General features: G+C 32.1%; 7 protein-coding genes across 13 annotated transcripts; 1 reads left to right on the plus strand and 6 right to left on the minus strand.

Annotated features, from left to right (window-relative positions):
• Positions 1–1979: 1979 nt before the first annotated feature.
• Positions 1980–4094, minus strand: LOC7489687 (thioredoxin-like 1-1, chloroplastic). The gene is made up of 4 exons (XM_002319670.4): positions 3683–4094; positions 3243–3419; positions 2973–3137; positions 1980–2542 (listed from the first exon to the last, which is right to left on the minus strand). The coding sequence occupies exons 1-4, from the start codon at positions 3944–3946 to the stop codon at positions 2234–2236; spliced, it is 915 nt and encodes a 304-aa protein (XP_002319706.4). The 5' UTR covers positions 3947–4094; the 3' UTR covers positions 1980–2233.
• A 6747-nt stretch (positions 4095–10841) lies between these two features.
• LOC7482363 (blue copper protein) lies at positions 10842–11443 on the minus strand. Its single transcript, XM_002319671.4, has 2 exons — positions 11278–11443; positions 10842–11143 (listed from the first exon to the last, which is right to left on the minus strand). Exons 1-2 carry the CDS (start codon positions 11441–11443, stop codon positions 10842–10844), a joined length of 468 nt encoding a protein of 155 aa, XP_002319707.4.
• A 2350-nt stretch (positions 11444–13793) lies between these two features.
• LOC7489688 (uncharacterized) lies at positions 13794–21226 on the plus strand. 2 transcript variants are annotated; one of them, XM_024583173.2, is made up of 14 exons: positions 13794–13946; positions 14792–14824; positions 14934–15028; positions 15138–15999; positions 16077–16144; positions 16490–16572; positions 17572–17671; positions 17953–18038; positions 18802–18884; positions 19222–19349; positions 19431–19532; positions 19924–20217; positions 20309–20431; positions 20625–21226. In XM_024583173.2, exons 2-14 carry the CDS (start codon positions 14821–14823, stop codon positions 21006–21008), a joined length of 2412 nt encoding a protein of 803 aa, XP_024438941.1. In that variant the 5' UTR covers positions 13794–13946; positions 14792–14820; the 3' UTR covers positions 21009–21226. The 2 variants fall into 2 exon arrangements, with proteins under 2 accessions (XP_024438941.1, XP_024438942.1); XM_024583174.2 differs by having other exon boundaries at positions 15153–15999.
• Positions 21227–21849: 623 nt separating this feature from the next.
• Positions 21850–29697, minus strand: LOC7489689 (double-stranded RNA-binding protein 1). Of its 5 annotated transcripts, none has more exons than XM_052446261.1 (7): positions 29333–29693; positions 28748–28885; positions 28245–28382; positions 25359–25594; positions 25003–25219; positions 23607–23864; positions 21850–22361 (listed from the first exon to the last, which is right to left on the minus strand). In XM_052446261.1, exons 1-7 carry the CDS (start codon positions 29577–29579, stop codon positions 22027–22029), a joined length of 1569 nt encoding a protein of 522 aa, XP_052302221.1. In that variant the 5' UTR covers positions 29580–29693; the 3' UTR covers positions 21850–22026. The 5 variants fall into 5 exon arrangements, with proteins under 5 accessions (XP_052302221.1, XP_052302220.1, XP_024438946.1 ...); XM_052446260.1 differs by having other exon boundaries at positions 28245–28391; positions 29333–29690; XM_024583178.2 differs by having other exon boundaries at positions 28748–28894; positions 29333–29690.
• A 3398-nt stretch (positions 29698–33095) lies between these two features.
• On the minus strand, positions 33096–38017 carry LOC7482366 (5-methyltetrahydropteroyltriglutamate--homocysteine methyltransferase 1). Of its 2 annotated transcripts, none has more exons than XM_006375845.3 (12): positions 37853–38017; positions 36840–37193; positions 36609–36696; positions 35870–35997; positions 35391–35782; positions 35134–35297; positions 34935–35015; positions 34665–34831; positions 34468–34573; positions 34049–34299; positions 33761–33962; positions 33096–33653 (listed from the first exon to the last, which is right to left on the minus strand). In XM_006375845.3, the coding sequence occupies exons 2-12, from the start codon at positions 37187–37189 to the stop codon at positions 33285–33287; spliced, it is 2298 nt and encodes a 765-aa protein (XP_006375907.1). In that variant the 5' UTR covers positions 37190–37193; positions 37853–38017; the 3' UTR covers positions 33096–33284. The 2 variants fall into 2 exon arrangements, with proteins under 2 accessions (XP_006375907.1, XP_024439332.1); XM_024583564.2 differs by having other exon boundaries at positions 36840–37199.
• An 18464-nt stretch (positions 38018–56481) lies between these two features.
• On the minus strand, positions 56482–58931 carry LOC7482367 (protein VAPYRIN). Its single transcript, XM_002319675.4, has one exon. The coding sequence runs from the start codon at positions 58381–58383 to the stop codon at positions 56770–56772; it is 1614 nt and encodes a 537-aa protein (XP_002319711.2). The 5' UTR covers positions 58384–58931; the 3' UTR covers positions 56482–56769.
• An 8519-nt stretch (positions 58932–67450) lies between these two features.
• Positions 67451–67921, minus strand: LOC18104130 (dehydrin Rab16B). The gene has a single exon (XM_006375846.3). The coding sequence runs from the start codon at positions 67919–67921 to the stop codon at positions 67451–67453; it is 471 nt and encodes a 156-aa protein (XP_006375908.3).
• Positions 67922–71060: the final 3139 nt, after the last annotated feature.

Consider the following 71060-nt stretch of genomic DNA (forward strand, 5'->3'; position numbering starts at 1 on the left):
TAGACTTGTTAGACCTGCAAATCAGGTCAATCAGCCAAACATGTAAATAGATTCATGGACTTTATAAAATTTAATAACATGATTTTTCTTTTAACTAATTTTTTTTAACTACATGAGAAAAAAAAAAAAACCCCACCAAACATATAAACTAAGGCAACATGGATTACCCTGACAAACTCGCAAATGATACTAACTTTATATAAAGGTAAAAAGAAAATAAACAAATTATAAAACTCAAATTTTAAGCATTTTAATATTAAAAAATAAAATCAACAAAAATAAAATAACAAAAATCATAATAAAAAAAACATTTTAAATTATTATTGTAATTCAAGTTGGAATGGGTATAGATAAACACTAATTTTCTTGAACTCTTTAATTTTTGTTAATTAATGGGGATACGAGAGAGGAGAGGGGGTTTGAGGCATTAGATATTTCGAAAAATTGCTTACAAGTTGTGTCAAGATAAAGAGAGGATTGCCTTGGCCCCACAAAGAGCATACTGCGTGTGTAAAATGAGTTGGGCCACGTGGATCCATCCTCATGCACACGCAACCTTATCCATTTTATGTTACTTTTATATTACTTTCTCTCCATTTAGTCAAAGTTCCATGCATCTTCTCACGTGCTCCAGCGATCCCCACTTTATGCTCCTGCTTCGAACCTTTTATCTGGATATGCCCTCACTGACATCACCCCGCAGTTCAAACAGTTTTCTTTTTTTAATATATTTATTTTTATATTTTAAAAGTATTTTTAAAAAAAATTAAAAATTTATTTTTTTTTGCTTTAATTTTTTTATGTTTTCAAATTATTTTAATGTGTTAATGTTAGAAATAAATTTTAAAAAATAAAAAAATATTAATTTAATATATTTTTAAATAAAAAATATTTTTAAAAATAATCGCTATTATAATATCACACGAGTTCTTTGTATCACTAAAATTTATCCTGATATTATTTTTAATAACATTAATTTTTGATTTTATTCAAGTAATTAATTTTTTATGGTTTGGCTCATTGGCATCAAGATCTTTCCGACCATAATCAATTATAACTTTTTATGGGGGAGGGGGGACACGTATCCACAAAAATAAAAACATTTTTTAAAAAAAAATTACCAGCTTTTTATTTATTTATAGCTAGATTTTTAACTTTATTTTTCAACGATGAATAAAAACTAATTATAATTATTTTTGTTATTTTTCATTAATTTATGCTATTTTTTATTTATTTTTTTATCTATTTTTTATTTTTTAAAAGTGTTTACTTTATTTTTTTACTTCATCAATGAAGAAGTAAATTATGGATTTATTGATGAAATATACTTTATTCAATTTATGTGTGTTTTTTATATAAGTATGGTTTTTTTATTTATCTTTCCATATAAAATTTATGTTTTGAGGCTTATTTCTGTCCTTACATTTTACTTGGTTTTAAAATAAAACAAAAATTTCAGCTAAAAATAAAAAGAAAATCCAGAATAATTTAATAAAAATTTTAAAAGAAATTTGATCTTTTTAATATTTTTTGGTCTTCCAAAATAAAATTTATTTTTTTTCTAATGTCAAATAAAAATAATAACTTACAGGGATAAATTAATAAAAATCTGGCTAAAAATTTAAAGAATTTTTCTTGGATATTTTTTGGAATTTTATAATATTATTCTCAATTCTTTAATTTTTTTTTAATAAAAAAAATAGAACTAATTAGAAGCTAACATACTTATCCCTCCCCTTAAAAAGTTAAAATTAACAAAAATAAATAGATTTAATTATAGATGGAATGCCTCTGTTACCTGGCGGATTGAGTAGACAGAAAGACCTCTACTGCTGATGTACCAAACCAAGATTGATACGAATATCTTTTATACCAGATGGCCTGGCCCCTCGTGTCATTCATGGTTAGATTATTTTTTAGAGTAATTTTTATTTGAAAATATATTAAAATAATAAATTTTTATTTTTAATATCAACAAGTTCAAATAATTTAAAAATATATTAAATTTAATTTTACAAATTACAATCACACCGATCTCTCTTAAGGCTCATAATAGCAGAGGCTAGGATCCAAAAAAATAAATCCAAAACCCTGCAACTCCATGACGACATACATACAGCATGCCCTGAGCTTGTATTGGTTTTGTTCATTTCTAATACTGATACAAAATGAAAGTAGTGCACACTGTACAAGGAGAGTAGGGAGGAGGTCACTGATGGCTGACCACACCACATCATCTCCCCGAAATGGCTAGGGTTTTCTCCTCTGAGTCTTGAGCGGACTTCAAGCTTGTTATAGGAAGATGAAGAGTAAGAGGAAGAGGAGGTAGGCCTCCGTCTGAATGGGATGCGGCTGTTGCTGGTACTACCTCTTCCTCTGCTACAGGGACTGGTGCAGGTTGAACTTTTTTGGGTGTATAGGTGAAGGAGAGGTCTTTGTTAGCAGCCAGTGCAGCAAGCTCTTTTTCCTCCAGCCCTTTTGTTGGCCCAAGGCTGCATCGGTCTGGTGTGTGCTTGGCCAATGCATCTTTGAATTTCTTGATCTGAAATAGCGCCAAAACAGAGACCATCATTAAAGAAACAATCAACGAGACTGACAAAGCATGCATAATATACTGTATGGTTAATGCTATGTTGAAGTAAATTAAAAGGAATCCATTAATCTGGTCCAGTAAAAAATGGGTTTGTGAAGCAACATCTTCCTCGGAAAAAGAACCAGATGAATTCTAACTCAAGATTAAAAAGTGAAATCGAGTGAGTTGAAGAATCTTGGATCTCGAAAACATAAGCAGAAAAATGTTTTATTTCAAGAATCAATCAAGCTAAGCTTTTCCTTCTTTCATGTGTTGAAGCTCTTACTATACAGAAAACGGAGAAACTGAAACAGATTGGCATGTTCATAATAGAAACAATTATAAAACTCACTCCAACTATTGCAGTTAATCAACAAAAGTTAATAATAGTGAAACTAACCGTGGCATTAGTACAGCTAAAGCTGCATAACCGGCCATGAGCCCCTCGATATAACCGGAAGAAAGGTAAAACATGGACATTGAGGCTATAACACATGGATTTGTGCTCCTCATAATTCACTTGAAGAAACTGTACATCTGGGTTCATCTCTGCCAATTGACATAACTGCCAAAAAAAAATGATATCCATCAGCAATCTCTCAGAAAAATAACTAACCTATTCAAATTCACATGCACCACATCTATATCCAAATCGTTATGCATATCATACCTTGGGATGGAGAGCTTTACAGCCACCACATCCAGGGGAGAAGAAATCAACGACAACAAGCTTGTCCCCGGAATTCATTAGGGAATCCACAAGATCTTGTGCAGAAGTCACCTCTCTCACGTTGGGTTGCAGACCTTTCTCCCACCATTTTTGAGCATATTTAAGTCTAAGGCCAGTCTGTCAATTCCACAAAAGGAAAACCCGATAAATATTTATCCATCCTGATAATAATAAAATGACAAAAAATAGAATAAAATAAAACTTCGATTTTCCACAATATATAAAATCTCAAAATTCTTTTATTTATTATAATATCAAACAGGAGCAAAAATCAAGGCTTCAACCCGCAACAAAATTAAACAAAAGAGATAAAAAAAATCTCATTAAACAAGAAATTCAAAATAGAGTCTATAAATCAAAATCATACAAATTTGACCAACCTGAGCCACAACCGAAGCTTGACGAAGATACCCTCTTCTGGGTTTGCTTTGATTTCCTAGAACAGCAACCCTCTTGCCATAAAAATCACTGCAAGAAGAAGATCTTGTAATTTGTGATCTCAAAGCCTGTGGTTTGGCCTTCAAAGGGAACCCTTTAAGCTTGCAACTTTTTGCAAACACAGAAATACTATTTTGCTGTTGGTTTTGATAATTACCAACATTAGAAGAAACAAATAGACTTGTTTTGCTCAAAACATCTGCCATAATTTCTTACAACAACTTAGGAAAAACAAAGACACAAACTTTGTTTCTAAAGACAAAGAATTTAGAGAGAAATGGAGAAATATATTTGTTTCAAGCTCTCGCAAAACAATAAAGAAAGGCTTGTGCTTTCTCTCTTATAGATAAGAGTACCCCCCCCCCCCCCCCCCCCCTCTCTCTCTCTCTATGCTTTTTGAATTCGGAAGTGTTGAAAATTGAAAATGGTGGTGGGATCTTTTGGACCGTTGGATTATGTTATGGATGATTGATGGGACTTCAATCTAACGGTTGAAATTATTTTGCGAAAAATGTGAAAATTAATGGATAAGGTCTTTATTGTGCTGTTTAAGATTTATTTTTCATGTTCGCCGGTTTTTATGGTTGATAATTGATACTAGGTGCGGTGAGTTGTATTATTCCGACACGTGGCGTCATCTAACCTATGACTTCTTTTGGAAGTTGGATTTGGATGGATGGATATGTGCTTTGGATGAAAAGGCAGCTTCACTTTTATTTATCTTTTTTTGTCGTTTCTGGGTTATTAACAAAAACTGGAAAAAATACGATGAAAATAATTGTGAATTAAAATAATAAAATTACTATTTTATCTTTCTAAATAAATTTAACCAGGGATAATTCGATTTTTACATGGTTGAATAGTTATTATAGAATTATAGAACGTATCTGTCTTTTCATTTTTTTTTTCACAATATAATTACATAATTATTTTTAAAAATAAAAAATTATTTAACTTAGAACTATGAGCTTTTTATATATTTCACTTTTCACATCACAATAAATAAAATGACTATTACATTTAAAATCAAAATTTCCTTACTTTGTTTCCGAGGACTTATTTGTACTTTCATGATAATCATATAATTTTATGAGCAAATTAATATTTTTATAAATATACAAGAAAACAATGGTTGTTGCGTGTGTTAAATGCCCTGGTGAGTAAATTGTCTTCTATATTTAAACGACGTGTGTAACCGATTACGACGGCAAAAACAAAAAGCATCATTAGTGTTTTATAATTTCATAACGGTGGGACCTACCTTCTTCGATGGCACGTGTGGCATAGTTCTTCCCAATTTGGCATCATTTCTTTTCTTGTTTTCCCCTTCTCTCTTTTTTCTTCTTGATTTCCACACTTGACCTTTTAAAATTTCACAGTAGTCATTTAATGTGTTTTTTTTTTAATTTGGTTAATTTTCTTTTAATTTATATTTTTTTATTTAAATTATTTATAGAATTGAAATTTATTTTCAATTTCATCCTCCTTTATTTTTTTAATTTGTCAGATTTAATCTCCATTTTTTTATTGCTGTTTATTTTATTTGAGATCATTTAAAAAAAATTACGATTTCATCCTTCTTCATTTTTATTTCTATGTTTTCTATTTTTGGTAAATTTCTTAAATTGATATTTTTTTCTAATTTCATCATTCAATATTGAATTGGGCTTTTTGATTAAGCATGAATCTACAATTTAACAATTTATGAATTTGAGAGATTAAGTCAGGTTTAGAAGATTCACTTGGATTTTTTCAGTCTCATCCTTTAACATTTAATGCAATTGGATATTGGGCTTTATTATGTTTTTTATATGATTTTTTACTAATTTTAAAAATGACTCGGGTTATCTCATGTTTTTTTATTTATCTTTCTTTGTTAAATTTAGTTTTTTTTAAGAAAATTTTGGTTTTGAATTTAAATCAACTGCTTAAATATAAGTACTGATGATGTTTCAAAATCCAAGATGCGTTGGAATAAGATTTTTTAATGGTTGAATAATAAGTTTAATTAAACATTCTTGCTATTTGATCTATTATCCAACAGTTCCCTTCTTTTAGTGGATATGGGGACTCTGGGAAATAAATGTCTTTGTAGAGAAAAAATACAATAAATTTACAAATTAACATTAAATCTTAAAAACAAGGTTGTTTCTTCTTATTTTTATATATAATAAATGTTCTATAAGAGAAAGTCTCACTTCCTGGAGCCTTTAGATCCTACACTTGGCCCATGAGACGCTTAGTGCTTGAGTCCAGGCATATGGCTTAGGCCTAAGAGGCACGAGGTTATGCGCTTGATACTAGGCCTAGATTGTGGGTTTGGAATTGGGTCCAGCTTGCGAATCTGAGCCCAAAACTGTTTCCATCCCCATTTAAGGCTTGTCACATCGTTAAAATAGACTTGGGCTAACAAAAAGTTGTTTGAAAAATACTATTAAATCATGGTACATCAAGCATGATATGCTCACTTCATAATATTTTTGTTTGCTTAAATATATCATTTTTTTTTGTCCTTTTCTTTAATTGAATATTTTGTTTTTTTTATTTTTTTCTCTTCAATATTTGATTGATTAGAATTAAGTTTTCTATTTTGTTTGGGTTTAGGTTTAATGGGGTAATCACGGTCTTATATATCAGATCGTGGGTTTTGTGATTTAACCACCATGAGTCAAGCAATATGTCGACATCTAAATATTTGTTTTTTAAAAAAAAAACATGTCATTCAATATATCACTATCTTAATATTTTAAAAGTATTTCATCTAATATGTATTGAATTTTTTACTTTCTAATATCTTTATATTTTTTTTAAGTTAGGAAAAAATTATCTAACATGCAACATAGTGCTGACCAAAAATTTAGTTTGTTAACCTTAAAAAGTGCTGACCAAAAATTTAGTTTGTTAACCTTAAAAAGTGCTTCCAAAAAATGAAGACAATAGAAAGAAAGATGCTGGTGTTGAAAAAGCATATGAGAAAATTTGCTTTGAAAGCTGCTTTACCGCGTGAAATCTTTCTAGTCTGTGATTAACCTTTATTCATTTCCATAGAGAAAGTTGGCTGTTGTTATTATGTAATACAGAGATTATTAATTTGCGGGCAGATACATTGTATTTTTCTCCCTTTTTTTCCACTTTTAAGATAAATTACTTTTTCTTTGTTAGAGGAAGAATACAAATTTTATAAATCAAACTCTACTTCATCACCTCTAGTGTAATTTTCTCTCGAGACTTGACAAATATAAAATACATATATATGTATATATATCTATCTAATTTACATTAACCAAAACTAACATTGCTTGAAAAATCATCGCTCATGCATAATTTATAGGCATTATTTATTGGAACAGTATAATTATAGTTTTGTTATTCTCACAAAAAAAAAATATTATATGGGCTATTGAGATAATTTTTATAAGACTAATTAATCATTACTAAATTGATCAGGAACAAAATCTTTTTATATTTTAAAAGCATGGGGAAATGACCAACGTAACATTGAAAATAAGAATTTATAAACTGGGATTGAGAGCTTTTTAGTATTTTTCATATTAGTTTTTTCGTTATTATTAAGCTACCAAAGGAAAATTTAGTATTTTAATAAATATAAATCATTATTAAAAAACAAAAAGTTGTTGGATTACGTGGCACTTCCTGGTAGACAAACACTAACTTTTGTCATGTCATTGAAAGTATTGTGGGGTCTTCCTGTTAGGATTATGCATGGTGGCTTTAGGGTGATGATGCGATGATAGAAGCTTTTTTCTCTTTTCTTTTCTCTTTTTTCCCCTTGAAAATGATTTGGCCATACAAAGTTTCAGGGTTGTTCTTTGATTTTTTAAGATGTAAAATTCAATCTTTATATTTTTATAAAATTTTAATTTGTTTTTAATTTTATCATTCAATCTCAATTTGTGATATGCTATTTTTTCTTTTTAATTTCACATTTTAATAAAAAAATTTATTTTTATTTTTTATTTCAATTTTGATCCTTATTCTTTTGATTTTTTTTTATTTGAGTTTTTTTGTTAAATTGATTGTTCTTTTCAATTTCACTCTTCAATAAAAAAAAATTATTTCAATTTTAATTCTCATTCTTTTAATAAATAAAATTAATAATATGAGTTGAGAGTTTTTTTCATAATTTAAAAAGCGTTTATGCCACCAAAACATTATTCTTTATGAAAAACAAAAAAATCCAACCCCGAGCCATATTGCGATTCCATGGCAAGTTGTTAATGTATGATCTTGGCTCTTGTTTTTTCTATTTTTTTATATTATTTAGATTTTTATTTTAAATTAATATTTTTTTAATACCACCTACCAGCTACCACTAATATATACTGTTACAGCCAACAAATTACGACTACAATCACCATCTCGGTGGTCGTTTTGACTTGAGAGTAAGGCAAACGAAGGGGGGTTTATAAATAAAAATAAAAAAGAAAAAGAAAAGGAAAAAGGAAAGGAAAGGAAAAGACAGGGCTACCAGGCTGCAGCCCACCTCTGTCGGCAAATTGAACGCGGCCAGGATTATTCAAAAGAAAGATCGCAATCCTTCCTTTTACTTTCAATCGAAGGAACCTGGCGAAGTGGATTCAGGAAAATATTTGACCACGTAGTCACAACACTATGGCTACAGAATTACAATAAAACCCTTGGTTTTATTTTTACTAATTGAGTGTCTGCCCGCTTTAACAGATATTTTTTAAATATTTTTTTATTTAATTCTTAGTCAAGATTAAGATTAGGAGCAAAAATATATTTTTTTAGTCAAGATTATCTTATCTTATCTTATTCATATAATTCTTATTTTAGCATTATCGAAAAAAAATAATGGTAATTATAAAAATATTTATAAATATTGTGATAACTTGAATTAAAGAGGAAATAAAATTAAAAACTCTCTTTTCTTATTCATGTGTTTTTTTTTATAGAAATATATCTTTTTTATTAGAAGTTTTGTTTTTTTAAATAAAAACTTATTAAAATCATGAAAGCAAGTTTTAATAATAAATTTTTTGAATCAATCATTTCTACATACTTGTGTGAATAAATTTGTGATTAATAAACATGAGATAAATACAATAAAAAAAATAAATATTCTATTCTTATTAAATACTAATGATCATTTTTTTTAATAAAATTTTGTATGTTAGGGTAGCATATAATTTCTCATAAAATAATTGTTAATATCATTATTAAAAATTCAAATATTCTTCAAAACTATTTTTTTTCTTATCCGGGTATCCTCACCTTCTTTTAAAGAGTGAGACTAATCACGTTCGGGGTTCGTGGTTGTCTCTCCTAATAAGTGTATTTTCTGAGAATTGAATTTGTGTTATCATCCTTGCAGGGATATAGCAGTGCCTTAACCGTTAGATCAACATTTCATTGATATATTCTTGAAAACTATCACATAATTAGACAATTATTTAAATATTATTTTAAAAAATATATTTAAAAACAATCTTATTCTCAAAAAAAAAAAGAAAAAACTTAGGGTTATTTTTTTAAAAAAAAAATGCATGCGCGCTGGTCCAAAAGAAAATATCAAGGCCCAAATGTCTGGCTTTCTTTGTTCTAAATGGGCAAACAACACACTGTGTATCCTATTTTGGTATGAAAAACTCTATAAATCCAAAAGAAATTAAGGATTTACAACTCAATTGCTCACTTTGGTATCAAACTCTATAAATTAATAAAATATTAATTTTTTTTAAATAATTTTTATATATTAATTCAAGATAATTTTATAAATTAATTCAATCAAGTCCTTAATTGATGTTTCTAGATTTAGAAATATAATCTTTATATTAATTATATTTTAATTCTTAATTTCTAAAATATATTTTAATCAAGTCATGCTTAATTAAATCATCCCAGTTTAATTTCTGACTAATAGTTCTTAATGTGTGTGACTCATTAGATTTCTAATATGTTGGCCCGGATATAAATTACATTTCTAATTAAATAAATTAAGCAATTTAATTTATTATCAATTCAACAATTGATTAATTTATATTTGAAAATCAAGTGCTTCGTCTGACAATGTGTCATAATCCTCTGAATATTAGAAAAGTTATTAGTGATTTGACTTAACTTTTTAGTGACCGGTTTCTCAGTGTAGTTAATATCATTTCATCAATAATATTCCGATTTAACATTAAAACATAGGGTATGTCTGCCATGTTAAATCATATTTATTCTCTACATAATAGCCATTGATTATTTGAATAAAATTTAAAATTCTTTTCAAATTTCATTCCATATTGGAAAAGGATTTCTCGATCAATATTATTTGAAAACAAATGGAACATTTTTCTAATTCACTTAGGATGATTAATCCTTTCTTGATTACTCAAGTACTTTCATAGAGTTCATGTTATATCCAATATATGCCCCTCCATTACCTCGATTAAGATAACATGTAACAAGATCAAAGCATAACATTCTCTATTTCGAGTCATTTCTCCTCTATTTTTGTTGAAATCCAAAACAATGATATGTTGGGGCTCTTATTACCTAGCTTGCTTTTTATTATCTAAGTTACATGTTTATCACACAACCTTGGGTTTACTCAAGTTGGGTTTTTTGTTTTTTATTTTTATTTTTTTATCCAATTACATATTTCTAAAGGGGTATTTTTCCAGGCTATCGTGGTTATTTAAAAAAAAAACAATTATCCACTTACTATTATTGTTGATTTTTTTTATTATCTTGTTAAAATAAAATCATCTTATTCAACCTCGTCAAGGCAACAATCCAAGTCGTTTCATTTTTTTATTTCTTAAAAACATGTGGGCGACACATTGATATCATTTTTTACACAAAAATATACAAGCTCGTGGCGGAGCGCGGTGGTATAGCTAGTGTTATATTAAAACTTTCAATCTACCGAATCAATTTATTAATATGTGATCGTGTAATCTTATTAAAAAAAAATAAGCGATTTTTGGTTGAATACATCATTCAATAAAATTAAAACCAGACTCAATAGCTACTAATTACGAAAGAAATCATTTATTGCAGAAAGCCATCAAAATATGATGTTGGGCACTTCTTCGATTAAACAATGATCGAAGTCATCATTTGGATTTATCACCACCAACGCAATGTGAAGAAAGGTCGCTTGCCTTTCACCGCCTCATCAGGCTTAGCATAGAGTGGCGACGGTGCAGGGCTTGGAGTTGGTGCCAAAGATTGCACAGTTATAGCAAGCTTTTGACCAAATTCACAGTGCTTGCCCACTCCACAAATATACCATTTCTTTCCTGGACTAGCCAAAACAATGGTGTCATCTCCACTAGTTAGAGCCCTATCTGCCGGCGGAATAATACAGTTCTGGAATTCAGTTCCGTTCACTTTAAACACGTTGTGAGCACCAACGGGATATTTGAAAACTGCAAAATCCAACCACAAATATTAATATGAAGCACTGAATGATAATAGTAACAGACAACTCTCGTCGAGTCAAGCATGCTAGTTGTTCTTATAGAAGAATTATACATAGGAGGGTAATGGAGGATGATTTTACCAAGTTCGTCACCGACAAGAAAGTTCTTGCCCGCAGCCCAGGCATGATATTCAAACCCTAAGGTCCATCCACTTTCGTCCCCAACTATGTACTCTGTTGCCAAAGTTGTCATTGGAACAATGGCAGCTATGAGAACAAAGATCGCCAATACACAACGAGAAGCCATGAGAAATTAATGTGATAGCTCTGGTTAGTTTTCCTTCTGATTAACTAATGAGGCTGAGGGGACACTTGCTCCAAGGACATGAAGAAAGAACTATTTATAGAGGCAAGTGCAAGGATTTGAGGCTCAACACGGCCGAGGACGGCACTGTGGGTCTACGGCCAGATAAAGGGAATTAGTCCATATCGAAAACACTATTGAAAGAGAGTGTAAACAAAGCTAGGAGATGATTACAACATGCACAAATTAACATACGACAATCTTGGGTTGTGTGTACTGTTACCCCTGCTCTATATTTTTTATAATATAAGTGTTTCTTTGGAATTATGTCCTAAGATATTTTTTAAATAGTTTTTTATTTAAAAATATATTATAATAATTTTTAAAGATTTTTTTTATATTAGCATATCAAAATCATTAGAAAACATTTAATTAAATATTAATTTGATATATTTTTAAATCAAAAATACTTTTAAAAAACAATCAGAAATACAAGTAAAAGAACTCCTTTCACATATGTAAAAACAATATCACACTAGATTGGTAGCATACAATGCATCACGGACCAAACCAAACCTTTTATAACATGAAAAATGCTCAGGTGATGGCAACATTTTTAAAGAAGAAAGAAAAATTTTAGTGTCGGGTCATTGACTTGACTAGATTTAATAAACTCGGTTAATTTAATAATATGATAAAAAGACAATGATAATAGATAAATTGAATAAAAAAATTGGCTTAAGTCAATTTAGGTTAACCCGCAATCCGACACATGAGATCGAAATAATCTAATAAAAAAGAAAGAGAAAAAATTAATGAATCCTAGACCTAATAAATCCAAGATTGAAAGATAAAATTAAAAAAATCAATTGTAAAAAATAACTTTTTAAAAAAATCTAAGTCAACCCGAGTTAGCCTTTCAAACCTATGACCCCAATCTTGAGGTCGTGATTACCCTATAGATGGCAAACACGAAAAAATCATGAAACCAAATTCTTGGTCAACAAAATATTGAGGGATTAAATTGAAAAAAATAAATAAATAAGACAAAATAAATAAATAAGAATAAAAAGAATGAGAACCAAATTTGATATAAAAATAAAATCATATGTTGAGAGATGAAATAAAAAAAATTTAATTAAGAAAAACATTCAAAACAAAATAGATAACAATTAAAAGAATGAGGATAAAATCTAATAGAAAAAAAAACTAAAGATGAAATTGTAAAAAACAAAATCAATTTTAAGAACTATCTCAAATAAAACAAATAGAAATAAAAAGAATAGAGACTAAATCTGATAGATAATAAAATTATAGGAGGGTAAAATTAAAAAAAAACTAAATTTATAAATTATTTTAAATAAAACAAATAATAATAAAAAGAATATAAACCAAATATAAAGAAAAAACAAATCGAAGAATTACTTTAAAAATCTAAAGGGTCAAACGCAAAAATTAAAGATGAGATATAAATAAAAAAATATCATCAATATCAAACTGGAGGTCAGTTAAAGTTAAAGTGATACATGTTTTAACATGTCAAGTGGCTTAATAAAAATGCTTTTTTAGTCTTAACAAAATTAATCAACACCACACCTTTTAAACAAAGTTGTTAAGAGTAAAATGGACAAGCGAGTCCAACCAAGATATCTATTAACCTACCATCATACTGGTTTGATTATGCTAAATGGATAAAAATTGATTAAGGGTTTGTCGAAGAGAGTTGTAGAGTTTACTTTTCAAAATATTTTTTACTTATAAATACATTAAAATAATATTTTTTTTTATTTTTAATTTCAGTAAATCAAAACTATCTAAAATAAACAATTTTTTTTCTACATTCTCCCTGTAATAATAGCATCACAAGTCGCTAGAACCCTATAATAAATACCAACTCCTTGCTTCTAGCAATGGGTTTTAATTTAGTTCATTAATCTCAAAATAACTTTCTTTTCATGTAGTCACACAATATATAATATCTTTGCAAGCATGTATATATATATATATATATAAGGAGAATTTAGTGAGACTGTAATTTCTTTTTGATGTTTTAATATTTCTTTAAGCGTTTAGCATTTTTTATATTTTTAATTAAAAAAATAAATAATTGGGAAAATGATTTCATTTATCTTTAGAAGTTCTTGAAAAAATGCCGGTATCCCTATCCTAAACTTCGGGCTCATGGGTGTATAAATTCTTAATTCATGTCTTGATTTGGTTAAAGCCTTAAGCCTTTAACATCTTAAATTATAAATTTATTAGTGACCAGATTTGGGCTTAGCCCAGTTAAATACGGACCAGGTTTTAAATGGCCCAAGATCCTTATTTAAGAGGAGAGGAGAAAATGAAAAACAAACTAACTCCACCCGTCTTTAAGTTTAAAACCTGGAGAGAAGTTGCGGCAAAACCTTGGAGAAGAGAATATTAATGGAGTCGCACAATTTTTGTTAAATCCCAGTATTAGTTATTACCTTAATCTTATCATTCATAGCCACTAAATCTACGGGTAATCTTTTTTCCATCAAAGCTTCATTAAACTTCTTATGTTTTACAGTATGTGTTATTATGTTTTCTAACAGTGGTCTTAGAGTATGCTTGATATGTGATTATGATTTGTGGGTTAGTTTTGTTAACATTTTTTTGAAGTGGGTTTTGATGCTAAATTGTTTTTAGGTTTTATTTTTTTGTGTAAAAGAGGCTGTTATTGTTATGTTTGGATACAGAGAAAAAAAAACAAGAGAAAGCAAAGGCCTAGTCTTTTGCTGTTCTTGTGCTACTTAAATTTCTGCAAAATTAGAAGTACTTACTACTCAATACAGCTGAGTTGTGTGCTACTTAAATTTCTTCAAAATTAGAAGTAATTTCTACTCAATACAGCTGAGTTGAAGTGTTCGTCCGGTTATTTTTTCAGAATGATTTATTATTATTATTTTGCAACCAACCATAGATTGCGAAAATAATCTTCTTGTTTTTTAGGTCTGTTATAGTTAAGTTAGTGATGGAATCTCCTGAGTGATTGATTTTTGTACGAGTAATTTTAACTCTGTTTTTCTCGTTGGGTGTGGAGAAGCATTGGGAACCAATTTCTTTCTTCGGAGCCATTTCTTTTCCCTCCCCTCGGAATAGTGCTTCGCTTCCGGTTCTTCAAAAGAATCAACTGACTTCTCCCTTCGTCATTGACCTGGGGAAAAGGAAATTCAATGATCAAACAAATAAGGACAATGAATCTCTTTCTATACTACTAAATTACGAGATCAAGACTCAAGTACATAAAGGCAGGCGATGACCTTTAGTAATAATAATTATAGAGAGGTTTTTTTTTAATTGATTTTTTTTTCTTTCTTTTTGCAGATTATTTGGTGGACATTTAATTTGTAACCATGAGTAAGTCCTGATTAAACTTGTTTTGTTGTATCGGTTGATTTTTCTTCTTCTTTGTTTTGTATGATTTATGATTTACAAAATGGATAATTTGGGTTTCATTTTGTTGCAGGGTCAGGGCCTGATGAGAAGACACGCCGAGAAAGGCGAAAAGAAGATAGAAAAATGACAACGCAGAAAAAACATGAATCTTGGGTTCAACATCAGGTATTATAGTTTAAGCAGTTGCCTCTGTAGTTTTTTTCTGGTTACAGTTTTTTGTAATTTATGGCTTTATAAATTTGTAGCAACTGTGATTCTTATATGATGTTTACAGCAATTTAAAAAACAGAGGAGAGCTGAAGAAAATAAGAGAAAATTTGGAAATTCAAAGGCAAAATATGTGAACAAATCAAAGAACTTGAAAGAGAAAGAAGATATGCAAGAAGATGCTACTAACTCGAGGAGAAATCAGAGTCCAGAGGAAAAGAATGTGCCAACAAAAATGGAAAGGAAATTGGGCTTGTTGGGACATAGTGGTTCTAATGCTCCAAAGACAGTGAAAGAAAAAAAGGGCATGAGGAGGAATTTGAAAACGAAGTTTGAAGAGTATCTTGAAATGGATACGAAAGATGCTTGTGCTGAAGAAGATTTGGAAATGGAAAGGAGACTTGCTAAGAAACTCAAATTAAAGGATGGAAAATTGAAGAGGATGGATGATGAAATGGACATGTTACTCGAGGGAATACCATCTGTGCTTGATTCTTTTGATAAAGGGGAAGTCCCAGATGCTAACCAGTTTACCATTGAGGGAGTTGAGGATACAACTTCTGATAAGAAACATAAGAAGAAAAAGTCTTTGAAGGAATCTTCAGAAGATGGGAGTGAGGATGTGACGGGAGCAATTTCTGAGCTGCAGGAAAGCTTAGGTGCAGAAGTGGGGCTTGAAGAAGGTGCCAGTGAGACACCTTCACATAATAGAAACAAAAAGAAGTCGAAGCGAAAGCAAGACATGGCAGGAGACATGACAATTGGTGTATCTGACCCAGCAGAGACCCATGATGCGGAGGCCGTGCTGCAGGAAACTTCTAAGAAGGCGCCTGCAGTGGCCAGTAGTATAAAATATGTTGCTCCACACTTGAGATCTCTTGCAGGAAATGAATCAGAAGAATATATTCAAATCCGTAGACGGGTCCGAGGTACAAAATCAAGCTTTCATGTAAAGTTTTGGCTAAACCTATGAATGCAACACTTTCTAATTTTAAACCTGTTCCAGGTCTACTGAATAGGCTATCTGAATCCAATGTGGAATCAATTACAGGCGAAATGGCTACCATCTTCCGTGTATGTTATAATTTTCCTTATGATTTATTGCTTTTATAAGCAATTTTTTCATGGTAATGCTGATCAAAAACGAAAAGAAAAGACCTTGTACATGATATGTTTGAAAGCCTATGAAACAATAATTGCTGCATATTGACCTAACAATATATGGTCCAGGAAACCTGTGCAGACAAAACATTGCTTGCTGGTTAATCTGAAGCATTTTCCTAATTTTTTTTATTAGTTTGGCCATTTGGAAATTATTTATCAAATCCGGAATATTTTAACACCAGTTTCGTGTGTAAGATATTAGTGAGCATGGCTTATGAATAACAACTTGAACACTTTTATTTAATTTGTGTGCAGTCCACTATTCGCAGTGTCAGTACTCAGATTATCATTAATGAGGTGTTGGCAGCATGTTCTGGTGGTCCTCGTGGCAATGAACAGTGAGTGAATTTATTTTTCTTCACATTTATATCTCCTTGTCTCTTTTTATTGAGCTTATTTTTTAACAGAACTTGTTTCATCTAAGCATAAATTCCAAACTAGTTGGAGTTGGCTGCCTGGATCTACTTCCTCCTTTCTACTTTTTTCTTTTTTTCATTTTTTTGGGTGAACTTTCTGTAAGCAGTTGTGACTATAGATTGTAGAAGCTATAAAACTTTACTATAGTAAGGTCAAGTAAATTGTTGACTAATGATTTCTTATTTGCTTTGTTTTTCCTTCTTTTTTTTTGCTTGCTTGTGCAATATAATTCATACGCTCATCTGTGTATCAATGTTGATAAGCTTTTTTTTTGTGTTCGCTTGGGTTAAATGTGTTTTCTTAAGCTATTTTTGGCTCTTACATGCCATATTGATTGGAAAAAAAAAGGATAAAGAAAGAAATACATGAAAGTTTTGCTCTATGGGAAAACAATTCTTTTCTTTGAAACGAATTTGGAACTATACTTTTTGTTATATAGATCCACGTATGCTTCGGAATGGGTGTTTGTGTACCTACAGAAAGCTTGCAAGTTCTTTAGGTCAAAAGATGATTGAAATTTCTGCAGGAAATGTATTTTCCGAATCAACTATATTGTGGATTATTTTAAAGTATCTCAAGAACTGCATTTGGAAATAATAGGATACGTACAAGTGCATCAGTTTTATGCACCGGCATGCTGTCAGTGATGAGCTTCTTTCCTTTGTTTTCCTTGTTTTGGCCTGGACTCATCTATGAATGACATCCAGATGACAAAATTGTTTTGATAGCTATGCTCAAATTCTATACCTTTCTGGGATGACTTTTTTCTTCTTCTGGTAGTTAGATTTTATATGTACATTTGATCAATATGGTGCATGTTTGTATATATATGTCTGTGGCAATTTCTCCTTCTCTATTTTTCCTGGAATCCTTCTCACTATTGAACTTAGATTGATTTGGATGCCTGCGCTTTTGTGAAGGTATGCTGCTGTTTTTGCATCTTTTGTTGCTGGCTTGGCTTGCTCTGTTGGGATGGACTTCAGTGCAAAGTTCATGGCGTTGCTAGCTAAAGCTTTTGAGGTGCATACACCCTTTGAAAGTACATCATTAACGTTGAATTGTTGAACTGATTTTTAACTGCTTGAAGATTAATAATAAATCATTCAAAGTTTGGGGGGGTGCCATGGGCTCCCCACCATTCAAAGTTGATTCTGGGTTTTATATATATAACATTTAGGTTTAGCAAACATATATTTATAGGTCCATATCTGTCTTTTCTCCAGTAAATTTCATTTTTCATCACTTTTATTTCAGAAATTAAATCTTTCTTTGAGCAATGACCCTTTCTGTTTGGTATGCAGGATGAGTGCCTCAAAGAAGACAATATTTCCTTGCGTAATCTCACTCTTCTACTCTCCTATTTATGCATATTTGGAGTTTGCTCAAGGCAAGTAAACTAACTTTATTTATTTATATGCATATAATTTGCTTATAAATATAAATCTAAATTCTATTTTTAACTCACTTCATCTTTTAGGACTCAATGCAGTAAATAAAAAAAAAATCAATCACACCATCTCTATAATAAGCAAATGCCTCCTTTTCTCCTGTAGTTGTTGGAGTTTTTCATAAAAAGGTTAAAAAACGAAAAATTGTAGTAAAATCTAACACGGGTAAAGTTTCTATGCATTATTATAAAGACATGTCACATGGCTCCAGTTGCTGAATCTATTGATGAGAACCTCTTTTTGGAATATACACATAAGCATATATGAATTAGTTTGAAGGGCATGATGTGCCTATCGTAACAAGTTAGGTCTATGTTAATTGGAATTACAAGCGTGTACAATTAAAAAAACCACATTAGTTTCTCTCAACAGAGAGACATTTTAATTGGCAATTCATTCTCTTTTGCTGTAATGGCAGTATTCTTTGTGGGAAAATGTGTTAAATGTAATAATGAGGTTATCAACTTGATGGTATAGGAGCCTTGGTTGTTGCTGTTTCCAATAATGATCTTTGTGTATTTGGCAACTGCGACATTATCTGCATTTGAATACATGGCTAGAACCATCCTTGCGTACAAAATAGTTGCATAATGCTTGTGTTACTCCTGCCCTCATATGTTGTTGTCTGTTTCATCAGTTTTTAATTTATTTGATGAAAATAATATATAAGCTAATAGCATTAATTCTGTTGATGTTTTGCAGTGATCTGATATATGACTTCCTAATCACGCTGAGCAAGCGTTTGAGAGAGATTGATGTCTCCACTATCTTGACAGTTTTAAATTGTAGAGTCTTTCAACCCTTGATGTTTACAATGTGATTTTCACATTTGTCAACTATTTATAATTCAGTTTTGATTATGATTTAAGTTCTCTCTCCATGAAGCTTCCACTTTTTGATAAGGAACTGCATGTCAATCACTTTAATATTCCAGTATCATATTCTTTTCCTTGTTTACATCAGTTATCATCTTCCCTATGCAATCTGGCTGCAGTTTTTGCACTGCACTGATTGATTCTCCGTGGTGTTAAAAATAGTATGACGTCACCACTTCTGTGTACTAATTTAGTAGGATCTGTTGCCCAATTAATCATGTTTAACATGCCATTACTGGCCGTGTAGGCTGTGGGATGAAAATAAGGAGTGATGATCCCACTGCAATGAAGAACTTCATCCAGAGTGTACAGAACAGAGTGAATGAGCTGAAGGCCTCCTCTGTTGAAGGCCAGGCAAATATAAATGGAAAAAGAGTAAGCTTTTCATGAAGATCTCTTTTGATTCTGCAATTTTTGTGGTCAGTTTAGAATTATCATACATGGTAACTTTTGCAGATGGAGTTTATGCTTGAAACCATATTTGATATCAAAAACAACAAGAAAAGGCCCAAGGAGGAAACTGCACCTCATGCGCGGATAAAAAAGTGGCTACAGAAGGTCTTACTAGTTGGACATTATTTTTCTCATTTCAAGTTCTTTATTCATGTCTCTGATTTCAAATCTATATTTCTTAACAAGACAACCAGTTAAGTCAATCAGGAGGTTATTTTATAATTTCATATTAACAGTGAGAGGAAAGAAGCAAAAGGAAAACAAAGAAAAGCATTAATTTTCATATAAAACAAGATCGGGCTTCTTGTTAAAAAAAAGTTCTGTTAAACATTAAGATATCCTTTTTCTTGGTTGCACTTACAGCAATTTTTAGAGTAGTCTTGTTAGTTGTGACATTGAACTGCACATGTAAATTAAGACGATGAGATTCTTTGTTCTTATTCACACGGCGTATTCCTTCTTTCCCCCCTTTTTAATGGTTTTCTTGATGTCTCAGTTAAGAGTTGAAGAAATTCTTATTAGAGGGCTAAAATGGAGCAAGCTGCTTGATCCTGACAACAAGGGCCAGTGGTGGCTGTCAGGGGGTATGGCTGCCAAAACAGATAATGTTCAAGAGGTTGCCAATACGATTGACAAAGACGTTCTGGAAGCCCAAAAGATGCTACAGCTAGCTTCCTCACAGAGGATGAACACAGATGCCAGAAAAGCAATCTTTTGTATAATAATGAGTGGTGAGGACTACATCGATGCTTTTGAAAAGCTTCTGAGGTTGGACTTGGTTGGAAAGCAGGTTGGTATCTCTTTGCTCCCCCACCAAAATGCTCTTCATTTCCTTTCCTCCCTCGTTTCATTTATATGATGTATTTTGTTTTCATGTACAGGACAGAGAGATTATGCGAGTTATTGTTGAATGCTGTTTACAAGAAAAGATATTTAACAAGTATTACACTACCCTGGCTTCCAAGTTGTGTGAGCATGACAAAAACCACAAATTTACTTTACAGGTAACCCTTGTCCTTTTCATGATGAAGTAACAAGGAACCTATTCTACTCTCTCTCTCTCTCTCTGATTGTGATATGGGATATGCTAAAAAACAGGGAATGTAAATTTAGTGCAAGATCCATAGTTTGTATGCATAAGCTTTCCAGCTTTGATTATGTAAAGATAATCTCTTTTTACCTGATATAATTTCACAGTTTTGCATTTGGGACCACTTCAAAGAGCTGGAGTCAATGCAGCTATTAAGATCAATGCACCTAGCAAAATTCATAGCAGAGATGGTTGGCTCTTTCACCCTCTCTCTTGCAGTTTTGAAGAGTGTAGAATTAAGTGATATCACACAGCTAACCCCAAAAAGGATCATGCATTTTCGTATGCTGTTTGAGGCCTTGTTTGAGTATCCTGATGAGGTTATATGGAACTCATTAACACGTGTTGCTGTCTCCCCTGAGCTAGAAACTCTCCGTCATGGCATTGAGTTCTTCATCAGGGAGTACGTTGTCAAAACTAACAAGGCCTTTGCAAACAAATTCAAGATTTCAAAGAAAGCCCTTAATAATACTGAAGGAGTCCTCATGTGAGTTGGAGAAAATGGTTGATCTTCTTGGTAAAGGCCAAATTTTGTAGTTTATTTTTTTTCCCTGTAGCCTGACTTGGTTGCCAGATTTTATTCTGCCAAGTACTAAATTACCATGGGTGAAATGATGTAAAACGCTAGCAATTTTATTATAAGATGACAGAAATCTTTTCCCTTCTATTATTTTTAAAGAGGGTTCAATATGACCATTTCCTAATACAACTTCTGCTTTGTTCTTGTCAATTAACAAGCTGTTACTGGTATAGTAGTATTTCCATATCTGTTGATATCTCTATTAATTCCTATGGCGTGTCTAAGCATTTGGGGAAACCAGTGTTTTGGGATGATGCAGCAGGGGAAATACAACCACAGAAAACAGGGTCCGTGCAGTACATAATATGCCATGAAGACGACAGTTATAACCTTGAGCTCTGAATACCAAAAGAGGAAGCTGAAATTCGTTACTTCCTTGACTTGTTAACTTGATCCTAATTTGAACCTTTTCAAATGCTCAATTAGGGCTTCGCTAGCTTCAAGCATTTAAATAATCTTCATTTTATGAAATAAATCAGGCAAGACATCTATGACCATATAAAATGGTAGCTGCATAGTTAAAAAATCCCACAAAATGCCTCCATTTTACTCCAAATAGAACATATCCCACAAACGGCAACAATGCACCTTGTAAATCCTAATTGCCTTATTTTTTAGTACTTGTAACCTCATAATGATTCAACATCTGACATATGGTAAAGATTTTCAAAATAAGCAATGTAAATCTTACCATCACATTTAACGTTTTAGCATTATAATGATGGATAGAATGACAAATAAAACACCAATCATAAGCTGAGAAGTCATTTAGTATTAAGTTACTAAGAGTTAAGTCTGTCTACCATTATCCTGATTACTGGGGGTGTTATGCCACGATTCAAAATAAAAGGTATCCACCATTCACATTTAGAGACCTACAGAATCTGTGCAAATAAACCATAGGCACCACTCCTTGAATAGTCAAACATTTACTGACTCGGTTGAGGTGGTATCTTCACCGCAACCCAATTGCCATCGCTGATGGGCAATACAGTGGTGCCTGAAGGATATGTCACTGTGGCCCCACGTGGATGAACAATAATCCTACTTTGACATGTCGTACTCCTTCCAACAAGATGCTCGATGCTTGAGTTTGCAGCTGAACTAGTGGAGGAATCAGAAGGCAAAGAAGATGAAGACAGGTCATGCTTAGGCAAGGAAGAGATGGCGACGCCAGATAAAGATGTAATGCTTGTCACGGCTGAAACACTATCTTGCCCTGAAGATGCAATGAAGGGATGACGACTTCTAACTTCAGAACACGCTGCCAACAATTCAAAAGGTACATGCTGAGACATGGATGCCATTAAGATATCATGAGAGCATGTGTAATTTGCCTACGACAGAAGCAAAAAATACTTCATGTCGAAGGAACTAGAATGGCAAGCGCATGCAAATTTGTGTTCAGTGTCTACACATAGATGGGAATCCTAATATCACAAGCCTAAAGGTGCCTTTATGTAGAGAAATGGGTTCTGTTTCTTTACATTTTCATTTTTAAAATATTTTTTCCCTTTTACTTTTCATATAATATTTTTATTCACCTTGAATTGAAAGGAAATGCAAAAATAGTGTTCATCTATTGAAACCACTAAACGATTTCTCTGGAACCAAAAATCAGACAAAAAGCATGAAAATATTAACCCACTAGAACATAGGAACCAGTGCGAAAATGAAAACCCTGCATAAAAATGTTAGAAAGTTCTGAAACTAAAAGTAGTTTTCTATTTTTAAAAAGTTGTCCATCGAGTTATCCAAGTGACCACCCCTTCTTCAGTGGAGAAGGTCTCCTGGCCACCCATGGGATATTAGTTATAAAACAAGTGGAGAAGGTCTCCTGGCCACCCATGGGATATTAGTTATAAAACACTATTAGTTTATAACTTTTTGTTTGTTAATCTAGTTTCACATTTAATGCTCTATTTGGAGGTATATTTTATTCATGTCAAATAATCTGAAGTACCATGAAGAGGTAGCATGAAGAGGGAAGCTTGAGTTATTCTCTATCCCGAATTAGTGACTTGTACTCCAAAATAGTGAAAACACTTGAATAGCTGTGCACTGTATCATATATCATTTATATGCATGCACACATCTACAACAAATATGTATAAACATATAACACACACCACCCCCAACTCATACATGCCCCATAACCTCCTTTAAGCACCATTCAATCTTTAGAAATCTAAAGGTCATATTTAAAGCAAGTTCTTATATTGAAAAAGTTCTCTGATTAGCATCAGTGTGGATGGTGCAAATGAAAAATGCTCAACTTTTACAAACACATCTTTCAATGGTGTCCCTCCATATCAAATATCTGAAAAAGCTAGTTTCAAATCTAGATGCTTTCAGATTTAGTTTTCCACAATGTCGGCAGAAAGCATTAGTTCATGGTTTTGGAGACAATAATGAACATGCAGAGAGGAATTATTTAGTATAATATGAAACCATCTTCTAATAACTACTAATAGAAGAGCAAAATGCTTGGAATTTTAGAAAAATTCACCTCTATCCTCCTCATCTTGTTCACTGGGCACAGGCAATTTAGGTTGGATGTTTTGTTGAAGATATGCAGTGAGATCTGCAAGAAGGCTAGGAGTTGAGAACTGCAGAGCTTCATGTCCTTGGTGAGCTAGAGAGTGACACGTAGTGCTTTGAACAGCTTCCTGGACTTGGCAAGCAGGGGTGAGAAGTGTAGAGCTCTGAGGAGCTTCTTGAAATTGGCAAGCAGGGGAGAGAACTGCAGGGCTCGGACTTGAGTTGCCTGACCAAAAACCAAGCATTCTGATCAAGCACTACAATAGTATATTCTTTACTTCGTAGATGTTAAATTTAATAATTTTTTATGCAGCATCTCTATTTTCTCTGCTTTGTAAAAAGCTTATAAGAACTATGAAGCGTGTCAATTTAGAAGGTATCATTAGAATGTCTTCATGCAGCTAAGTTACTCAAGGATGTTTGCCGTGAAGACCAAAAGCTCGTTAGACTGTCTCTCACTGAATCTTTGACTTCAACTTTTCTTATGTCCCTGTGGTTAATAAATATTCATGTCCCTGGCCCAAACCTTACTGTAGTTTTACGAGAAAGTCCATCACAAAAGAAAATGTCATATTGAAGCATAAATTGCACCATTTATGGTTTCGTGTAGGAAAGCATGCCATTTGTCATGGTTGGTTGAGGTTAACAAAATCAAGAGGAAGCAGAGGCTGGATAGAACCTTCCTACCCTCTAAGTTCTTTGGATGATGAAAAGAGGAAGAGAAGATGTAGGAGGTATTAAACTAAATGTTATGGACAAAATAACCACCTGTTACAGGAATTCGTGTTCTGGTCAAAGCTGGATAATAAACAATTTCCTCTTCCTTTTTCTTGGGCCCTCGAAATCCATTTTGAGGGATTGAAATTGTTGGGTCCAATAGAAGCCTCTTTTATCTCCTGCCATACCTTTCCTTCCAAGATCCAACCAAATGGGAGAGGGGGGCTTTTGTTTTCCTTTCTTCTACTCCCCAACCATAACTTTTGTTTTCCTTTCTACTACTCCCCCAAACATATTGTTATTACGATATCAAAGTGGAATTCTCTCATCAAGGACTGGTTTGCAATCTCAATTCTACGTCCTAAGAGAGGAATCACAAAAGGTTTCACAGAGAAGTAATCCTCTACTTAAGTACTAGGCTGAGAATTTGAGTACAATATATGAATCTTGCCACTTAATTTATCATGAAAATCAAATGATTGTTACCATAGAGTTATGAACCTCACAGCATTGAAATAATTGTTGACAAAAAAAAATCCAGGTTATAGAGAGTGGATTCCTGTACTAATTAATTGGATGCCTAAAGCATGCAAGACTAAATAATACATAAATTAAAACATATAATAAACAAGTATGCATGTACATACGCTGTTTTAGAGCTGTGTAAGCAGTCTTTGCTGCACTCATCTCTGCTTGCTTCTTAGTTTTTGCTCCTTGTCCTGTAAAAATCTCTCCTTCGATCTCCACTGTTGAAATGAAAGTGGGTACATGAGCTTCACCAGATTTGTTTGTACTATAAGTTGGCAAACCACAACCTTCTCTCTGAGCCAGTTCTTGTAAAAGATTTTTATAACCAGACTCATCCTAAAAAGAAAATAATAAATTACATAAAGAAGAGTAATCACATCTCTAAAAGATACAAACACAAAAACTGCATGCACAACCAGCAAATTTCTGCATCTCACAATGAATTGATAACAATGACCATAAATAGGAAACTAACCTCTTCAACTCCATTTGGCAACAATGACATCAATGCAGCTTTTGCAGCTGCATGTTCAGCTTTGTTCAATGTGGAAAAATATTCTAGACTCTCAAAGGTTTGTCCATTTACTGTGACCTTGCACTTAAAGCGACTAGAATGAGGAGGACCCACCCGCTCACAGGAATACACAGGTAGAGCAAAATTTCTCTTTTGTGCATAGGTTTGCAGCTGGCTCTTAAACAAACGCTGCATATCTATACGCCAGGAGAAAATTCAGATTAATATGTCCCACAATGACTTGTCATGAAAACCCAAGATAAACAGGTGCATTATTTAAGACAAAAATAAGGTGATTCAACACTGAGTTTCCATGGTCAGGTGATGCTACTGCCTTCTTCAATCAGAATTCAGCTACTCTTTTCCTGTAATAACTTGGCAACCAACAGGGCATCAAATACAAAATCCCCTCCTTTCCCTTTTTACTACACCATAAAAACCTATAAGCTACTGTAAGCTACTGTATGAATTACATTATCCCATGCCCGGCCAAACAACAATTTAATTACATGCAGCAAATCTTCAATGGCCACGTGAGGCACTATTGAGAGCAGAGTATTCAATAACAATAATAAAAAGAAAAAAGAAAACACTGATAAAACAATTAAACCAGAATTTTTTTATGTTTTCCTCCATTTTAATCCTTTTGAGATTTGGAGAAAGAGGGAGAGTCCATTCACCACAAGTGTTGCTGGAAAGCAAGAGTTGTGATCTAAAGTATCTTCATCAATCAACAATTTTGTAAACTCTGTGATACATGGCAGCTATGCCATGCGGGCATGGTTTGTGTATAGTTTCTTTCATTTTTCTCATTTCAGCTCACATCATTTCTAGGAATTTTTTTTAATTTTTTTGTGGATTTTTTTAATAAAAAAAAAGTAGAGAGAGAGGGTTAAGTCAGAGCTATAGAAAAAGTTCAACCATTCTAAGACTCGATTGTCAAGAGAAGTAAAGGAACAGTTTTTGAAATCATAAATACTCAAACCTAAAATACAAATCCAAAGTACAAGTAAAAGCTCAGTCAGAAATAGAGCAGACCAGCTGTGGAGTAGTATAACATAGAAAGCCCATGAAGCTAGACATCAAACAAAAAAATGCTGCCTAAGTACATCCATCAGAAGAAGACAACTAGATCCATGGCTATTTGATGAGGAATAACTATTGAAAGTTTTCCAATCCAAGGAAAAAACAAAATAACTAACCTTTTTCCTTTAGGAAAGACACTGCAACAGCTTTGATATTTTATAATCTATGTGGATCCACTTAATACTTTTGAATCTCATGAGGCTCCACATATACAAAAGATACAAACTGTTGCAAGTTTACAAAAAAAAAAAAAAAAATTGTCCAATTTCCCTTGACTGTTTTCTTGACCCTTTCTTCATGATTGTCAAGTGTTATCCATTAATTCAGCAATTTCACATTGCAATCACAGTTGCAATGTCCCATCCCAAGCAACGCATAGCGGTCATAAACAATGCAGGTGTAATGTTTAAAATTTTGCGAGTCAAAACTAGGTTTTCAAAAATCTCACTAAAAATGGACAAAAACGATACTTTGACAGCTATACCTAATAAATGTATGCTTGCCTCAAAAATATCAAAAATCTAAAAGTTAACCAAGAAAATTGATTCAAAAAATTAACCCACACACACAAGCAATTGAAGATATACGCAGATCTATCGAACCTAAAAGATAACCACAAAAATTGGTTCCAAAAATTAAAACATGCATATATGCCCACACACAAGCAATTGAAGATATACACAGACCCATCAAATCTAAAAGATAACCAAGAACATTGATTCCAAAACTTAACATACATAACAACACACACAAATAACTGAAGATATGCATAGATCAAGCAAATGAAAAACTTTAAAGCAGTAAAGCAAAAATGAATACAACATAAACGAAGGGATTTGATCGATATTTTTGTAGAAATTGTGTACAAATAACATTGTTGAGAATTTTACCTCAAATTTCCAAATCAGGATTTAGAACCTTATTGTTGAGGTATGAAGCAATTGATTTTGATTTATATTTAGTGAATGGTATGAAGCAACTGATTTTGATTTATATTTAGTGAATGGAGTAAAGTGGCTTTAGAGATGGTTATTGTCAGTGAAGAGGAAATGTGTTCAAAAAGTGTTATCGCTGCTCAATTAACTTGTTTCCAATGGCGGCGGCATTACAATCATTATGGCCACAAAAGCTGTGAAACACTATGCTCCATTCCAAACAGGCTATCAAACCCTAATATTGGACCGTATTACAGATTACAATTTATTATGCACCCTCCATATATGGTTATAATAATAAACAGATTTCCATTAAGTTTTGTTTAAAAAGAGACAAGCATCACAGACACTTGTGAGTATCTGACACCATTGAGTTGGGCTATGTGTGGATTGCAAGCCCCATGGAGCCAACCAGGCTATCTGCAAATCAGCTCGAAGGTGTCAGACACTCACACATGTTCATAGAATTTACTTTAAAACGATTCCACCAGAAAAATTGCATGGCAGCAACACAGGGAAAACCATAAGAGGGGAGTGCTAATGAAAATTAAGCTGCAATGTGAACAATATTTATTTATTTTTACGTTAAAGGAGGTTTATTATTTAAGTTATCTTTCAATGTCAAGAGGAAACATCAAACCAGACAAAACTAATTGCTTTATTACAGATATCATACATAAACTGTTTTCACACCTGCACAATTTAGAGAGAAAAGGCTATCATTTCCATAATGATTGGTTGCCTATTTAGAATGCAACTATGACTATAAAGCACATCCAACTGACTCCACTCCAGGATTAAAAAGGGCAAGAATAAATTCTCTCACCTCCGGAACTCTCGTCATTTCTGGCAACCGTTGTGGCTTCATTCACCTGAGGAGTTTGATTTGCATTTTGTGTGTTTAGTTGCAATGACCCTCTGAGAGAGAGATGACTATTCGCCCTAGTGCTTACACTCAAAGAACCTGCAGCAACTTCAGTAATCAAGGTAGCCCTTGTAGCACAACAGTAGTTTCTTGAATGAAAAGAGAGAGAGAGATCATTTTTGAATTTGGTAAACTAAGAAATCTCATGTGTGTTAAAACATTACATTGCTTGCAAAACTTGGAATGCGATTTGGTTCTAAAGTGTGGAGAATTTGACTTGCCAATACATTTGATATATATATATATATATATGTTTTTACTTCAATGCCTCCATCTTTCAATTTAGAGTGCAATAATAAATGCACCTGTAATTATCAAGCACATCCAACTGACTCTAGAAACGGAGCATGATTGTGTTAAAGTCATAGTAAATCCAAAAAGGGCAAGTATAAATTTGCTCTCACCTCCGAAACTCTCGTCATTTTTGGCAACTGCCAAAGCTTCATTTATATGGGAAGTTCGATTTGCATCTTGTGTGTTGAATTGCGATGTACCTCCAGGAGAGAGACAAGTAATCGCCCCAGCCCTTTCACTCAAAGAACCTGCAGCAACTTCGATAAGCAAGGTAGCCCTTGTACCATAAGGGTAGTTTCTTGAACTCATGCGGTGTAAATAAGCAGAACTAGAATGATAATAATCACATCACATCAATGATTTATCGTAAGATTCAAGGTCACGGGCATCAACCAATCAATCCATCCTATTACCATGGGAATTAATTAATTAATCTAAAAAAAATATACGAACAACAATAATTGAATGCTATAATTTACAGAAGAAACTAGAAACATTATCATGGAAGCATTCATTTTTAACCAAATACTATAATTTACAAAGGTCCTTCATCTCTCTAAGCCTTAAGAAAAATAACCCTAAAAAGTCTTTAATCTCTCTAACACGTTGAAAATAAAGCGACCAAAAAGGAAGAAATGAACCGTTGCAAAACGAATTCAACAAAACTGTAAATAAAAAGAGTTACTGATAATCACCAGAGACGGGAGGGGAGGGGGAGGGGGAGGGGCGAGAGATGGAGAAGTGCTCGTAAGCGAGCTTAGCAGCGTCGTTTTGAGCTTTCTTGGAGGTATTAGAGGGAGATGGAGAGTGAAAGGAAATGTTATTGACGGTGACAGTAGCCAAGAAGCGAGGGTTGTGAGCTTGTCCTTGTCTTGATGATTCGTAGGTGGGCAACTCCCAAGCTCTCTGTTGGCAAAGTTCTTGAAGCTTTGACTTGTACATTGTTTCTTTGATTCTTTAGTTAAGTAGTACAGGACATCGGAAGACTACTGGTGTTTTTTTCCTATTGCCTGAGACATTGAGAGTTGGGTGTTATATATAGTAAGTGGCTTGAATTTAGTGTTGTCTTGTAGTTTTCCTTGGAGAGATTGGTCGGATGGTCGGATTATGAATCATCCGAGTAAGATACAACTGAATCTTTTTCTTTTTTTTTTCTTTTTTTTTTATGTTTCAGATAATGTTTAATGTGTTTTAAAAATATATTTGACTTAAAAATTATTAAATTATTTTTTTATAATATTCCACGTGTTCTAAGACGTTATATTCCCTAGAAAATAGTAGAAAAAAGGGATTTTACATGTTAATAATTAATTATCTTAATTTCTAGTTTTAATTCAACTTTTAGTTTAGGCATATCTAAAAAAAAAAGATCTTCCATATCTCTCCTAATTCAAAGTGCGAGCTGAGTGAACCACCTCACTTCTCTAACAAACCTACAAAAGCATCCACATCATTTTTAGTTCTTAAAAATGGGTTTGTTTTTCAAAAAAGTACTTTTGAAAATTTTATTTATGTTTCAAATTATTTATTTATTTTAGATCATTTTGATGTGTTGATATTAAAAATAAATAAATAAATTATAATTTTAATGTGTTTCCAAGTAAAAAGTACTTTGAAAAACAATTATTATCACAATTTCAAACACCACCTTAGAAGATACATTAAACTTCGAAAGTCAATTCCTTCTTTTTATAGAAGGTGTATGGGAGTGACGTACTGATTGTTTTTCAAAGTATTATTCGCTCAGAAATGCGTCAAAATAATATTTTTTATTTTAAAAAAAACTATTTTTGACATCAACATTTCAAAACAATAGAAAATATATATAAAAAATAAGTTTAAGAAAACAAGTCAAATTTTTTGGAAATGTCATTTCAAACATGTTCCTAATCGGGCATAATCAATTGCAAGATTTTGATGTGAAACTAACACTAACTTGCTGAGTTTAGAGAGTGTACTAGCTATCTAATCTGTGCTATGCCACATGTCAGATAATGTTTTTCAACAAGAACAATTAGGTTTTTTTAACATCTTTTTAACATAATAAAATCATAACCGTAAATAAAAAATATTATGCATATATTTAATTAAATAGATTAAGAACTATTTGTGTCAAAAATTAGAAAACAATCAAGTCATTAATGATAATTAATAACTAAACTATAAAAAATCAAGAAATAAATGCGAATCAAGATATATGATTTCGCAACACAATCATTTACCCGATTATGTTTAATGAATGTTTTTATTAGAATTAATTTTTTATTTAATCAAATAATAATAGAAATAAACACACATAAGATATCAATTAAATGAAATCAAAAGAAAAAATATTATGAATGTTGCACATGTTAGAATAAAATGTTATAATTATATGTGAGAATCAAGTAAAAACCAAACGATATTTAACCAAAGAATAAATTGAAAAATTAGAAGATAGATGTAAATGTAGATATTTGATTTCAAAACATGAGTCATGGACTCGATTGTATTTAATAACATTATTTTTTAAAAACAATATTTTATTTAATAAAATAATAAAAAAAGCAAGCATAGGAAAACAATTTTATAAAATTAAAGAGAAAAAAATTAAGTGGAACTACACAGAAAAAAAATATCTCCTAAGATAAGGAAAACAAATTTAAACATATTCATAAACTACATAAAAATTAAATTATATTTTGTTAAAAAACATCATAAAAATTGTAAAAACTAAAAAAAATCAACCAATAAAAAGCCCACACAGAAGGATGAAATTGAAAGAGCAAAAAAATTAAAAAAAAAAATCAATAGACCCACAAAATGAGGCTTGGGCACTCGAGCCAGGCATGGGTGGCCCAACGCGCTTGGGTTGAGTTATTTATTTTATATTATTTTTCAAGGTACGAACCCCTATTTCTTTGAAAAAATAAAAGCATGTGGCAGGCAACTCATCACCCGCTGGGCCAATTTCATGCGAGCAGAAGGTTGATGGAAATTCAGGTCAAGGGTTTTTCCCCCAAAAACTCAATTTTCAACCCTTTGTTTTTACCCAAAACATTTTATACACTTTGACAAACTTATTTATGGCCTAAAATAACCTAAATAGCAACCCAAAAACCCGAAATCAAAAAGTTTTTAGAGTTCATATCTACTATTTTAGGCGATGGAAATGACAGAATACATAGGTGAGACTCTCCTCATCAAATAGAACTCATTGACACCAATATCAATTTTTTTTACAACCTAAATTGGTGTTAACCGAGACTTTCTCTTTCTACTATCAAAATTCAGTGAATTTCTCCCTCCTTCAAACGAGGGACTAAAAAATAAGAAAAATAATGTTTTGGACCAAATTGAAATTTTAAAAACCAAAAGGGCCAAAAGGAAAGAAAATAAAAGGTATAAGGATCAAAATGAAATTTTTACACAAACTTTAAAGGTGCCACCAATTTCTCTTGCCTTTTCCACTTCAATTGTCCATCTTTCAATCATGTCCTTTTTCAACAAATCAGAGCAAATTAACAATCAATTTGGCCACAAAATTACTAAATTAAGAAGAAAAAAATACTTTCATGATCAAATTAAAAAAATCATTATGTGAATTGTGAAGGGTAAACAATGGCGTGGGGAACAATATTTTCCCCACTCCTTTTAGAATTTATAATAATTATAATTATAATAAATGAATTTTTTTTAAATCATTTCAAGCGATGAGAAGGAAAAAGAATACCTCGAATGAAACTATACTAAGATCGATCTTTTTCATGGTCTAAATCGATGTCAACAGAGACTTTATCTCTCAACCACTAGAATCCAACAACTTTCTCTGTCTTCTCTCACACTAGATACTGAAAAATAAAAAAAAATATAATTCTAAGTCCGACTTAAAATTTTGAAAACCAAAGGGACAAGAAAAATGAAATTAAAAAATATAAGGATCAAAATAAAGTTTCCGTGTAAACTTGAAGATGCTACTAAGTTTTCCTTTCTTTTCCACTTCTACTAAGTTTTCCTTTTCCACTTCTACTAAGTTTTCCTTTCTTTTCCACTTTAATTCTTTATCTTTCAATCCTATTCTTGTTCAACAAATGAGGGTCAATTGGCCATGAAAAGTTTGAATTGATAAGGAAAAAACTTTAATGACCAAATTAAAATAAAAATCACTCTAACAATTCACAGAAAAATATAAAAGAATAAACACATAGAAAATAATATTTTCCTAAGCCTTTAAGAGTTTGTTATAATTATAATTATAATAAACGATTTTTTGGAGTCTGTGTGTTACTTCCCTTGACAGTAATTAAGCTACAACTTTAAATATAGCTTAACGTTTAGTTTATTAAATTTGTTTTCTTTAAATATGGATTTCAATTCATAATTTATTGTATTTCATCGAATGTGTTCTGTTCGTGGCAAATTTACTTGGTAAAAGCAAAAGCATCAATCTAAAACTTTATATTTTGAAAGATCACCTCATTGCACAAATTGGTAATGACATTCCATTAACTTTCATCATAAAGTACATAAGTAATTTGAAGCCTTTTAAAGAATTGAATTTGGAGAACCGAAATCCAATACGGAAAGAGAAAAAAAAAAAAGGAGAAGAAATCATAGATTGCAACCAATAGATAAGGGTTGATTGTACTCCAACATCTCCTGATCGGTTCACTTGGCACTGGCAAGTTGGGTGCGGAGGAGCTTGGCAGCATCAACCATGTTCTTGAGAGCTGGCTTCACCTCAGAGTACTTGCGAGTTTTGAGTCCACAGTCAGGGTTAACCCACAATATGTTTGTCTCAAGCACTGCAAGCATCTTGTTGATTCTATCAGCAATCTCCTCGGTTGATGGTATTCTGGGAGAGTGGATATCATAGACACCAGGACCAATTCCAGCACCATACTTCACTCCCTCACGGAAGACTGAGAGAAGCTTTTCATCGGAGCGAGAGTTCTCGATGGTGATCACATCAGCATCCATGTCGATGATTGAGTGGATAATGTCATTGAAGTTGGAGTAGCACATGTGAGTGTGGATCTGCAGTAAATAAAAAAGTTAGTTCACTACATAAATAAAATGCAATAGGAAAAAAGACACCAACTTGAATTTGAGTTATGAAATTCCAAGTGAAGTGGAAAACAAACCTGGGTGGTGTCCTGTACGCCACAATTGGTGATCCTGAAGGAGTGGACTGCCCAATCCAAGTAAAAAGCTTGTTCGGATTTTCTAAGAGGCAAACCCTCTCTCAAAGCAGCCTCATCGATTTGGATAACAGTGATACCATTCTTCTCAAGATCCTCCACTTCATCCTTAATGGCCAAAGCAATCTGGTAGCAGGTCTCAAATCTGAAAAAAAGGAAAACGAATCACTTATTGAAACTATGAAATATAAAATGACATTTTCCCTATCTTGCTCCTTTTATTTTCAATACCTAGGTTGGTCATTTCGGACAAAGGACCAGTTGAGTATGGTGACAGGGCCTGTAAGCATTCCTTTCATTGGGCGGGAAGTCATGCTCTGAGCCAAAGCGGACCAGAAGACAGTCATCGACTTAGGGCGACTCACATCACCATAGATGATTGGTGGCTTCACACAGCGAGAACCATAAGATTGCACCCAACCATTGGCAGAGAACACAAAACCTGACAATTGCTCTCCGAAGTATTCGACCATATCATTTCTCTACAATAATGAATGACCACACAAGTTGGATGTGTACAGGATTAGTAAATTAATATACAAGTAAACTCTAAAAAAAAAGAGTTTTCTGTAAACAAATAATGTTCCCTAGATTTTTATATTGTATGAGTGTGTGAGCGTAAAAAACTAATTTGATGGGGAGAAAATCACCTCAGGCTCTCCATGAACCAAAACATCAATATCAAATTCCTCTTGAAGTTTGACAACTTTGCTAATTTCCTTCTTGATGGCTTCAACATAATCAACTTCAGAGACCCTAAAAGAAAATTCATGAAGACAATCAATAAATGTTTTTTGCCATAATACCACACAAGTAGGAAAAATATGAAAATTATCCTATGACTCACTTTTTGGCCTTGTATTCACGTCGGACTTTCCTTAGTTCCATGGTTTGTGGGAAGGAACCAATTGTGGTGGTTGGGAGGATCGGAAGGTTAAGCTTTTTCTGCTGAGCATCAAGTCTGGCACTAACATTTGTAACACGACGGTGATCAGAACCCTTCAATGCAGCAGCCTGAAAAGACCAGAAAAGCATGTTAAAATAAATATACAAGGATTTTAGCAGAGTAACCATGCTTGAAAGCATCCACATGAAAAGAATCCAACAAAGTACTTACCGCCTTTTGAACTGCCTCATTGTTGACACGTGGGGAGGATTTCCTTGAGGTATGAGCAGCAACATTAGCAGAGAAGAATTCCTGTAAAATGAGATTGGCGGTTTAATAAGATTTTTGAAAGTATAAAATAAGAAAAGAAGTTGGTCAATCTAGCAACAAATGCTTCATAGTTGTTCAAGTATGGATAAAAGGAAGAGACCTCATCCTTTTCACCGGCCAAAGCCTTGGCCAATGCATTTACTTCGACAACTTTCTGGGCAGCAAATGCAAGCCATGATTTGATTTCCTTGTCAAGCTTGGTCTCGTTGACAAGATCAACAGCAGTGTGGAGAAGAGAGCAAGAGGTGGAGACTACAAGCTTGTCTGTGTAGATAAATCATGAATGAGTCCGTGTCATAAAAATATTTATCATAGTGCCAAAAATGCATGCAAAAAACAGAAGAAAAGAATAGGTACCTTTGCCTACAATGCCCTCAAGAGCTACGAGGGTGCTGAGAGAAGCAGCAAGATCATTGGCCCAAATGTTCCTTCCATCAACCACTCCAGCAAAGAGATATTTTCCCTTGGGGAACTCTCCCTTGATCAAGTCAAGGGTCTTGGTTCCACGAACCAAATCAAAACCGAGTGCAGTAACACCCTTCAAAGAGGTGAGGGTCTTGTATTGCTTGGCAGGAATATCAGCGAAGTAGGTTTCAATGAGAACGTTCAAGCCAGATACAGTTGACTCCAGTTCAGAATAGGCCTCGGTAAATGCTTCCAATTTGTGAGATTCAAGATCCATTACAAGCGTAGGCTCATCAAACTGAATCCAGGATGCACCGGCTTCTTTAAGCTCTGAAATAACCTCCCTGCAAATAATAATAGAACAATTACACCTATAAACATATAGAGGACCAATAAATCAAAAAATCAGAGTATACATATAGAACAATTACTTGTAGATTGGAAGGATTTTTCCAAGAAGGGAGAGAAGAGAAAAAGTTTTCTCAACACCCTTTGCAGGTTTGGATAGCAACAAGTAGGAGACTGGGCCAATAAGGACCGGTATTGTGTCTACTCCAAGCTGGGTGACAGACAAAAAAAACAATCAGTTTATAAAGAATTTGGCAGGCGCACTCAAAAAATTCATACTAAAAAGCACGCATAATATCATGATGAGTATAGAATCTCCAACTTCCATACCAGTTTCAGACTATTCTAACAGTTCCTTGACCTTAAAAAAGACCTACCGAAAAGATATTGAATTGAATCTATCAACATTTCAAAGATGTTTTGAGCTAAGATTCTAAGCACGATTGAAACCGCATTTCCTAAAAATTTGAATTTTTTTCTTAAAATTAATTTTTTTATGTATTTGGATCGTTTTGATGTGTTGATATAAAAAATTTGATGTGTTGATATGAAAAATAATTTAAAAAAAACATTATTTTGATGCATTTCTAACCAAAAACACTATGAAAAACAACCACTTCCAGACTCCCGAACACCCACTAAGATTAAAAGCGGAGCAAGAACTATGTGCATGCAGCCATGCCTTCACTCCACAATTGATGTATCATGATTATTAGATATCAAATTCATTAATCTACGAGCTATATATCAAATTTATTAATATACGAGGTAGTATTATGTAGAAAAATCTCGACAAATAAAAGGTAGAACCAGAGCACTTACTGCCTTAGCCTCCTTGTATTCAGTCACTGCCTTGTGAGAAGCATAAGAGAAGTTGACATCAGGACCCAATTCAGGGACAATGAAATGGCTGAATCAAAACAGAAGCAAATGGTTCAGTAAATTTTCCTTCTTTTTCCTTTTTCCAGGAACAATATTTAAAAACGCAATCATCATATCGAATGGCAGAACTAGTTACAATACCAAAGTACGTGATGATAAGCTATCACTTACTAGTTGGTGTCGAACCACTTGGTCATTTCCATAGCAGGAACAGAGGCATTTCCTCTGGCCATGGAGAAATAAACATCGAATCCAATCTCACCACCATTCCAGCCATATCTAGGTGGAACAGCGCCGAGCATAGCAGTGGTGTCGAGCATCTGGTCGTAGTAAGAGAAGGTGTTGCTAGGGATGTATTTGATCCCAGCATCAGTCATCTGCTTCCAGATGGATTCCCTGAGATCAGCTGCAACTTTCTGCAAATCCTCGGCACTGCTCTTGCCATCCCAGAAAGATTCCAATGCAAACTTGAGCTCTCTCTTGGGGCCCATACGAGGATATCCAACAATGTGTGATGCCATTTTTCTGTTTCTTATGCCACACAAAAATCAAGATTCAGTTTTTCTTGATCCAAACAATAAATCTTAAACGGATCTATAAAGATTAAGCTCTGAAATAACAATAAAGGAGCAAAAACTAATCAGATCCATTACACAAATGAGCAGTTTTGATTTGAACTTATTTCACCTATTTCTTGCAAGACGACAGATCTAACACTTAACACAGCATATGAAGAGAACACATCAACAAAGAAACCCAAATGCAATTAACTGTAATTGTGTGTGAGGTTTCCTCAAAGATTGGAACTGTATAACCTTCTTGTCTGTTTTTTTATCATTTGCTCTGTAGACAATAAGCAGAGCATACATTCATTTTAACTTTACTTCTTAAACACCACTAACTAACTACTACTCATCAGATCCAATGCAACAAGTAAAAGACTCAGTTAGAATCAGATCAACAGAACGAAAAAAAAACGATGAAATCAGACACTGCAACAAACATGATAGTACAGAGCAAAATCAGTAGAAGCAGAGTACACTGACCAGATCTTTTTAATGAAAAAGAGAACAACGTAATGAGAAAAAGAAACCCAAGAAGAGCGAAACCAAAAGGGGTAGTTGGTGTATGCATGAGAAATGAAGGAAGAAGAGAGATAAAAGGAAGAGCAGACATCAGCACACCTTACGGAGATACAACAGCAAGGGTAGGGAGACTGGTTCCTCTCTTCCTTTGTTAGAAAATATATAGAGACAGAGAGAGTAAAACTCGACACGAGAGATGGTGTTTGAGCTCTTGGGTTATTTATAGAAGGGGAGGGAAATGCATTGTGTGCTGGGCATTGATGTGCGCTCAGATCTCATTCTCATATGTGTTTTTTTGACTTTTTTTTTTTTTTTTGTCTTTTACTTTAATTTTCTCAAGGTAGATTTAGAGCTCGTAATAATAATTGTTTTTAAAATAAAATAATATTTTTTTTATTTTTTAAAATTTATTTTTAATATTAATATATCAAAATATATTAAAATTTTAATTTTAAATAAAAAAATTACTATAATAATGATTTTTTAAAAAAGTAAAATAATATTTTTTATTTTTAAAAATTTATTATATCAAAATGATATGGAAATATTAAAAAAATTAACTTAAAAAAAAATTATATTTTTTAAAAAAATATTCATAAAACACAAAAATAAATATAGTTTTCTTTTTTTTCTTTTACCTTTGGTAAATGTTACGCGCTATTTTTGGAGCTTGGATGGCTAGACACGTGGGTGTAGTTTGGTGGATCTTGTGGGTCCATGACTGAATTTTCTAAAACCGGGTTTTTTTTCCTTCCTTTAGTTATGTTATTCTTGTAGTTATACCTTTTTTTTTTTCACCTTCTTTTATGACGTTATATTTTTAGAGTTTGTTTTGAAATGTATTTGTAATTGTTTTTTAAAATATTTTTTATTAAAAAATATATTAAAATAATATTTTTTTATTTTTAATATAGCATATCAAAATATTTAAAAATATAAAAAATATATTAATTTAAAGTAAAAAAAATAAAAAAAATTAATTTTTTTTAAATATTTTTAAAACAAAAAAGTTAACAATACTGTAAACTTGAAATTATTTTTAACCTCAGTGTAATATCGTGCGGTTATATATGGTAAATTTTGTTTTTTTTTTTTGTTGTATTTGACTTGATAACAATTTCTTTTTGATATATACTATTTTTTATCACTGACGCTAAGTAGCATGAAGAATTTCAATTTAATTTTAAGCATAACTTTAAGCATAATATAAAATTGCGTTAATGTTATAGGTGCATTTTAAAATATCATGGTTTTTTTTTTAATTTAGAAATGCAAACATGATTTTTATGCTGCTAGTGATTTCAAGTCAATTTTTAATGTGAAAAAAATAATTATGTTATGAATATATTTTCATGTATAATAAAAAATTAATTCAAAAAAGAAAAAAAATATTATTTATGCTTTATAAAATAAATTAAGAAATATATGAATTGATAAATAAAAAAAAGGTTGTTGATATTAATTAGATATTAAAGTGAGAAATTAATCTTCATAATAGAAATTATAGATAAGTGCACACATGAATAATTTACACTAACAATTTCTTTTATTTTAAATGTTTTCAATTCTTCTCTCTTAATGACTAAATGTTGTTGCTAATAACAAATTATTTTTGTTTTTATAAAAACTTTAAATAAATACAACTAATTCATATAAATTATAAGAGGAAGAAAATTTGATACAAATCAAACTAATCAAGTCACTTTTCTGGTTACCTTATGATAAAAAAATCATGGTCCATATTTTTAGATCCTCAAACCCTAATTTTCAACTCATTTTTACTCGAAAACTCTTCTAAAACATCATTTAAACTTCAAATAACTAGTTAAAACTCAAAACACCCTAAAATCACTCTTACAAAAATCAATTGAATTGAAATAAAATAAATGGAACCTAATATACTTTTCCTGTCATGTTTAGAGGGAAAAAAACATCTTTATTAAACTCCTTAAGAGAGAGAGAGAGAGGAATCCATTGACACAAAAAAACCTCATTTCTGGTGGGTAGAATGTGACTAACTAACAACTTTCTTTTTTTTTCAGCATTTTATAGTGAGTTTTTATTCCCTCTCTCAAATCTAATGACTGAAAAATAAACAATATAAACTTTTTGATTAAAATAAAAATTCTAAAAACTTTGATATTTACCACGCATTGTATCCATGTTTTACATTGTGATCCTCTTTCTTTTAATTTTATCAGTCTACTACAATCTAAAATTTCATTTCATGGGATTAGGTCACAAAATGATTAAATTATATATGTAAAAAAGTATGAGGATGATTCTTTTTTTAAAAAAAAAGATGAAAATTAAAAATAAAATAAAAGACGAGGAGTTGCTTCACTGTTCATATGAACAATGATGCCACCTAAAAACACCTCAGTTTTTTTGTATAATGGTAATTTTGCGTGGTTGACAAAAATTAGTAAAATAGAGTGAATTATAATTGTACAATTAATTTGGTTACATTGTGTAATGTTCATTATTAACATAAAACTAAATTTCCTAATAAAGTTATTGTGCACTCAAACACGAATAACTATTCATTGGAACAATGCAGTGATGAATTTTCCAAACTATCTTAAAATCTTTGAACTGACTATTAGAGGCAAAATAGTCTTTTCACTAGGATCTATTGGTCACTGCCAAGTTAATTAAGGATAAAATAATCTTTTCATATTTTTTCATGGTTAAATAATTGAGAAACCCTTTAAAGTAAAAATTTTAAAATTGATGTACATAGGCTTATTCGTCCTTTCATTTTTTCATAGTAAAATTACTTAAATACCCTTATAGGAAAATTTTCTTTAAGCAGCTCTCAGGGGTATTTTTATGTTTTCATTCTATTTTTTTAATAATCAAGTTGACTTGTGGATAGGTTGGTTGTTCAATAAATAAAAATATTATTGAAAAATAAAAGTTGCTTACATGTGCATTGAACGCATCATCGCGTGTGTTGTTCTCGTGGCACATGAGGTAGCATTTGGTGGCCAAACAGTGGCTTTTGGGTGGCATTCGAATCATCTTAACGATCCTCTTCATCCCTAGGTGGCCTATGTGACCAACCGACCTCTGGTTTGGCATTGACGATCCTTTTTTTTTTTTAATCTCTTCTCCTTGATTTACATATCTAACCCTTTAAATTTGAGTTATGCGGGAACTAGTCGGCCGATTAGCTTGATCAATTTAAATCAGTCGACTATTTAAGTTGTCATTGAGATTGTGACGGCTATAAACAATTAATATTTGCTAAGAACATATATATAGCTTCCTAATTGCAAAATTAGAGGGGGATTCTGAATGTACATCATATACAAACTATTTTAAGTAAAAAATATCAATCCTTGATTAAACTCAAATTTATACAATTAAACCTTTATAATATAGCACAAGAATATACATTCTCATTCGTACTCTCACTATACTTAAACATTTTCTAATCTTATAAGTGTTATGTGGTGAGATATTAAGATATTAGAACTTTTAATTGTAATATTTATTTTATTAAGAGAGTATATTGTGATAACCAAATTCACATTTGTAAACATTTGATAGTTATAGAAAAACTCTTGGTTTTGGTGGGGCATTTTTACTAAGAGAAAAATCTTGAAGAGAAAATATCTTCAAGTGATGTAAAAATCTTTGTGTAGATTCAATAAGTGATCATTGTACTCTAAATCTTGGATAAGTTAAAGAATACAATACTCAAGTACGATTTTGTACTTGAGGTATGGATGTAGATTTATCAAACCATGTTAAAAATAAGTTTGCAAATTCTCTCTTTTATCTCTTTTTTAAGTACTTTAATTATATTGTTGGTTATTGTATTTATTTGAATTAATTTTCATTATTTGTTAATATTAGCGATACACCTAATTCACCCTTTTCCTAGGTGTTATAATTGCCTCAATCATAGAACAACAAGAAAAGAGAAAAGAGAAGAGAAAAGGATAATAATAATAATAATAATAATAATAATAATAATAATAATAATAATAAGACTATGAAGTCACACCGAAGTTTTGATGATGATACCCTTGGTACCATTAAAAATAGCTCGACGAGATGAATCCACTGTCTTTGGGCAACCCGTGTGACTTACGCTGCCCACGTTGGTATCCTTTATTGATGTTTGTGAATTTATCTCATCAAGTTCTTTTTAATGGTTCCGAGAGTGTCATAATCAGAGTCTTGGTATGGCTCTAAAATCTCATTTTTTTCTTTAATGTTCTTTTTTTTTCTTTCCATTACTCTCTCTCTCTCTCTCCTAAAATTAATGTGGAATTGTGGTTTTTACGAAACTATGGCATTTTTCAAAAACAAATTTACCAGTTTGCTATTTTTTTTAAAATATGTTAATTTAAAAAAATCCAAAATTTGTAATATCAGTGGTGACAAACGGGAAAAAACCATATTAAAAAAAAATAATCATTTGAAATTGGAGCTCATATACATATTATAATATTTCAATACTTTTCATATAAAAATAAATGGCATAATGATCTATAAATTTTTTTTTCTCATTTCTCTTGAAATTAATAAGTCATGCTTTTTACATATGATATTTTGCGGTTTCTTCCAAATCTATTTTTTAAAAGAATTTTTTTGACGGTTGCTAGTTTATCAAAACTTTATTAAAAATAAACTATTTTTTTAAAAAAATCTAAATTTTATAACATCATGATATTTGAAGTTATTGTCAAAAAATAAAAAATAAAAAAGAACCATATTTAAAGAAAATAATCAAATGAAAATGAGAGCTCAAATGCAGTACACGTGGTGATGGTCCACAGGGAGTGACAGGACGCTGATTGGTGGCGTAGCATAACTTAGAAGAGGGATCTTCTCACGCTTCTTATGCCCTCAAGCACTGCGTTATTGCATGTGTTTCACGCGCCCCATTGAACAATTGCACATTACTTATAAATAATTAGAAATTTAGATGAAATTGGAAAGTAAAAGTTTTGAAAGGTGAAAAATGGGAAGAAGTAAAAGGGAGTTGGTGGCGAAGGGGAAAATTGGGAAGAAGTAAAAGGGTGTTGGTGGCGGGGGTTGGTGGAGGAATGGTGGTGGGGACACTCATTTTAAAATGAGGTTAATAATTAATTTTATTTCTTAAAGCACAAAAAATATCTCTTGATTAGCAACCAACCAAAAGAAATTGGTGAGGGAGTAGGTGGGTGTGGTACCATTTTTATATTTATATTCTTGAAAGTCTTGAAACACAAGAATATTAAATTAATTTTTTAATATATTTTAATAATTTTAATATATTGTATAAAAAATTATTTTAATATATTTTCAAAAAATAATAATTTTAATACTAAATAATAAATATACAAGCTATACATGTTGATGATGGCACCTCGCTAACTTGATTTTTGGTGTTTTGAAATTATTTTTATAGCATTTTCCAAATCAAATCTCAAATGAAAGAATACTTTGAAAGTCTAAGTTAATTAATAAATAGATAGCTTTCCTACGTTATCATTTGAATTAAAGAGGTCATGAGGAAAAAAAAAAGAAATTTTATCAGAAGAAAATTAGAAGTGTTTAGGTGTGAGTTGGTGGTTTTTCATTCAGAAATACATTAAAATATTTTTTTTTATTTTTAAAAAATTATTTTTGATATGAACACATCAAAATAATCTGAAAATATTAAAAAATAATAATTTAAAACAAATAAAAAAATTAATTTTTTTTAAAAATAAAAATAAACAAGATTGACTAATAAATATATAAAATCTAGTCTCAAAATAGTATGATCATTAAGAAAGAAAGAAATAAATAACACGTGCTTCCGTCACTGGAAGGAAAAAAGTCAAGAACTCTGAGAGAATAGTATAATGGCCATGTCAAGGAAATTACAGGAGAGCATGTAGAGGTTAGGGTTGGCCATCCGAATAAAAATTTAAAACAATTTTTTAAGGATGATTAATTGACTATTAGCCGCATGATCCTAAGGAACAAGACGCCACTTTAGTGGTGATCATTACTTCCATCTTTTGTTTCTGGAGAATAGAAAATGGGGGGTAGGTGGTTCACAATGCTAGTGGATTGTGCCTCTGTCATGAAACACTGTAGCCCAAATCAAGAGAATTGGATTGTAGGCAAGAAAATTGGATTGTAGCATAGGGATAAATTAGGCCATTAGAATATAAATTTTTTAAAAAACAACAAATTAATATAGTAGCAAATTATTATTTTTTTGGATGAAATAATATATTTTTAGATGTTGCGGTTATCAACCGTGACATCTAATTAAATATCATGTTTCTAAAGCACGACATCAATTAAATATTGTGATCGAAAACTGCGATACTATTTAAATTTAAAATTAACAGGTCGATTGGTTTAATAAGATAGTCGTCACATTTTATAAGAGCGATAAAATGAAAGTATGTTATTTTATTTTTTTTACTCTACAAAAATTTTAACTTACTGTACTATTTTTTTTAAAAAAAACCAAAGTAGAGATCACAAAAGCAAAGAATCATAAAAATAAATGCACAGGAGTTTGAACTAGTTTTACCCGGTATCAAAAGTTAGGATAGCACACCTTTTGTTTCCTTCCGAGTGGGGAAGTATAATCAAAGCCTTGGCATCCCCAAAACTCGCATTGTGATTTATCCAAATAGAGAGGGAATTGTTCATCATACTAAGTACCGTATTTCTTTCTCCCGTAAAAATACGAGATTTACAAATTATTAATTTATTGACCCCCATGAGTTAGACTAATTTTTTTAAAATGTGAAAAAATATTAATAGCATAGGTGATTTCTTAATAGTATTACTAAACATGATCAAATGAGTTAATTTTAAAGCCTCCTGACTCAGTTCTTTGTCTAACTCGAGTTTCTAATTAAACCGCGTGGGAGCTAGCTCGACTTAAATCAATCGATTTTATAGGTCTAAATACAACCTTAATGATCGGTAAAAACATGACCTGGTTTTTAAAAAACTTCAAGATAACGACTTTTTTTTTTAAAAAAATATCAAGACAATGACAAATTGTATCGACCTCAACCTCATGCGACCCAGGTCATGGATTATATTGGGTTTAACAAAAAATTTTATAAACTATTTTTATTTAATTAAATGATAAAAGTAGATGCTTATAAAATTGAGCACCAACTTAAAAATACAATCTTATTTGAGACAATTATCTCTATAGAAAGCAAACAAAAATCAATCATGCATTCTATTTCTCAACCAATCCAATATTGAAGGATGAAATAAAAAAATAAATTCAAAACAATTAAAATACTAAAAACAAAAAGAATGCATATCTGGTCGGTGAGTAATTTCATCAAACCTGTGAATCAGGTAACTCAAGCTAGCACGCCAAACATGTGAACCGAGTTATAGAATCCACTGGGTTTATAATTTGTTTTTTTTAACTATTTTTTATTTAACTATATGATAACAAAAATAGACTATTGCGAAATCAAACACCAACCCAATACCGAGATTTTTTTTGAGGCCGTGATAACCTCATAAAATACGAAAAGAAATTAATTATAAAACTAAATTTCCAATATCTAAGGATAAAATAAAAAAAAAAAAACAAGTTAAAAAAAGTTAAACTTTCCATAACCATAAATCAGTTTAACCAGCCAAACCAGTGAAGAGGTCCATGGATTTTACAAAGTTTAATAACATGACTTTTCTCTAAAATAATTTTTTTAATTGTATAAGAAAAAAAATAGACCATAAAAAAGTCAATTTGAATTAAAAAAAATCCCACCACACCCGTAAACTAGGGCAACTTGGGTTGCCCTCACAAACCCGCAAACCACGTTAACCTTGTAGAAAGGAAAAATAAAATAAACAAATTATGAAGCTAAATTCTCAGTCATCTCAATATTAAAAGATAAAATTAATAAAAATAAATTTAAAAAAATATCATAACAAAATTCAAAAGAAAAGGAAAAAAAGAAAACAAAACACCGTGGATTACTATTGTAATCCATAATGCAATTGGTGTAGGTAAACAGTGGTTTCCTCACGTCCTTCAATTTTTATTGCTTTATAGAGTTTAAGAACATGACTTTTCTCTAAAACTAATTTTTTTAACAATATGAAGAAAAAAAAATAGACTATAAAAAAGTCAAGTTCAATTAAAAAAAAGAAAAAAAATTGGACACCCCACCAAACATATAAACCATTACAACTCGGGTTACCTTCACAAATCTGTAAACCATGTTAACCTCATTTAAAGATAAAATAAAAAGAAATAAATTATAAAGTTAAATTATTAATCATCTCAATATTAAAAAATAGACTATAAAAAAGTCAAGTTCAATTAAAAAAAATAAAATTAGACACCCCACCAAATATATAAACCATGACAACCTGAGTTACCTTCACAAATCTGCAAACCACGCCGACCTCATTGAAATACAAAATAAAAGGAAATAAATTACAAAGTTAAATTATCAATCATCCTAATACTAAAAAAATAGACTATAAAAAAATCAAGTTTAATAAAAAAAAGGAAAACAAATTAGACATGCCATCAAATATATAAATTATAACAACCTGGGTTACCTTCACAAATCTGCAAACCACGCTGACCTCATTGAAATACAAAATAAAAAGAAATAAATTACAAAGTTAAATTATCAATCATTCCAATATTAAAAAATAAAATTGACAAAAACAATTAAAAAAAACCATAACAAAAAAATAAACAAAAGGAAAAAGAAAAAAAAAGGAAACCATGTGTTCAAGGAACACAAACAAGAAAAAAAAAGTCAATGTGGGGAAACATTGTAGCAATCCACAGTGTTTCGTGAGAAAAACTATAATGTTTTTCCAACATGTTTTAGTTGTTGTTAATTTTTATATTGGGTTATATGTTATTATACAAAACATTAAAAGACATGAGAAAAATATTGTTCTTTACGCCACTTCTTACACAAAGATAAATTACTATGTATTGCTACAATGATTTGTTTTTTTTTTTGTTTTTTTTTTTTCATTTATATTTTTCAATGACACCCTTATAGGCCCAAATTGATGACCAATTAAAGCATATTGATTAGTGAAGAGCAAGATTCAAATAAAGGGGACCAAACTGAAAAGGGAGGTAAAAAGGGGTTGTTGTTTTAAACGTGGGGTGAAATGTTCACTTTGGTCCATAAACTTTTCAAATTATAAAATTTTGGTCCCTCAAAACTTATGCAATTTAGTTTTGGCCCCAAACTTTATTTTTCTTATTTTTTATCCCTGATTTGAGAGAGGAGAGAGAAAGTAACAGAATTCCGGTGATAAAGAGAGAAAGTCTTGGTTGACACCAATTTCATCCATGAAAAATGATGATTTTAGTGTCAATAAGTTCTTTTTAATAGGGAGAGTTATCCTAGGTGTTATTTTCCCTTAACCTTACCTGAGATAGTAGATTTGAGTTAGAAAATAATTTTGGTTTTGAGTTGATTGTGGGTTTTTAGGCCAATTTTTAGGTTGTTTTAGACCATGTATATGTTTTTCAAGATGTTTAAGGTTGTTTTTGGTATTTTCGGGTCAAAATATGGTTGAGAATGAATTTTTTATGGTTTGAAATATCATAGGCCCGACCTTTTAGCGGCAAGAGGTCATTAGAATATAAGCAGGGTAAGCGACGCATCGCCTACTGTTTTTTTAAATAAGGAGTGGACAATAAGTCGTCTGCCCCATAAGAAAAAAAAACAGAACCCTGGTGCGTGGGCTACTCTACACCCGCGTGCTTGGGCCAACCACACCTAAGAGCTTGAGCCTTTTTTCTTCAATTCGATCCATCAAAATCAGACATTTTATTGATTTTTCTTACTTTTTTCTTTCAATTTCATTGTTTAATAATTTGTTGATTATTGATTGGACAACATAATTTGTTTTGGTTTGATATTTTTATTATTCATTGAAATCTTAAATAAATACCTCGATATTTGGTTAGTTCTTAATTTTACAGGTTTTTATTTTAGATAAAAAAAATTATATTAAAAAATATATTGAACCCAATTGAGCCCATGATCTAGGTTACGAGTTTGAGTAGTTAACTTTGGTTGGTTAAAAATCTGACTTTATATTTTTTTAGGTTGCATAAATAGTTTTTGATTTATTTAATTAAATAAATGCATAAACTTTTCAATTCAAGATTGAGATTTTTTTTATGTCAAAAAACTTATAAAAAATGATGTTGTATTAAAAAAAATTTATTTGATCTATAATAAAGCGTGGATTAGATAACTAATTTGTAATTATGAGAAAATAGAACTCCTAAATGTTTTTTTTTTTAACAGATAATGACACTGTCACATGAAATTTTAAACATGTACTTTAATTTTTTTTTTGTTTAATGTCATGTTTTGTCCTGGTTTTATTTATTTTTTCCCATCATTTTATTATTTAAGTTTGATTTATTAGAGATTAAACTTTATAATTTATTATGGTTTGTTTTTTATGTGATTATCTTGATCTTATGATTCGTGTCATGAATTTAGCGAGTTAACCTGAGTGACTTGATTTTTTTTTAATTTATATATTTTTTTCAATTTCATCATTCAATATTTAGTTTAGAAATTAAACTTTATAATTTATTATAATTTGCTTTGTGTAAGGTTATCCTGATCTCATAACCCATGTCACGAGTTTTATGGGTTAACCTAGATGAATTCTAGATGTTTTATTGTGTCTTTTTTTAGATTGAGTTTTTTTTTTTCTAATTTCATCATTCAACAATGAGTTTATTGGGAATTTGGGTTCATAATTTATTTTAATTGGGTCATCTTGGTTCGCGAGTTTGGCAGGTTAACCGAGGTTGAATTGAATTATTTTTTTTCAATCTCATCATTCAACAGTGAATTTATTGGAAATTGAACTTCACAATTTGTTTTGATTTACTTTCTATGAGTTATGATGATCTTATAATTCGGTATGAAGATTGGAAGGGTAACTCGGATTGACCCGAATCAATTCAATACATTGTTGTCGCAATATTTATAAAAAAAATATCATTTTGAATATTTATTTTGAGTCAAATTATGTTTTCACTGATTATCCAGGTTGTCTTTGAACTTGTCAAGGCGACCAAGTCACATTAGATTAATCCCTTACGATTTATTTTTTTTCTTTTAGAAAAAATATTAGCAACATCTAATTTTTTTTATTAAAAAAATATGATCCAATCAGAAATAATCTAAATCATTACCATAAATAGGTGAATAGGTGATGGAAAAAAAAAACTCTAGAGGTTACTAAAACATCATTTGATTTAAGAGATTCTTATGTAACGTGGTATTTGAATCTACATTATATTTGATTCTATGAATTGCAAATCCATCAAGAATCAAGATTTTGGCAGGGTTCTTTTGGAAAATAATAATAAAAATAAAATTTGTAGGCCCTTTTTCATTAGGCTCGGAGGAATGCGAGAAAATCCTTAAATACTGCAAACTTTATTCCATAAATATTCTGGGTAAAGTACATGCCATCTTCTGTAGATTCGTGCACGGTCAAAAGATTTACATTTGTACGAAAGACCCTTCCAACTCACCGAACCGCACAAAAAATTATTTTTCGAGGATGAAAATCAACCAGATTAAATGCGTGTTTGTATTTAAGGTGGAGGATGAAGTTGGGTGTAGAACCCACTAAAAAAGCCATAAAAAACAAGAAAAATTAGCTTTTGTAGTTGAGTTTTGTGCATAAAAGAGTTGTACCCTACCACAACCTCAACCACAAAAACTAAACCAAACACACCCTAAGTTTTTTCTTCGAAAGCGATTCGAATCGGGTGCGAGGGCAACTATTTTGTTGTGGCATAATGTTTCTAACTTGTAAAATAATAGAATTAAACTATATAGTAAAAGAAAGGACAACAGTGAAGCTCCTTTCACTTTTTTTCCCATCTTTTTCTTTATAATTTTCAACCCTATACTTTTTTTATTGAATATTTCTATAACCTAATTTTATGGGATAAAATTTTAAATTGCGGTAAAAAAACAAAATTAAAGAAAAGAGAATTACAATGTAAAATATGGATAAAATACATGGCTAATCTTAGAGTACCTAGAATTTTAATTTTGATTCTAAAGTTTATTTTATTTATTTTCACTCTTTAAATTTAAGAGATGAAAGAGAAAATAATCCAAAAATGATGAAATAAAAGCTAAGTTAATTTTTTTTATTATGTTGATTTTATTTTTTAGAGAGAGGTGGGAGTATTTCATGTGGTTAAGTGCTTTTTGAAATTTATATTGTATTTTAGAGGTGCTTTTAAAAAACAAAAGCTAAAAATTAAAATTTTAAGTTAAAAAAAAAAAGTATACAACTTGCTGCATGCTTTTAAAAATAAAAACGAGGAGACGACTCTTTAGTTAAAAAAACCCAAGCAGTCTAAGCTTTTCTAAACATGTGGGCCTTGTGTCCATCGGCATCTAGCCTCTCTTTTATTAATATTTTTTTAATCTCTTTCAATTAATTACATTTAACCTAAACTAAAAAAAAATACACCTCACCAACTCTTATAGAACTGCTCATCAGATCAGTGTTTCGGTGGCTATGGATAATTTGCAATATTTGACAATTCCGACTTCACCTACCATATTTAGACTGAATCAATTTTCATATTTAATGGGTAAGGTCAGTTTTAAATCATGGTAAATCATCTATAAGAGGTCCACTAAGGAGTGAAAATATTAATTTCATATTTTATTAAAAAAATAATTTTAAAAAACGAAAGCTAATAAGAAGCTAAACAATAAAAGAATAATATCAACGATAAGAGGTGTAGCTCAACTGGTCACGTTTTGAGTTTGCTCCCCAAATATCACTAGTTTAAGTTCCACAAATCTCAGGGCCACTGAAAGTTTAAACGATCATTAACTTCAAGGTTTCAAGGAATTAATCGAGGTGCGCGTAAACTGTCCTGTTGGTAATATTGTTTGTAAGTCATCATATATTCCAATTTTGATAATTTTGTTTCTTGATTCAGGGAGAGAGAAGGAAGAATTAAGGGGAGGATTTCTCTTAAGGAAAAACAATTAGAGGACTCAAAATGAAATGGAGTTAAGAAGTAAGGACTGCTTTTAACCTAAAATTAGTGAGCTGTAGGTTGACTTTTCTGCGAAATAGCGTCGGTGTTGAATGAGGACCATTTATTGCCCAGATTCAGATTCTTTTTTTTAGCACGTAGTGTAGTGTCGGTCTACAACTGGCACCTCTCAAACAACGATCTAATCAAGAGCTAATCGCACGCGCCTTTACTTGGGCGTGACACGCTCTGTATAACCGACACCGACTCTCTTCGTGCTTGCTCCTTCGAATTTCGGGTCGGATTTAAAGGTAGTTGAATCCTATCATATTTTTTAAATCATATTTCAAATCAGTGTTTTTAAACCCGGTCTTGTGATTGGCTTGATATAAAACTCGGGTTATGAGTTTTAACTGGATCACCTGGGTCAACCTTAATTTTTTTTATAAATCAAAATGATGTTGTTTTGATAAAAAATAAAAAATAGTTAACGAGTTGCAATCAGGTTTTTGACCGGGTCTTACCGGGTCAACCAACTAGGTCAGCCGGATTTTTAACTACCTTTATTTTTTTATAAACCTGGCTCGGTTTCAATTCTAAATCATTTGAGTCCCAGGTTGACATACGGGTCGGATTTTAAAAGTACATTTCAAATCTTATAATTAATCAAAACTGATAATTTATATTACATGAGATAAGAAAATTAATGAGCAGGGATTAAGTGACTTTCACTTTTAACATGTATTAAAATTATCAGTATTTATTATAAATTTAGTGTTATTTTAAATTATCAGTAACAATCACTCTTGTCTTTCGAAGATTTTTACTGTATAATACTTTCCCTTTATTGTTTAACATGCCAACACAATTTTTATTTTTATTTTTTATTTATAAAAAATGAATCCATCATCTTATATAATATAATACAAATAACTCAAATAACTAATTAATTCATCCAAAATTTATTGTCCATACAACACAATTTCTCATCTTTTTTTCACGAATTTAAAATCTTATAAAAATCAAAACTTAATCCTCAATTTTTAACATATATTTGTTTTTTCTACACTTGGATTTCACTTAAATTTCAAGTTGTATGTCAATTTCTTTTTTAAAATCCTAAGAAAAACCCAAATTAATTATCATCAATTAATGTTTATAAAACACTAATTAAGTGAGGATTACTTATTTTTTTACCCTACTTCATTATGAAACATGTGCCGGAAGAAAGGAAGGCTGTTGGAATTAGGAACTGATGGTGAAAGCTTTTCAACAACAAAGAGGATGTTGATATGTTAGTCTTAAAAAACAATACAAGCAGTTACAACTACAGATATGAAGTACTCTCCTCCTAACCATGATTCTCTTAAGAAATGCAATTAAGTAACAAACAACTGAACAACTCTAATTTATAGTGAACTTCTAATTCTTGTTTAAAGACCATTTTTCATAAGATTATAGTTTTGAAACCCGGTCTAGTAGGTCGACACGGGATCCAGCCAACCTAGAGCTAAAACCGGGCCGAGTTTAAGAAAAAATAGGGAAAGTCAAAACCCGGGATGACCCGGCAAGACTCGGTCAAAAACCCGATTGCAACCCGTTGATTTTTATTACTAAAACAACGTCGTTTTGATTTTTTTTTAAAAATTAGAATTAACCCGAACGATCCAGTCAAAACCCAAAACTCGAGCCTTAAACCAGGCCAACCACTAAGCCGGGTTTAAAACTCTGCATAAGACTAGCATTGTATTTATAAACAAAACCTTTCTCATTCATTTTTATCTTGTAAATCCATTTAACACAAATTACATTTTGCCCCTTTAGAATACTTGTTAACTCTAGGCATAGTTCCTTCTGATTGCTTGAATCTCCTCTTTAATGGCCTTGTGTCATTTTGTTTCTATGATTGCTTCTTCAAAAGTAATATAATTATTTTCTATATGTAAATAAAATTTTTTATTAAAATTTACAGACAAGTTTTTGTTATGTTAGCCCAACTTGTTAGAATCCCAATTCCACTTCCTTTTCTCGTAAAAAAACAACATCTCGAATGATGATAATCTTTTGAGTGATTGGATCATAAAGCTTGTAAGTAATGAAGAATCAATTATGCCATGAAAGATGCATCTTACACCTTCATCATCAAGCCTTTTCCTTTCTAGTGTGTTGCTCGTGCAAAGGCTACGCAACCAAAAACCTTGAAATGGTTACCAATCGGCTTATGAAATGCCTTTTCTTTCCATTGGAAACTAGATGAGGAGGTCTACAAATGTCACAGTGGATCGATCACTTTAATTGGACATGCTCTCGTTATCTTCCTTTATGGGAATGACTCACGGTGCTTATCGTTCAAATTGATTCAAGAATATTTTAAAAGAATAAGAACAGATTTAAAACTACAATTATATTAATAAATGATGAAATATACACTCAAAAGTTGAGCATATAGAATAAAAAACTTATAATTATTGCAGTCTCTACGTAAAAAAGTCCAACAGGTGAGCTTATCGTCCAAATTCAATCCGTTTTTGGTGCTTTCGTGGGCCATCTTAACTTGTTATTTGACAAATCTTAATCTTCTAATCACAATCAACAGTAGGTGTGTGCGCACCCAACTTGGCAGGAAATGGAGCTCTAAGAAACAAGACTTGAAAAACAAACAGCTTCAGTAGGCGAAGACTACAAAAAAACCACCACGAACCCTAACTTAGTCGGAGATTTTGCGTGGTTGGTGAGCTTTGGTAATGTTCCTTTCACCACCAACCATTGATGGCTACATTTTACTACTCCCCCTTTTCTGTTTCCTCCTTTTCAAGACATTCTCAACCACTAAAGCGCCTAAAGTTAACCCTTGCGTCATACATATATTATATAGTTTAAGCCTCTCATGTGTTCCATGTTTATTATTCAATTTAGTGACGAATTAGCCGTATAGTAAAGCCATCGGCTCCTCCTAACCCCTGGGATTTGCCGGTTATCCTTCTACATTTGCCAGGTTTTCTTTTTTATGGCATTGTAATTAACACCACACCACACCACACCACGGCCTCGTGGCTCTATCACCTTGCAAAATCACAGCAGACACCGCTGCATGCTTTTGAGTTTTGTTTCGTGTTGCGTGCACTTGTGGGTTCTTCTCCATGGACCGGTCCGAAGTCATGATTCCATCAGTGTCCATGGCCATCTCCTTCGGCTATGATTTACGAAGCAAAGCAGCAATGGATCTATGCACATGGAGGGTTGTCCAGATGTGTCCTTCAAAGCATGTGACTATTTTATTATTTATGGTTACCCACTTCACTTCTCTAGGGTTTTCAGACTGTACAAATCTTTTTTTTTTTGCCTTGTAATACTTATATTTGATTCAACAAAAATAAATAATTTCTCTCAAAATTCCTGTTTTTCCCTTAACTAACTTGTAAATTCCATTATCATCACATCCGGTCAATGATTACTTGGACCATATTCAACCTAATTTTTTTATTTAATATATTTTTTTTTTGATAAAATGATTGTTTTTTTAAAGAAAAAAGATGAAAAAAAAAAACATTGCGGGTAGAACTTTTTTATTGGGTTCAGTTGTGGACCAAGATGATTTTGATTCAAGCCTGTAGGGTTACTAACATCTATGGGCTTATAAAGCCTTTATTAGACGACTCCTGAAGCTTTATTCTATTCAAGCCCAATTGGATTTATTTTTTTTTTCATTTTTTTATCCGCTCTCTTTGCAAACTGCTGGCCATGCACATTGATTAATATTAACAAAAGATTAATTAATTTAAAAAATACTGTTTATCCACCGTTCACTGGAACAGTAATGTAATTAAAGTTTTGCCTCTCACGGGCTATTGAAAACATTAAGATCTTTTCACAGCAAATATTAATTATTACTGAATTAATAAGGAATAAATAAGGTTTATTTTTCTTTTCAATTCTAGTAAAACAATAAAAATATCATTGAAATTAAAAAAAAACCTAAAACACAAAAGATTTATTATTTTTACCAAAAAAATCCAAATTTGTTCCTCTTTCATTTTATTTTATTTTTCTATGCTGTTGTTAAAGTTATTTTTCTTTTCAATTTCACCATTCAATCAATTTTATGTTAATTTTGACCATCATTCTTTTGATTTTTTGGGTCCTTTAATAAAATAAAATATTTATTTTATATTTTAATTTTGATCATCATTCTTTTAATTGTTTTTTTTTTGTTTTGAATCCTTTTATATAATTAAAATTCTTTTTTTAATTTTATCTTTTAATATTTGATTGATAAAAAATTGGGCTTCATAATTTTTTTGAATAGGGTGCTTCGAAATCTAATGACCCAGGTCACGGGTTTAAAAAGTTAACACATGTTGATATTTTTTTTTAAATAGGCTTTATATTTTTTTTATTGGTTATTCTAATCTCATGATTTGGGTTATGAGTTTGACAAGATATCTCGAGTTGACTCGACACTAAATATCGAGGTTACAAGTTTGTCATATTAACTCGGGTGACCATGCCTGATTTTTCTAGGTCTTTTTTGACCTCATCCCCCCCCCCACCCCCGTATTTAATAGGATGCAAATTGAGCTACATCGTTTGTCTCATTTTGATAAAATATTTTTCCCCAAGTTATCGTGATTATTTTTTAAAATTTAATCTCTCTGTCATCATTGTTTATTTTTTATTGTCTAATTTAAATAAAATCAACTTATTCGATCCAATTGGGTCTATGACCCAAGTCACTGAGTTTTTTTTTTTAAATGCTTACAACACTTAAATATCATTTGTTTTTACGAAAAAAATAATAATCCAAACCTGTGATGAAACGAGAAAACCAAAGCTAGTATCATTATAAATAAAATCTATGACGGGAAAAAAAAATATAAAAATATTTTCACCTTATCATCTTTTTTTTCAAAGTAGATTTCATGGAGCAACATTAATTACTCTCTAATAATTATAAACTTTTTTGTAATTTACGAGTTAATTGAGTTTTTTTTTTAGTTTTGTTTATTGAATTGTTTTATAATCCGGATAGGCTTAGAACAAACTGTTTTTTATTTTTTTAATTATTTTCTGTCAATTTATTTATTACTATTATATTATTTAAATTACCATTTAAATCCAATTTTTTTCATTATTATTTTTTTTACCTTGAAATTGTTTTTTGCTCGGTATCAATCTAGTAGCTCTCTAAGCCTGCTTGGGAAGCATAGCAATGTTGAATCCCTCGATGTCTCAAAAGCCCATTCTACCTCACACATTGAGAATTTTATGGTGTTCGGTATAATTTACCCAGGTGCATTACAAGAACATTCAACTAGTGGAATTAGCTCGTCTTAAAATTATAGCTTCGACTCTTACTATATTCCTTCATCTCCATATCACATGTCTGTATTTTTTCAGAATTCATATAAATTCTCATTTTTACCGAATCCTCACATTCTAAGCTTTGAATGCTTTCTAAGTCCGACACTTGAACAAATATTATTAAGATTTCTTTCAATACAAAAGATTTTGTTCGAGGTTTCTTGAGCATCGGTTGATCCTCTAAGGGTCAGAAGATGGTTCTACTGTTACCCAATTTTCCAGTAGACGAAGGACTTTCAGATCATTTGAGGCTATTTCCTTGTAGCAAAACCCATTTTCAATCAGCTATAAAGAAAACTAGGCGAGGAGAAAATAATGGTTAGGACTGGCAGATTGCAGGAGAAAGACAAATCGCTTGGACAGAGCCACAGGCTCTTGATACAATGTTCTTATTAAGGTACTGCACTTGGGCAAAAGGTCATAACACAGAGTACAGAAAGTGAATATCACCTTAATTTCCTTAACAAAGCTTGTGCTAGCGTTAATGTATGTATAAATTTATACCTTGGTAATAGAAATGAACATATGTGAATGAGTCTACAACTTCTTCCACAGATCTTTAAACCCCCAAGATGAAAACGAATGCAATTTGTGCTCTAAAATGTGAGGAAGCAAAAAACTCAAATCCCAATCCATGCTATACCTAAACCACGGCTAATGGCATTGCCCGATCAAAGCTACCACGCAATGTTCTTGCCCTTAATGGTCTCTTCTTCATTGGTTTGGTCTCCACCTCTTTCCCTGCCATGCCATTCCTGAAAGGAGAGTGTAAAGCCGGAACCACCAATTGTGTGACGCCGTCTTTAGCTGCTCCACCATGAATGAGCACTCTGGTGATGCCCACATAGTGCAAAGACTCAGCAATCTGTAAGGCGGTAACACCCTTATTAGTCCGTGCTTCAACGTCCGCCCCTTTCTTAACCAACAACTCAATCACATCTGCATGACCAGACTCCACAGCACAATGCAATGCAGTGTAACCATCTTCATCCTTTGCATCAACATCAATTCCCTTTTCAATCAAAACCCGCACAGCATCGGTTTTTCCTTTAAATGCAGCTCTATGCAACGCAGTCCATCCGTGTTGGTCACGGCCATTGATTGCTGCCCCGTTTTCAATCAACCTGTTGATGGTCCTCACCTCTCCCTTGCGTGCAGCTATGCATAAACTGTCACCCAATTTCAAGGCATCAAAAAGGCGAGCGTGGCCATGTTCTGCAGCAATATCATAGGCAATCTTGCCGTTCTTATTGCGGATGTCTTTATTGGCACCTTTATGTAACAGCAGCTTGACCATGTTCTCATCTCCCAATCCTGCAGCTATGTGCAGGGGTGTATCGCCATCTCCATTATTGCGAATATCAGCTTTTGCTCCACTAGCTAACAAAAGGCGTGCGCAATCGCGTCTACGCTCCTCGACAGCAAGATGCAAGGCGGTATTTCCATCCTTAGTGAGAGCGTTGACATTGGCTCCTTTAAGTAAAAGAAGCCTTAGCACCTCCAAATGGCCCCCTCCAGCTGCAAGGTGGATTGGACCCCAAGTTGAGGACTGTGATCTTTCTGTGCTGGCTCGACGAGCTAATAAAAGCTCAACAATCAAAGCCTCACCAGATCTTGCAGCTGCCTCAAGTGGACTATAACCTGATCGGCTTTGAAACTCCACATCCGGCTCAAATTCAAGAAGTAACTGTACAATGTCTGCTCGGCTTTGAGAGATGGCTAAATGAAGTAATGTTTTCCCATGAAAATCAACCGCATCAGCTGGATTCCATGCCGGGTCACTATGCTCGAGTACTTCTCTGATCTCATCCATTAAGCCATCCATAACTAGCTGAGCAAGAATTGGCGACCCAACAAACATGACCTTGATGCCACTATCTATGAACACCTGTTTTTTCCTGGTTGTGAACCAGTCAATAGGAACTGCATCCATACTTGATGTAGCATCTTTGATTGCTGCGCCAGGAACCACCACGCTATGCAAAAGAAACGAGTCCTCACAGTGAGGAAATGTCTCTGGAAGAAGAGAACCTGGAGAGAGATGATATGTGATCTCTATAGTTAGTGTTGCCAGAGGAGATATGATTCCTGACTGTGGCTTGATCGTGTACCGAGTCTTGTTCAAGGCCTGGATCCTGAAGGCCACCGGCATAGTGTACATAACATTGCGGAGAGTGAGTTCACCATAGCATTTCTGTCCAGGTTCAATTCTGATAGATACAAGATTCGATGGCTCCAAACCAATAAGCCTGTCCATTTCTCTTCCAGTGAGCCAAGTGACCTACCTGGCTATTACTGTACAGGTAATCTCGATATGCTCCGAATGGACTCTTGAAGTCTCTGTTTTACTCTACAGGTTCTTTCACTGTGATTCTTGATGGGTACTAGGGAAAGATAGAAGCCATGAAGAGAGGAATTGGAGGAGGAGGAGGAGGTTGGATTGGAGTATTTTTAAGGCAAGAGGAGGACAGAGGAAAGCCGGCTCTAATGAGAGAGTGCCAAGTGGTGGTGTTAAAAACAATGAAGACTTGTTCCATTCCCTGTCTTGACTGTATAAATCCTAGGCATAGCTGTATGAAATTAAAGAAACACAGGAAATTACTCGGAATTATTCTCTGCAAGTCACTTTCAATGATGCACTGTATTATGCATCCAAGGACTCATATTTTATTGTTGTAATGGAGTTTACTCCAAAATAAATCATTACAAAACGGTATCTTTGCAGATAAGCTACTGTTCATGGAGAATATATGAACTGATGTGAACACATGAGCTCTTTGAAGATGCCTGTGGCCTTGACAAAACAATAATGGTGCTTCCCACCTCTGCGTGTGCTAGAAGGAAGGAAGGCCATTTTACTTGGCGAACCAAGTTGATAGGCCATTATTGCATTCTGGTCATCTACTCGTCGTCGGTCTTGTTTTATTTTCTTAATAGGATAGTACAGGTGTTAGAGTTGCATTTATTTAAAAATATATTAAATAATATTTTTTAAGATAAAAAAATAAAATAAAATTATAATAGGCTTTGGTTGACAACCAGACAAACCAGATACAGCTTATGTGTACTTGTGATTGACATGTGGAGTTTATTTTGTGTAGTATTCATTATAGTAAGTGAATGAAGTTCCTTTCCAACTCTTTTATGGTAATTATTGTATAATTGAAGCTCTAAGACATGTTCTAATCTAATGATTGCGATGTGGTAGGCAGGCCAACAAAGGGGCCGTTAGATCCCATGCAACCATATGGTGTGGAGGGAGTGAATGTGTCAAAACCCTAGTTATATCTTAAATGTAATTTTGCTGCTGTTAGGGCAAGTATTTTGGAAAAAAAACAACAACATATTATCTGTTTTTTTTTTTGAAAAAAAAAAACTAGGCATGCCAATCTTGTAGGCCATGCATGTTAAGTTTTTTTTTTTGTTTATTAATTATTATTGGGCCTGACACATGGGCTCCATCTTTTTGGCAAGGCCCTTAACCTTTTTTTATATTTCTTTTTCAAGGTAATTTTCAAGATTTTAATTGAAATGCACTAAAAAAACAAATGCTTAACATGATATTTAAATTATCATTTAATTTTTCCATGGTTTTCAAATAATATTATGGGTTTTTATTGGAATGTTAACAATTTCAATCCTCCATGCATCAGGTTTACCATCAGGTTTACTGTGGCTTCTCTGTTTTGGTTTTTGTCCTTTTATCTCCCATATTGCTTTGGTATCCTCCAAGAAAACCTCTAGCTCTCCACTCAGTGTAAAATGTCAATGAATTCTTAACAGTGATACTTTCGAAATCAGACTAAATTATGAAATCTAATTGAGATTTTGTTTTACAACAGCTTGGCATATTCTCTATCTTTACACACACACACACACAAGTAAGGTCCTAAAAGTCCAAAGAGGTTTCTTGTGGGGAAAAAAAGAATGGAATTTGGGAATTACAAGAGACATTAAAAACAGCAGCGAGTCATGCAAGACAAACAAAATCCCATAAGGATTAACAGCACTGAACAATAATATATTTGGATTATTTTCTTGTGTTCTTGGTTTTCGTCATCATCAAAAAGTAAACTAAAATGCTCTAGCTAGTAGTAGGGATTAAGGACGAAGTGGGCTAGGATGGGTGATTACCATTGTTAATTATAGTACTGATTCACCAACTTTGTTCGTAACAATATTTAATTAAAATACTTCCGAGGGCGTTTTTAATAAATTTAAATAACATACCTCAGGCTGACAAAGCTTATTTTGCCCTCAACCTCGAGCCAGGAGGATGAACGTACGTATGCATTATGCCATTATCAATAAGAAAAATAATACTTGGATATTGGCAAAAGGATCTCTGGAGAACATTCGTTGTTGTTGTTCTCATCGTTCTCATTTTTTATAGTTTAGTGTATCACTAAGCATGTTTTCCCAGAGACAATAATGACCTAGATATCATGAACTCTTTTCTTAGTGCAGTTATCTAACCTAATTTTCGACAATCTTCAATTGAGATTTCGCATCCACAGAGTTTATATTGTGACGCAGTCAAAGTGATGGTTTTTCGAGATTGAATATCACCGAAAATTATGTAAAGAAGAGTTCTTTCTTTCTACTTATGACACAAAATATGGAAGGGCCTATAAAAAAATATCATTTCAAGACTTTGTCAAAAATAATCTTTTTAAAATCAAGTTAATTTATTTTTTTTATCTAAAAAATATTTTTTATTGACTATCTTTTCTAATAATAAAGAAATACAAGAAAATTTAGAAAATAATTTCTAAAAAATCACTTGAAATAGAGCCCAAATATGAAATACACCTCTTTAAACCCTGGTGTATCATATGGCATATTGCTTCATTGAACTCAAGAAATGTTGATCCCAATAGCCTGCCTACAAAACACTAGTCTTTAGATGCACGAAGTGTTTAATTACATGGTTTAATTAACAAGGCCAAAGATTGAACATGTATATTGTTAGTGAGTATGCGTTAGATGCTCCTAATACTGATATTATTAATTAATGCAAGACCTATTTAATTTATTAATAAAAGTATTTTTATATTTAATATTCATTTAAGCTTGATAAATAAATCTAAAATAAAAATAAAGTTCTTGAGATAAAAATACAGTAGAAGAAAAATTATAAAATTATTATAATTATGATGATTCATATTGCATTAAAGATTATTCTTAAATATTTCTAGTCAATGCTTTATTAAAATTGAACATTAATCAAAGTTGTTGAAACTAGTACATATTATATTCTTTCTTTTATAAAAACAACGATTGTTTTGTTGTCTTTTTCTTTAATTTAATATGTTTTATTTTTATTTTTATCTTTCAATATTGGATTGATTAAGAATTGATTTTTATAATTTATTTTGATTTTCTTTCTATAGAATTGTCACAGTTTTATAACGGGGTCACAAATTTGGTAAGTTAACTTGAGTCTATCCAATATGTTATTGTCTCAATATTTTTTTTAAACATTTAATATATCGCCGTATAAATATTTAAAAAAGATATTATTCAATATGCATTATATTTTGAATCCATGATTAACTATTTTTTTTGGAAAAAAAGTTGGTAACGCTTAAATATTTTTTACATTAACAAAATATTAATCCAGCCTATATAAAAAACATGTCAATATATGCATGCTTCATGACCAGGGTAATCCTTTATTTTGTAAGGCTATGTTTGTTTCTCGAAAAGTGGTTTCTGAAAAATCACTTTTTAAATTTTCCTGTGTTTGTTTGTCATTAGAAAAATTGGTCAACAGAAAACACTTTCCAGTCAAAAGAAAATTTAGCTTGGTTTTCAGGAAAGTGTTTTCCTTTTATTTTGGACGGAAAATACTTTCCGAAAGTTGTGAAAAATTTAAAAATGTCATATTATTTGCTGATTATATCAAATTTAGTCCTCAAACTTTTGATTGCAATATATATTTTGTTTTGAATATTTGTTTTTCAATTTCATCCCTTAGAATTTAATTTTTATATTAATTTTGATCCTCATTTTTATAATTGTTATTTGCTTTTCCCTTATCATTTTTTAATTGAAATTTTTTATCTATCAAATTTGGTCCTCATTCTTTTGATTGTTACTTATTTTATTTGAAATAATTTATGAAATGTTTATTATTATTATTTTAATTTCTTCATCTTTTTATTTTTTTATTTTTAGATTTGATCTCTATTATTTTTATTATTATTTATTTTATTTGAGATAATTTATGAAATCATATTTTTTTTCAATTTCATTCTCATTCAACTTTTTAATTTGTAAGATTTGTTCCTCATTATTTTTATAAATTTTAAAAAAATAAAATATTAATAAGTTATTTTCCAGTTCATTTTCCATGACATAACCAAATACTGAAAAATATTTTCCAACTTATTTTTCATTACACTACCAAATATCGGAAAATAATTGATCACTTTCCCGGAATTCACTTTCCAAAAAAATTTACTTTCCAACAAACAAATGAGGCCTAACTTGAAGAACAAATCACACAGTGAGCCTTACACTTGATAAGTTTGTTTATTTAATTCAAAGAAAATTATCATTATAAAAGATAATCTGATTTTTTTCCTTTCTTTTTTATTTATATTTGGTTTTAATTGATTTTAAATTATATTACTTATTTTGTTTTTTATTATTTTCATTATTTAATCTTTTATCAGGTAGTTTGGTCAAGATAATGGGCATCTGTAATGGTGACGGGAGGGTTAAAACAGCTAAAAAATTAGAGCCACTTTTATGTAGAAGGGTAGATATGATCAAGCAAGAAAGGTAAAGGCGTCGACTGTGATTTTAAGGCATTTACAATGTAGTTTTTGCTCCTAAGGTAACAGTTGCATGGTAAGAACTTGGGGTAGAATTCTTCTTCCAGTGGTTGCTTTTTCAAGTGCATCATCTAATTCTTATGCAAAGATATAAAAAATTTAGATGACCCTTTCAAAGGATTATCGCACTAACTTTGGACTGATGGTTACTCAGAAATTCCATACACAAGTACAAGCTGCTATTAATTAAAACGTTGAAAAGGTCTCGAGGACTTATATAGAGAGGGAGGCTACTGTTCTTCCTTTCCCTTGTACTTAATTCTTTCGTCTTTTTGTTGGAAAACTGATTGGAATTTGTATATACAACATTATTTTGAACATTAGGGAATGGCTTTTTACTCAAAAAGACGGCATTGCTCCAAAACATCTTTGTCTTAACTAATTTGTTGTTGTTGTTGTAAGAACCTGTAAGAATCGCAATTGTAGACTCCTCCTGGGCTAGAAGAACTCGAGTCATAGTGTCTAGTTGGCGTTTGTCTTTCAGTAATGGAAAATTAGAGAAGATCTCTGTCTCCAATATGGTTTCTGTATTTTGTTTCTGAAATGGACAGAGTATGAAAGCAATGATGCTAATGCATGATGGTGAGCAAAGTGGCAGAATCCTAACTAATATTTGACAATACCAAGCATATCAAGAAACTTGGTCATCACAAGAACTCGCCATATTTTCCTAGTCTTTATTGTAAATGTGGGAAGAAGCCGTATGAAAAGGTCCCTTTACTTGATTTGTTCTGCTATGAGCAAGATCGAGTCGACCGAATTCATGTTGATGATGGTTAATTATGCAACGGTCCGTTTTCTAAACTATTATATATGCAGTGAGTAACGAGCTAGATTTTGTCTATTGCTTTTTCATTTATTGAAAGCACTAAGCAGAAGCTCACCCTACCACAAAACCATTACAATAACATAAAAATCTTGAGAAACGATAACCAACAAAGCAGAAACTAATTAAGAGCCCGTTTGGCTACGCGTTAGAAGTTGCGTTTTTTCAAAAACACAGGAAGCAAACGTTTGGTTAAAAAAAAAAATTTGCTTACTGTGCATGGTCCTACAGCCAAATCGCGTGCGGAACGCAGGAAGATGAAAAGCATAAAAATGCTGCTTTCGGGAAATTCAACCATGATACACTGTTCACTGAACAGTGTATCATGCCACCTCCACTGTTCACTGAACAGTGGAGGCATGTGTCCACTGTTCAGTGAGCAGGGGAGGCATACTCCACTGTTCATTGAACAGTGGAGTATGTGAATTTTTTTTCAGTGTGTTAATTTTTTTAACATTTTTTTTAAAAAAAACACTAGTATAAATTAAATTAAATTCACTCGCACTGTAATATCAATTTTATACCTGGTAATATTTTATCTACGCTCAAAAAATTATAAAAACTGTAGTTTTTATCGGATGAATTTTGTATGTAATGAAATTATAAATAGTTTAATGGAATAATAAAAAGTATTTTTTATAAAGTATTTTTTATTTCATGATGTAATAGGAGTAATTAATTCTACAATATTTAAATTTAAAACCATTAATATTAATATATATTTTTAAATTATTTTATAACCTCAATTTCAAAAGCATTCTTAACCAAACACATTAAACTACTTTTTCTTCAACCTCAATTTCAAACACAGTTTTAACCAAACACCTATTTTTTCAAACCAACCTCAATTAAAAGTACTTTTTATAAAACAACTTTTTTCAAATCACAACCATAACAGCTACCGCAATACCAAACACACTCTTAGAGGAAGAATATTCTAATAGCTTCACATGGTAATTTAGCATTGCAAAGCCTATACTGAACCAATTAAATGATTTGCCTGGTCAAAGCATTACTTTCCTTTTTTTTTTTTCTTTTTTTAACAAAGTCTATTGTTGATACATTTAAGGTTCATCCTTGAATTCTTTATAGTAAGCATTTGGTTATGTGTTTGAGACTGGTTATTGATACGGTTTAGTATATGGTTCAGCCTTGGATTTTTCATGATGGGTCTTTATCTAGGGATGCATTCAGTCAAATTGAGGTTCTTATAGATGATGAGTTCGACCAAATTCTTTTGATGGGTAATTCGACCAGATCAGGACAGGCTATGCATGAGATGTTTTTGGGCAGTAAAGAAAGTTTATTTGGAGTATATTTTGGGTCTGGTTTGGTCCCTATTAATGAATATAGGTTTGGGCCACATGGGGTTCAAAGTTGGCTTGAGTTAATTAAGATGTTATGATCAGATTAGATCAGATTTGTTTGAGATTGATTTTCTAATTCTACAAGGACTTAAATCAGCAAAATATTCTCCTAAAATTCAAGAAAATTTCGTTCATTATTTTATCTATTATTTAGGAGAATATTTATCAACAAGGGATGCTAGGGGGGCTGCCAGATCTGATTTCATATACTATGAAGAATTAATTAATAATTCTCCTAATCTAGAAAGGAAACTAAATTAGCAAATATAAAAGAGAGAGATTTTCTTTATTAATTGTCCATGTAAAATAAAAAAACCAAGCACAACAAGGTAATTTAACTTCATAATCAATTCCACAATTCAGATCAGATTTTTATTTTTTTTAACAATCCCACATTCAGATCATGTAAAAATTTTATTTTTTTAACAAATTAATTTTTAATTTTTTTATATAATTTAAATATATTAAAAATAAAATTTTAAAAATAAAAAAAATTATTTCTGATCACCTTTAGAGTAATACTAGTGTCGTTATCTGGCTATGCTATGCTGGAGCGATTCTCTGGCTATGCTATGTTGGAGAGATTCATCAATCTTTGGATCATAGCACTAAACTCAATAAGAAACCCCACGATAAAAAATGACCTTCACAGGAATAAAGCTCTATTCAATTCACGGATAGAGAAGAACCTCAAAATAAACAAAGCTTTATTCAATGCCGTTCTCAGGCTGTATGTTTTTTTATATATATATATATATAAATTAAGAATATATTGTCCCTCTCATAACAGGTGTTAAGTCTAAATCAAACGGAGAATTAATAAGATTGCGACACCTGAAATTTTATTAATAAATGGGGAAGAACTCCAAGCTAAGGGGAACAACGGGGTTTTTATATAATATAAATATATGAAATTATTTCTTATATTTATATTTAATATATTTTTAAATAAAAATTATTTTAAAAGATAATCTTCATGGTACAATCATGTGGCCAGCTAGTATAAGGAACCTGTAAGCTTTTAACCTTTCAATAGTCAAATCGAAGTTTATGCAGCAGCCCAAAACTAAGGTCCGGTCCACAAATAGCTGGGTTCTGAATTTATAAATTAATTTTATTGTCTTTTTTGACCACGAGTAGTCCGGTCCACTCCACAGTATGAGTGAGGTCTCCCTAAGGCTCATGTATTTGTGTCTAATGGATTTTTTTAATGTTTTTATTTGCTTGAGACAGTTAATTACGGTATAAATATTAATTCATTTAATTCTTTTTTACAATTTTATTAAATATTTTCCCCCTTTTCTAAATCCAGGGTCATATAGAAAAGTATATCAAAGGGGGGAAATCGACCGGTGCGAAGCTTGTTAATTATCCTTTGGGCAAATCTAAATCCAGATTTTTTAATTTGTAGAAATTAACATAACATGCGTTAATAAATTGATCCGACATAGAGCACAAGCATGGAGTTACCGTTGAGAAGATTTTTTTGTTGAGAAGGATGTGTGTGTTTCACCTCCAGTAAATAAAATCTCGAAACTGTTCAGCCAAACTTTGTTATGACGGGTGAATTTTCTTTAATATAATCCATAAATCTCTTACAGCCCTTCCATGTGTTTCATTCCATTGTCGCTGGAAGAACAATTTTAAGGAGGAAGAACATATCTTGCATGTACGTGTATAGCTCGTATATGGTGATCGAGAGCTTCTGTACCATAGCAGGTATATTTCACATATGTTTAACAATTTCTTTCAGGAACAAATTAAAATCACCCACATAAAACAATGTTTATAATAATTATTATCTTATTATATAATATCATTTTCTGTTTACAGTCTTCCCTGGCCTAGCAACACCACTTAAAAGCAGGATACAAAATATTGAACAGTACAGCTTTTTTCTTTTCTTTTTTACTAGTGATATATAATCTGCAACACTGGTAGAAAGGACCTCGACCTCCTCCACACCTGCAAAGACAGAAGGATACGTTAGAAATCAAAATTATGGAAGAACAGAACGTGCATGTAACAAACGATTCACCATTTTTGAGCTTTGACTTTGACATAATGGAGAAGCAGAGCATGCAACAAGACCTACGTACATATAGTTAGTTTATGATCTAGAGGCAACAAAGACGAAGAAAAAATAATGGGAAAAGAATTAACGAAAAAACAAGACAAAAAACCATGCTAGTAGGGAACAAATATATGTGTACATACCTAATCCATGGAAGCAGTGCAAGATTTTTAGTCGCTGTCACTGCTGCTATGGCCATCATCATTCTTCTTCTTCTATTTCTCTCCTCCTTCACCACGGACACCACCGACACCGCCACCGCCACCGCCCGGGATCTTGTCCTTCATCTGGCCAACAAACCCTTCCTTGCGCTCACCTTGCGCGCCGCCCCTGTGCTCCTGTTGGTTGCACCCACCTTGCGTCTCCCCCTTCCCACCGACACCGCCACCGCCACCGCCCGGGATCTTGTCCTTCATCTGGCCAACAAACCCTTCCTTGCGCTCACCTTGCGCGCCGCCCCTGTGCTCCTGTTGGTTGCACCCACCTTGTGTCTCCCCCTTGTGCCCGCCACCGCCTCCCCCCGGGATCTTGTCCTTCATCTGGTCAGCAAACCCTTCCTTGCGCTCACCTTGCGCGCCGCCCCTGTGCTCCTGTTGGTTGCACCCACCTTGTGTCTCACCCTTGCGCTCATCTTTCTTGCCTCCATTGTTCAGAGTGTCCTCAATCTTGTGCACGATTCCTGCCATTGGGTATTTCTTTCTTCTTTTCTCTCTCTTTGAAATGGTTTTTGATATGAAGTGATGAAGGAAACAAGTGCCATATTTATAGGCTCAGAAGTGGAGCGAAGGAAATGGAAGCAGACAGAAAAAGAAGATAAAACTAATGGTATAATTGGAAATCACAAAAATGTCCATGTACGCGTACAGACTATAGACAGTGTTGATGATAAATGTAATAAACTCCAACGTATCATTTCCTTTAGAAAGGCCTTTGATCTAATCTGAAAGGCTAAAGGTGATGTTGAAAGTTGTTAGGTCCCTGTTTAGGGCACCATACAAGGGAAGGAAGCAAATTCATTTTAATTAAAATGTTAATTAAACATATATCCATGTTATTATGACAGATATTTTAAAGAAGAAATGTCGCAGGAGGCACTTGTGGTCTCCGCCATGGTCATTTTCTCCTGTCGGAAGATATGGATTGATGAGATTTAAGCAATGTTGATATCTTGTCCAAGAAAGAGTAAGTGTTTTATTAAAATTAAAATGAAATTTTTTTTTGCATGTAAAATAAATAAAAGCAGTCTTCATGAATAAATAAAAAATATATTATTTTAATATTTACAAAACTAAAATTTAAAAAATAATTATATATAAGCCAGGTGTAAAAAACATAAATTATTTAAATAATCATACACTTTTTTCTATATTATTGGAAAAAACAAAAACTATTGTACCAAACATATTTTAACAAGAAAGCAAGGATATAAAATATCCAAAATAGTATAAAGATTTTTTTTTTTCGCCATAGGATTACCCTCTGCCCGTAACTAAAGGCCATGGATTTTAATTATTAATTTTTTTTTTTCAGTTTTCATATTATTTTAATATAATAAGATTAAAAAAAATATTAATTCCAGATATTTCGAAACAAAAGTCTCTTGAAAAAAAAACAACCGTGGAACCATGATATTGAATTGAGGAGCAGTGCTGACAAAAATGATCAGAAATGGATGATGAAGAAATATCTACAATGTTGTGGGACCAGGCAAAAGGGGCCCATCTCTGTCGTATCCTTATTCCTCTCTCCTTCTATCTTCTGGGCATGAATTAATGAATGCTTTAATTTACCGCCGTTGAAAATACCAGTTTCTTTATCCATTTAGTGCACCCACTGACACGTCGGCGATGAAGAGTAGCTTGCCGACACCTTAGAAATGTTATCCTTAAAAAATATTTTTAGTTACGGTTTAAAAAATATAAATTTAAAAACTAAGTGTTTTATTAAAATTAAAATGAAATAAATTTTTACATGTAAAATAAATAAAAGCAGTCTTTATAAATAAATAAAAAATATTATCGCACGTGTGCGGCATCGCGGTGATCGCCAACCACTCTCATCAGGTGTGGACTGTCTATCTCGGCAAATATAAGAAGATAAGGAATTCTTGTCTTTTATCAGTGGAAAAAATAGAATGGGAGTCGTCACCTAGTATTTTGATCACTAGAAACTCTAACAGGTCTCAGAGATCGGGTACGGAGACTGGTTGCGTAAATGAAATGTATTAACACCTCAAATATGCCTTACTTAAGTTAAGCTGCATTGTTTTATTGTCTGGTAAAAACTAAGGCCTTGTCGTGTTCTCTAATTTTTGGTTTGTCTATGGCTTAAGAAAAGTCCTTCTTGGTAAGGAGGTCCTTATCTTATCGAGTAAAAACCTAATTGTGCTAACGTCAAATAAAAAAAACTACCTTTTTAATATCTGGAGTACGTTTTACGTATAAATTTGTAATCCCGGATATTAAAAGAAAACAAAATATTTTTTTGGGTGTTTTTTTGAAATATTGGCCTAGTTCTTGTGACTTTAATAAACTGGTTATTAAAGCCAAGATGCATGCTAATACATAATTTTTGAATTTTTGTTGTATGAAAATATGATGTGATGTTTTCTTTGAGAGACTTGGCTGTATGCATGAAAAAAAAAATATTTTTTTTAAGTTTTGACGAAAACCGGGTATTTTAAAACCGCATTTGTGTTTTTACGGTACATAAAAAACAAACCGATATTAATTAAAATGGATAGAAAAATATGCAAGAAAATCATGGATGTTTTTGAAAATGTTTTTTTTTTTGTAAATTTTTGAATGGGCCGAACCCGAAACAAAATTGGGCTGGGACCGACCCAAATAAAACACAAACTACATTATATTGGGTTCGACTCAGCCCCGCCGCGTGGATTGGGCTGATGATCCAACCCCGACTGGTTATGTGCCATGCATAGTAACCATGGTCCAACCCGGGCTGGTTACTGTGCATGGCATAATAACTAGCAAAATGTAGTTATCCGGTTACTGTCCTCATGCACAGTAATCGGGTAATTATTTTGCCTTGCATTGCAGAAACGTGCACAGTGCACGTTCTGCATGCAAGGGAATGAAACGGGAAAACAAAGACGAAAGGACGAGAATTACCTTGAATGGAGGCGCTCTGGTAACTGAGTTGACGATGACTGGTGGTGATGGTGGAGTGGTGACTGTGGTGTTGCTGCAGTGGCAGACGGTGGTTGCTGCAAGAAGAGGAAGAAAGGAGAAGAAATCTGCAAAGGCTGACGATAGTGACAGTCGCGGTGGCTGATCCGCCTCCTATGTAGATATGGGTTGGTGGATATGGAGGTGTACAGACCGGTGGTGGTGGTGGTGGTGGTTGTGGCAGGAGGCCGCGGTGGAGAGAGAAATAGAGAGGTTCTGCTGGCAGCAGAAACCGGGTTAGGGAGGCTGGTTTTTTGGCTGTCTTTGGACTGAAATCTATTTATAGGCGGTGGAAGAGGGATACGTTTTCTCTTCTGGTGCAAAATCCCAGCCCTTAGTTCGACTTGAAAGCATCCCAACGATTGGCTCAAAGTAGCAATGATGAACTGTCAGTTTTGTAGGAAAAATGGTTGGTCGGGTTGGCCACTTTGGGGCGGTGCCACTGCCTCTACAGCCTCGATCAGCCCAAACGGCTTACATTAGCGTGTAATCAGGTATCATAGGATCATTTGCTTGTACGTTTCATCCAATTTGGTGAAGAAACGAGGCGCCAAATGCCTTGGGAAGGTGGCCACCCAACCAGCCTTGCTGGAGAAGAAGATGAATAGTATCTTATAATTTAGTCATTTAATTTGTG

The sequence above is a fragment of the Populus trichocarpa genome, chromosome 13, assembly GCF_000002775.5.
Source record: "Populus trichocarpa isolate Nisqually-1 chromosome 13, P.trichocarpa_v4.1, whole genome shotgun sequence".
In the NCBI taxonomy this organism is placed as follows: domain Eukaryota; kingdom Viridiplantae; phylum Streptophyta; class Magnoliopsida; order Malpighiales; family Salicaceae; genus Populus; species Populus trichocarpa.

What these genes read in the sequence shown, in the direction of transcription:
- LOC7489687 (XM_002319670.4), bottom strand. Translation starts at nt 3,946, where the DNA reads ATGGCAGATGTTTTGAGCAAAACAAGTCTATTTGTTTCTTCTAATGTT. An exon ending in AAGCTTCGGTTGTGGCTCAG is followed by an intron (nt 3,420 to 3,682) that starts GTTGGTCAAATT and finishes TGGAATTGACAG; the next exon opens with ACTGGCCTTAGACTTAAATA. An exon ending in TTAGCTGTACTAATGCCACG is followed by an intron (nt 2,543 to 2,972) that starts GTTAGTTTCACT and finishes GCGCTATTTCAG; the next exon opens with ATCAAGAAATTCAAAGATGC.
- LOC7482363 (XM_002319671.4), bottom strand. Translation starts at nt 11,443, where the DNA reads ATGGCTTCTCGTTGTGTATTGGCGATCTTTGTTCTCATAGCTGCCATT. An exon ending in TCTTGTCGGTGACGAACTTG is followed by an intron (nt 11,144 to 11,277) that starts GTAAAATCATCC and finishes TGGATTTTGCAG; the next exon opens with TTTTCAAATATCCCGTTGGT.
- LOC7489688 (XM_024583173.2), top strand. An exon ending in TGCTAGCTAAAGCTTTTGAG is followed by an intron (nt 17,672 to 17,952) that starts GTGCATACACCC and finishes TTTGGTATGCAG; the next exon opens with GATGAGTGCCTCAAAGAAGA. An exon ending in TAAAAAAGTGGCTACAGAAG is followed by an intron (nt 19,533 to 19,923) that starts GTCTTACTAGTT and finishes TTGATGTCTCAG; the next exon opens with TTAAGAGTTGAAGAAATTCT.
- LOC7489689 (XM_024583177.2), bottom strand. Translation starts at nt 29,579, where the DNA reads ATGTACAAGTCAAAGCTTCAAGAACTTTGCCAACAGAGAGCTTGGGAG. An exon ending in AAATGACGAGAGTTTCGGAG is followed by an intron (nt 28,392 to 28,747) that starts GTGAGAGCAAAT and finishes TGATTACTGAAG; the next exon opens with TTGCTGCAGGTTCTTTGAGT. An exon ending in TGCCAAATGGAGTTGAAGAG is followed by an intron (nt 25,220 to 25,358) that starts GTTAGTTTCCTA and finishes TTTTCTTTTTAG; the next exon opens with GATGAGTCTGGTTATAAAAA.
- LOC7482366 (XM_006375845.3), bottom strand. Translation starts at nt 37,189, where the DNA reads ATGGCATCACACATTGTTGGATATCCTCGTATGGGCCCCAAGAGAGAG. An exon ending in AATACAAGGAGGCTAAGGCA is followed by an intron (nt 35,998 to 36,608) that starts GTAAGTGCTCTG and finishes TCTGTCACCCAG; the next exon opens with CTTGGAGTAGACACAATACC. An exon ending in GCGTACAGGACACCACCCAG is followed by an intron (nt 33,654 to 33,760) that starts GTTTGTTTTCCA and finishes TATTTACTGCAG; the next exon opens with ATCCACACTCACATGTGCTA.
- LOC7482367 (XM_002319675.4), bottom strand. Translation starts at nt 58,383, where the DNA reads ATGGACAGGCTTATTGGTTTGGAGCCATCGAATCTTGTATCTATCAGA.
- LOC18104130 (XM_006375846.3), bottom strand. Translation starts at nt 67,921, where the DNA reads ATGGCAGGAATCGTGCACAAGATTGAGGACACTCTGAACAATGGAGGC.